Consider the following 72,089-nt stretch of genomic DNA (forward strand, 5'->3'; position numbering starts at 1 on the left):
AAAAAGAGTGAGAGAAAAGAAATCGGAATAGGACTAGCATTAGCATTCCTGAGAGGAGGGAGCTGTGGAGGAGAAAAGGAACCCATTTCCCAGGAAACCACCTAACTGACAGAAAGATCAGCCAAGATGGAGGGACCTCAAAGTCACTGAGAAAAGCTTAGCAGCTGGACTGAGAACAGCAAAGCTGAGTGATTGCTGCACAGATCATCTGAACCACTGGCCCAGACACCACAGCCTGAGATGCTCAGGCAGGGGCTGGGTGCTGAGACATAGGCTCTGGAGGTCAGTGCTGTGGAGAGGACTGGGGTTCACTGTGTGGAGATAGCCTAAGGGGCTAAGGAGAAGTGTGCCATGGGTGGTGAGTGGTATGCTATGGGCTGGGGAGTGGAACTCCATAGCAAAGGGAACCTGGAAGAAGGTCTGGGCCCACAGAAAAGGCAAGATACCATAGTTGGGGAGGGTGAGAGAAGGAGGAAACTGCTTGTGCCCCCACTGAGCACATGCCCATAGGATCTCATAGGGTGGGGTGGCTCTGGTGCAGGCTATGGGCAATGAGAAGCCTCTTGCTTGTTTAGGAGAAACTGGGTTCTTCTTGTGCAGGCTACCAGTGGCCAGGCATCTTTTGTGTGGGCTAAGGTCATTAATGGGCTAAGTGTGATGTGGTGCCTTGATCTATAGGCAGCAGGACAGACCATGGCAGTCATCTTGGATGCCAGAGAGAGGCATGGCCTGCTACCACTTGGGGTCTGTGAGTGGGTTCCACCTGCAGCCCCAGTCACCTCAAGGGTTGGTTAAAAAAAAGGCACTGCAACCAAGCACCATATGCTGCTGCTTACACTCACCTGGGAACACACACACCCTGCAGTTGCCACTTTGAAATGCTCTGGCTGTCACCGAGACACTTGGTCACTGTCCCTTCCCAAGATCCTGCAACTAGAAACAGCCTGTGCAGCACCTCCTATGCGGGCTAAGTGAGATGAGTTGCTTCATGGATGGTTTACAGGTGGCTGGGACAAAACACCGCAGTTATCACTGACTCCAAAGATGGTCGTGGCTCACTACTAATAGGGTTCCCTTAACAGGCACCACCTGAGGTTCCAATCACCTCAGAGGAAGGCATTGCAATCAAACACAACCTGTTGTCACTCTTACACCATTGGGAATTCATGCACCTTGTTGCTGCTACTGCCAAATGCCCTGGACACTTTGTAGATATGCCTAGAACTCATTACCACTTCCAAGGGCCCTGAAACCTGTAGGAGGAATAGCCTGTGCCACCTTCCTGCAGGTCCTTTCTGCCACTGAGAACCCAACGACTGCTTGCCCTACCCATTGCCGCCTTCTCCCTGAAAACACACTGGGCATCCTGGGGATAAAAGCCTGATCACACTGAAGAAAGAGAAGAAAATATTTAAATTCCCACACCAAAAATAGTAACACCCCCCCCAAATACAAAGGGGTATTCTTGCATAGAAGTAGCCTTACAAGACTACAGTTTGGCTTCCCTAAACTCACACAAAAAGAAAAACATAAGCTAGATGAAGAAGCTCAGAAACCATTCCCAGTTAAAGGAACAGGAGAATTCACCTAAAGAAGAACACAATGAAACAGACCTCTGCAGTCTGATAGACATTGAGTTCAAAAGAGAGACAGTGAAAATACTGAAGGAATTAAGACTGAATATCAAAGAATTAAAAGTGAATATAAACTGTAATGCAGATTCCTTTAGAAAGGAACTAGAAAATATAAGGAGGAGCCAAGAAAAACTAGAAAATTCATTTCAGAAATGCAACCTGAGCTAAAGGCACTAAAGAACAGAATGAATAATGCAGAGGAACAAATTAGTGACATGGAAGACAAAATAATGGAAATCACCCAGTCAGGACAGCAGACAGAAAACCAAATGAAAAAACATGAAAGCAATTTAAGAGATCTATGGGATAATATAAAGTGGGCCAATCTATACATAATAGGAATTCCATAAGGAATAGAAAAATAAAAGGAGATTGAAAATATATTCGAAAAAATTATGGATGAAAACTTCCCAAATATAAAGGAAACTGATATCAAGATACAGGAAATACAGAGGGTCCCAAACAAGTTGAACCCATATGGGACCACACCAAGACATATTATAATAAAAATGGCAAAGATAAAGATAAACAGAGTATTCTAAAGGCAGCAAGAGAAAAGTAAAGCATTAATTATAAAGGAACCCCCATAAGGCTACCAGCTGATTTCTCTATAGAAACACTATAGGCTAGAAAGGAGTGGGAAGATATATATAAAGTGCTGAAAGGAAAAAAATGCAACCTAGAATACTCTATCCAGCAAGTATATCATTTAAAATGGAAGGAAAATAAAGAATTTCTCCAACAAACATTAGCTAAAAGAGTACAGCAATACTAAACCCATTCTAAAAAAAAATACTGAAAGGGCTTCTCTAAAAAAAGAAGTATGAAGAAATTGGCTGGAGGAAACCACACTTGGAAAGCAATCACTTAAATAAACCAGCACACAGATCTAAACATGAAGATGTTAAAAAAAAAAGACTTTAAAATCATAAAATATGAGGAAGGAAAGCAAGAAAATATAGGTTCTTTTTTTTAATTTTAATGATGTGTTTGAGCCTATATGACTAGCAGGTTAAAGCAAGCTGATATAGGAAGGGCTTAATGTACTTAAAAAACAGGGAAACCACAAATCAAACCTGAACGTTACCTTCACAAAAACTGAAAAGAAAAGTACTCAAGCATAAAATAAATGGAAATCATCCAACCAAAAATGAAAGGGAGAAAGGAGAAACATAGAATCAACTGGGAAACAAGGTTTAAAATGGTAATATATACATATTTATCAATAATCATCTTATATGTCAATGGAGTAAATGCTCCAATCAAAAGACACAGTGTGGTAGATTGGATAAAAAGCAAAAACCTTCAATCTGTTGTCTACAAGAGACTCACCTTAGAGCAAAGGACACATATAGATTGAAAGTGAGGGGGTGGGAAAAGACATTTCATGCCAATGGACAAGACAGGAAAGCAGGAGTCGCAATACTCATATCAGACAAAATAGACCTTAAAATGAAGGCAAGAGAAAGAAGGACACTATTTAATGGTTAAATGATCCATTCAAGAGGATATTACAATTGTCAATATATATGCCCCTAATATAGGAGCACCCAGATACCTACAACAAATACTAACAGGAGTTCCCATTATGGTGCAGCAGAAACAAAACTGACTAGGAACCATGAGGTTGCAGGTTCAATCCCTGGCCTTGCTCAGTGGGTTGAGGATCTGGTGTTGCTATGACCTGTGGTGTAGGTTGCAGATGTGGCTCAGAACTATTGCCACTGTGGCTGCGGTGCAGGCTGGCAGCTGCAGCTCTGATTAGACCCCTAGCCTGGGAACCTCCATATGCTCTGGGTGCAGCCCCCAAAGACAAAAATACAAAAAAATAAAAATAAAATTAAGAAAAATTACTAACAGATATAAAAGGAGAAATTGAAGGGAACAAAGCAAAAGAAATAAAAGGCATCCAAATTGGAAGAGAAGAGATAAAAACTGTCACTGTATGAAGATGACATGACACTATATATAGAAAACCCCAAGGATTCAACCTAAAAACTACTTGAAGTGATCAAAAAATTCAGCAAAGTAGTAGAATATAAGATGAACATTCAGAAATCAGTTGCGTTTCTGTATACAAATAATGAAATATTAGAAAATGAATACAAAAATGTAATACCTTTTAAAATTGCACCCCCAAAAATCAAATACCTGGGAATAAATCTGACAAAGGAGCTGAAAGACATATGCTGATAATTATAAAACATTAATCAATGAAATTAAAGAGGATGCAAAGAAATGGAAAGATGTTCCATGCTCCTGGGTTAGAAAAATTAATATTGTAAAAATGGCCATACTATCCAAAGCAATCTCTAGATTCAAAGCAATCTCTATCAAATTACCCATGACATTTTTTGCAGAACTATAACAAACAATCCAAAAATTTATATGGAACCACAAAAGAACCAAAAGCAATCCTGAGAAACAAAAACCAAGCAGGAGGCATAACTCTCCCAGACTTCAGGCAAGATTAAAAAGCCATAGTCATCAAGACAGTGTGGTACTGGTACCAAAGCAGACAGACAGACCAATGGAACAGAAGAGAGATCCCAGAAATGCTCCCAGATACCCATGGTCAATTAATCTTTGACAAAGGAGTCAAGAACATAAAATGGGAAAAAGACAGTCTTTTCAGCAAGTACTGTTGGGAAACCTGGACAGCTGCATGAAAATCAATGAAACTAGAACACACCTTCACACCATGCACAAAAATAAACTCAAAATGGCTGAAAGACTTAAGTATAAGACAAGACACTGTCAAACTCTTGGAAGAGAACAAAGACAAAATACTCTCTGATATAACCCTTATAAGTATTTTCTCACGTCAGCCTCCCAAAGCAACAGAAATAAGAGCAAAAATAAACCGATGGGACCTAATCAAAATGACTAGCTTTTGCAGAGCAAAGGAAATCCAAAAGAAAACAAAAAGACAACTTACAGAATGGGATAAAGTAGTTTCAAATGATGCAACTGAGGAGGGCTTAATCTCTAGAATATACAAGCAACTTATACATCTCAACAGCAAAAAAGACAACAACCCAATGGAATAATGGGCAAATGATCTCAAAAGACATTTCTCCAAAGAAAATATACAGATGGCCAACAAACACAAAAAAGTGCTCAACATCCCTGATTATTAGAGAAATGCACATCAAAACTACCACGAGATACCACCTCACATTAGTCAGAATGGCCATTATTAATAAGTCTACAAATAACAAATGCTGGAATGGGTGTGGAGAAAAGGGAACCCTCCTGTACTGTTTGTGGGAATGTAATCTGGTACAATCACTATGGAGAACAGTATGGAGGTAACTTAGAAAACTATACCCAGCATATGACCCAGCAATCCCACTCTTGGCCCTATATATCTAGACAAAATTTTCCTTGAAAAAGGCGCATGTACCTGTATGTTCATTGCAGCACTATTCACAATAGCCAAGAGATGGAAACAACCTAAATGTCCATTGACAGATGAACGGATTAAGAAGATGTGGTATATACACAATGCAATACTAGTCAGCCATAAAAAAGCATGAAATAATGTCATTTGCAGCAAGCTGGAAGGAGCTAAATACTCTCATACTAAGTGAAGATAGAAGGAGAAAGACAAATACCATATGATATCACTTATATCTGGAATCTAGTATATGGTACAAATGAACCTTTCCACAGACAAGGAAATCATGGACTTTGCAGCAATCTTGATGGAGTTAGAGACTCTCATACTAAGTGAAATAAGTCAGAAAGAGAAAGACAAATACCACATGATATCAATTATATCTGGAATCTAGTATATGGTACAAATGAAGTTTTCCATGGAAAAGAAAATCATAGACTTGGAGATTAGATTTGTGGTTGCCAAGAGGGAGGGGGAGGATGGATTGGGATGGATTGGGAACTTGGGTTTAATAGATGCAGACTATTGCCTTTGGAATGGATAAGCAATGAGGTCCTGCTGTGTAGTACTGGGAACTATACCTAATCACTTATGAAGGAACATGATAATGCGACAAATAAAAATCTATACTTGTATGTATAACTGGGTCACCATGTGGTACAGTAGAAAATTGATAGAACTCTGTAAACCAGGTATAATGAAAAAAATAAAAATCATTATATAAAAAAATAAACTTTATGTAAAAAGTTATAAAAATTTAAATATATGCATCAGTTCTCACAACATTGAACTTCATCTTTGGCAAAAATCAGCATAGAAGACAATTGAAGACACATACCAAGCTGGAAATGGTATTTACAGTCTTTCCTTGTATTACGGTATATAAGAAGGAGTAGCTATTGCATAGATACCTCATTATCCATCAGAGCTTCAGCCACTCCATAGGGACCTAAAAGGTTCATATATTAAGACATCAGGAAAGTAACTCAAGTCCTTGTGCTAAGGATCTATAGGCTACCTGACTGGGGAAGCCCCAGTTCTTACCTAGTTAGATCAGGAACTGAGGTTCAAGATTTGTTGTTGTAGGAAGGACCAGTTTTTCTAGGGCTGATCCTCCACTTCAGAATCCTGCCAATTTCCATTGCCCCAGCACTTAACTGTTCTGGTCTTCAGGGTTTTGCAAGAGGATTGTCTTCTCTCTGCAAGGCCACTGTGCTGAGCCTCATTCCTGGAAAAATACTTCTGTCACATGTTAACCAGAACTTATTGGGTAATAGCAACCCTTAGAAATAGCAAGAAAGTAATTTTAACTATACAGGGGAGGAGGTCTGCCACCCTCAGAGCTCTCAGAAAAATTACCAGGGAGTAAAGATATCCTTGATTCTTTGCTCTCTCACTCACCACATCTTATTCCCAGCCTTGATAGGCATCCAAAGTTTTATACAGATATTCCTGGCTTTAACCTGTCCCAGAGTGTAGATGAGATCATGCAAATCCATTTCCATTCCTGAATAACATTCCTATTCCTTCTGTATAACTCAAGAAATATATATGGGCCAGGAACTCTGCTATACATAAGGGAGACTAAAGTACATAAGACATGGACTCTTCCTTCAAGGAATTTAAGTTTCCAGGGATAAACATATACAGTTATCCAACACTAGTTTTAGGCAGTCTGATGAGATTGTAATAACTCACATAAAGTTATAAATCAGTCTAGTATATCAGGCTTTAGTTATCTAGGATATTTATAGGTTGAGATAGTCTGCTAATTCAAATTAATTTTTGTTGAATAAAAAATAGATGTTAGGAGTTCCCGTCGTGGCGCAGTGGTTAACGAATCCGACTAGGAACAATGAGGTTGCGGGTTCGGTCCCTGGCCTTGCTCAGTGGGTTAACGATCCGGCGTTGCCGTGAGCTGTGGTGTAGGTTGCAGACGCGGCTCGGATCCCGCCCCGCGTTGCTGTGGCTCTGGTGTAGGCCGGTGACTACAGCTCCAAATGGACCCCTAGCCTGGGAACCTCCATATGCCACGGGAGCGGCCCAAGAAATAGCAACAACAACAACAACAACAACAACAACAAAAGACAAAAAAAAAAAGAAGTTAAAATTTTAGAGTGAATTTTTAAATAGCACCACGTAATTCAGTCACTTTTTCAAAAATCCATTTCCTTGTCATACTAATTATTCGCCTTGAAGACGAATCTGCTACACACCTTAAAAGCAAAGGGAAAAGGAGCAAAGCGTCTTGATTTAAAGGCCAGGGATTCAAACACAGTAAAATACCCAGGGCATAGGCATCCTTATCACACTGATTACTGGTGGTATAATTCTCACTGTAAAGGAATGTCTTCAGTAGAGATTCTTAGGTGAATTCTCCTACAAGTGTTGCCTGAATAAACCTGTCCTTTCTCTGAAGCAGAGAGGGGTTATATGAATCATTACATTTACCTTTAGGATTCTTATTTTCTATTCTTCTCTCCATCCAAGGCTTCAACCTAGTAACATGAGCTATATAAGTAGAAAAATATCCCAAACCAACTTATGTGATAGTTACGGCCGGAGGCCAGCTCCGGCGGCCAGGGAGTATACGTCCCGATCAAGAGGGACTCGGCTTCGGTGAATGTACAATTACGGAGACAGCCTCTTTGTCCCTTCTTTCAGGGAGCTGGACTGCTCAAATTTTATCGGCAACAGTGGTTGATTATATAGACAGTTTTTTTGCTACAGATTACATCACAGTGTTAAAAGTACATTGGTTAACTATTACATGGTATAACAGCTATACATCATGTTTTAAGTTCTTTGTTTTAACTAAACTTGGTACAATTTAGGGGCAATTAGGTACAATATATCATGTGGGAAGGAGGAGACAGTACAAATCATCCCATGGCCAGCCAGTCTTTACAATTTGAAGAGTTTCACAGACACAAGAATTTGGCATTCACAAACCTTGTTTGTAGACTGGTGATTATCTTCAAAGCATTATGGCAGGGAGATAGTGTAAGTAAATATAAACCAACTTAACTAAACTGGCTATCACTTAAAAGCTTTTAAAATCAAGGACAAAACTCACAGCTAGGTTTTTTGGATAATATATGTCTAACTTTTATGAACCTTATTAAGATCCTAACTCTAAAGTTTACTATATAACTAGTTAATAGATAAACACTATGTTTTAACTAAGTTGGATTTAAATAGGGGAAAGTCCTTCAGGATGAAATTCTTATTATGTTATTGTTGTAACTTTATTAAATCACAAATCACCACAGGAAAATAAGAATGGGAAATAAGAATAATAAGTAAATAATCAGGAAAGACTGAAGAAAACTGAATAACAAATAAAACAGCAGGAAAGACTAAGTCACCCAACAAACAATCTATGCTCTCCAGCACAAACATGGAAATTGTTTTCCCAAGAAAGCCCCAATTCTTCCCCATCAACATCAAACTGAGAGCTGTGTAACCTGAGGCCTGCCCTTGGCTTGTACCGTGCAGGCAGGCTTTTTATTCTGACCAGAAGCCCACCTTCGGCTTGTACCATTCAGGTGAGCTCCCTTCCTTGGTTAGGAACCTGTCTTTAGGCTTTTCTGCCATCAGACAAGGTCTTTTTTTTGAGTCTCTGCATCTCCTAGGCTCCCCGCAAGTTACATGATACCCTTAAGGAAACTTGATGCTTATTTGGGGGGTGGAGAGGGACTCTGAAACAATCCCACTTAAACCATAGTGACTATAGCTTCAAGCAGTTTAGGGCTTAAGCAGGATTAGGACCCCAGTAAATACCAACATTGAGAAGCAGGCCCTTCTCGGTATTCCTGAGAATCTCTGGATCTCACAAAGGAGTCAGCCAGGTCCCTGAAGGGTATTGTTTTGTCTGCTGAGCTTCCCATCCCTTCCACACAGCCACATAGTTTACACTGGGGTTTGTAATCTTACTTCAGGACAACTCCAGTGACATGCTAGGGAAGACAGCATGGTGATGTTTGCTATATTATAGTGAAAATATTCAATAACCTCCAGCCTGGACACAGTTTCTCAGAGAGAGACCAATTATAAACATGTTTTGAAAGGGAACAGGGCTATTTGTCACAGGGAACAATGAAGCAAGACTATGATTATCAAGGTAATCTAAAGTAGAAATTATGATGGAAAAGTAGTGAGGTCCTACTGTATAGCTCAGGTAACTAAATCCAGTCTCTTAGGCTAGCACATTGATGGAAGATAATATAAGAAAGGGAATGTATATATATATATATATATGCATGGTAGGGTCACTTTGCTGTACAGCAGAAATTGTTACAACATTTTAAATCAACTATACCTTAATAAAATTAGAAAAAAATATAAATTGTAAGACTGCTAGAATCGTGGGCTCTCTGCTGAACTTGAGTGTATTGAAGAGGTTAATATGATAAACAGAATACCTTACCCATCAAGACAAGTTTCAGCCTTTCCAATTATAAAGGTTCCTTTGACTTTCATGTTGCATTTGCAAGGTACAAATTTTTTAATGAAATGGGGGGAACTTGACTCAATCTCACAAGGTTTAATGATTTGTGGAAGCATGCTTAGCAGTGTGTGCAGACAATGACTTAAATCTAAGTCTCCATTGGAATTCAGTGCTATTTCTCATAGGGTAGTTGAAGCGTTTATTAGCTCTTGTGAAGAGAATTCATTGTGATAATCACAGTTATTATTAATTTCCTGTAGGTATGATTTTTCTCTTGTTCAAATATGTATGATTTGAGTCATTACTCTTAGATTATTATTATTTTTATCGAAAAATTTTAGAAGATATTTATTTTTATACCTTTTAATAGTTCATTTGATATAAAAGTTTATCTTACAATGATCGTTTTCCTTGAAAAAATTTTTTGAGAAAATTTAATACAACATTACCATTTCAATGTATAGTGTTTAATAAAGGATTAGTTAATATGCTTAATGTACAATGATTTCCATTGTTAGAATATGCTCCCTGGGAATCACAGAATGAAGATTATGTGGAAAGGAAATGTTAACACCAAATGGAATAAATTATTTCCTAAGTTACAAAGGTTTGATTGCCATAATGATCTAATGGAAATTTTCTTCTAATATTGAGGCTGTTTGATTTATCAGGCTGTACTTCCCCTACCTATTCAGGGATAGATTGATTCCCATGGCTATGGAACTGCCAAGTATATCTTTATGTGTCTGAATTCTCTGCCACAAGTCCAACCACCTTGCTGTCAACCTAAGAGGACCTGCTGAACAGTTTGCAATTTTTAGTTTCATTTAATTACATTATTAGGTTTTCTCAGAAAAGAAAAAAAATCCTCAGTGATAGATTTTTCTCTCTTATTCCTGGTACAGTATTTTGGTCTTTGATACAATTGTGAGTATAACATGTAATAACCACAATCAAAGTCATGTCATTATGAAATTAATTGTATAAGTTGGTAAGTTTAAGTATCACAGTTGAAATTGCAAGCCATATTTCTGTAGCCTAAATAAACTAATGAAATAAAATATATACTTTTCATTTATCTATCTGCTATATTCTAATAGGTATAGGTTATTTTATAAACATTCTTTTCTATTTTAAATTGTATCCTATTCCATATCCATACTGATTAATGAAACTATGGAATTTTTTGTTTGTTTCTTTGATTTTGGAAGAAGGGTTTTTTATTTATTTATTTTTATTTTTTTTAAGCCCACATCTGTGGCATATGGAAATTCCTAGGCTAGGGGTTGAATTGGGGCAGCAGTTGAAGGTCTATACATGGTAATGCCAGATCCTTAACCCACCTAGCAAGGTGAGGAATGGAACCTGCATTCTCATGGATACTATGTTAGGTTCGTAACCTGCTGAGCCACAATGGGAACCCCTGGAGGAAAGTTTTTAAAAAGTACATTATCACAGCATTTTTTTTACCCCCAAAGACACCTCTTAATTTCAAACAATTTAAGATTTAGCCTTAGAAATCAAATTATTTTTCCCAGATTTCACTATTCTCTGAAGGAGATTATTGTTATATTCCTTCCTTTACAGAAACAAGAAGTTCTTGTTATTTATTTATTTATTTATTTATTTATTTATTTATTTATTTATTTATTTATTTTTGTCTTTTTGCCTTTTCCAGGGCCACTTCCCACGGCATATAGAGGTTCCCAGGCCAGGGGTCCAATTGGAGCTGTAGCCACCGGCCTACGCTAGCGCCACAGCAACACAGGATCTGAGCCATGTCTGCAACCTACACCACAACTCATGGCAATGCCAGATCCTTAACCCACTGAGCAAGGCCAGGGAGAACCCACAACCTCATGGTTCCTAGTTGGATTTGTTAGCCATTGCGCCACGAAGGGAATTCCAAGAAGTTCTTGTTTATAACTGAACTTCAGCATGAGAACATTTTCTTTCTTATTAGAAATAGGAAATAGCTAAACATTATTCAACATGTAGAATGTCTTTTGGTATGGTTAAGAAATGTGTTTAATTTCCAAATATTTGTGAAATTTTCCAGCTGTCATTCTGTTACTGTTTCACAATTTAATTTATGGTCTGAGAACATACTTTGTATGATGTCTATTCTTTAAAAGTTGTTAACATGTGTTTCATCACCCAGAGTGTGGTCTATTTAGGTGAATGTTCCACGAGATAGAAAAGAATGTGTATTCTACCAATGTTGGATGGAATATTCAGCAAATGTCAATTAGAGCAAGTTGATTTCTTGTGCTGTACAGGTCAAGTATATCCTTACTTATTTTATGCCTGCTTGATTTATTGCTGATAAAGATATATTAAAATCCTCAACAATGTAGGTTTTTCTATTTCTCCATTCATTTCTATCAGTTTTTGCTTAAAGTATTTTCACATTTTGTTCTTGGATACTTGTGGTTTTAGGATTGTTATGTCACCTTGGAGAATTAGCCACTTTGTCTTTATGCCATGACAATTTTTATCCCTGATAATTTTCCTTGCTCTGATGTTGGTTTCCTTGCTCTGACATAACTATGACTACCCGAGCTTTTTTTTTTTCTTCAAATTAGTGTTTGCATGGTGTTTCATTCTTCATCCTTTATTTTAAACTATGTATTGGGTTTTCTTATAGACAACATATACATGATTCTTTATTTTAGTCTACTCCTACTATCTGAGTATTTTAATTAATATAAATCATTCAAATTGAAAGTATTTTTATATAGTTCGATTCATAATTACCATGTTTATAATTGTTTTCTGTTTGTTTCATTCATTTTTTTCCTTCCCTCATTTATGCTTTCTTTGATTTTAATTGAATATTTCACTTAACTCAATTTTGTCTCCTTTCTTAGTATATCAATTATACTTCTTTTAAAAAAATATTGATTGATCTAAGCTTTGTAATATTCACTTTTAACCTAAGTTATCTTCAAGTGATAATGCTAAAACAACTCAAGAATACTGCAGATGTCTTCTTAAATCAGAATATTCTGAATTATTTTCTCCTTTTCCTTGTGATATTGTTGTCATTAATTTTACTTACCCATAGGCAATACATTATGATTATTACTTTTAGATGAATTATTTTTATATCCATTAACAATACATTGTTACTGTTATTACTTTTAGAAGAGTTATTTTTTTAGATCTAGTAAGACTAAAACATGAGTTACCTGGTGGTTCAGTGGCTTAAGGATCCAGTGTTGTCACTGCTGTGGCTTAGGTTGCTGCCGTGGTTACAGGTGCAGTCCCTGGCCTAGAAAATTCTACATGTGGTTAAGTGTGACCAATAATTAAAAAAAAAAAAGAAATAAAATATTTTATTTAGTCTGAATATAATCCTTCTTTGGTGCATTTTTTACATAAGTCTAAGCTTCTGACCTATGCCATTTTTCTTAGGCTAATTTAGTTATTAACATTTTCTTCATTTTCCTTAGTGTAAGATCCTCGTGGCAGATTTCCTTTGTTTCTATTCATCTGAGAAAGTCTTTATTCTTCTTCACTCTTCCAGGATAATTTTGCTGCATATACTACTCTAGGTTAGTCCTTTTTCTTTATCTCAAACTTCAAATGACACTATTTTCTTCTGGCTTGGATGGTTTCTGATGAGAAGCCTCCTATAATTCTTATCCATGTTCCACTGTAAATATATAGTTCTTTCCCTTGTTTCTTTAAAGATTTTTCTGAAGTTTGAATGTGATATGCTGATGTGCTCAGTGCTATTTTTTCCTTATAGTTACTCTGTTCAAATTCTCTGAGATCCCTGAATCTGCAATTTGGCATATGTCATTTACTTTGAAATTTTCTCAATCATTATTGCTTTCAATGAGTACTTCTGTTCTTTCTTATCCTCTTTCATTCCAATTAAGTTATACCATTTGAAAGTCTCCACACTTCTTGGATGATCAGTTCTGTTAATTTTTTTTTTCTCTTTGCATTTTATTTTGAAAATTTTTATTGATCTACATTCAATCTCATTGATTCTCCCCTTGACCATGTTTATTCTACCTACTGATGAGGCTTTCAATCATTCTTCATTTCTGTTACAGTGCTTTATTCTAGCATTTCTTTTTAATTATTTCCTAGAATTTATCTTCTTATATTGCCAATCTGTGGTTTAATGTTGCCTGCTTTCCCCATTTGAGCCATTAACATATTAATCATAATTAATTTAAATGTCTGATTCTTCCAACCTTTGTGTCATATCTGCATCAAATTCTGACACTTGATTTTCTTTTCAAACTGTGTTTTTTTCTAGCATTTTGGAAAACTTTGAATATATTCTGTGGAAAGCTAGATGTTATCAAGTGATAGAAACTGCAGTGATTAGGCTTTTAGCATGAAGATTTAGGTTACTCTGGGTTGAGTTATGTTTAATGATTGCTGTAGATATAAGAGGTTTTACCTCCCATAGTGTCTTTTTTTTTAGCTTTTTAGGGCTGCACCTGCAGCAATATGGAGGCTCCCAATCTAGGGGTTGAACTGGAGCTACAGCTGCTGGCCTATGCCACAGCCACAACAATGTGGGATCCGAGCCCTGTCTGTGATGTACACCACAGCTCGTGGCAATGCCAGATCCTTAACCCACTCAGCAAGGCGAGGAATCGAACCCACAACCTTACAGTTCCTAGTCAGATTTGTTTCTGCTGCACAATGATGGGAACTCAGTCCCTTTAGTGTTGTTAGTTATTTGTCTTCTCTTGACTTTGTATTTTCTTATGTACTTCCCCTCGAGGGTCTCTGTGCTGCAACTCTTTCAGCTTTAATCTATTGTTATTATACCAGAGCCCTGCTGATGTGATATAGACAATGAAGCAAAGAGGATGTTCTAAAATTTTCCAATTAATTCTCAGTGCTTCTGTGCATGTGTCTTGGGCCTTCATAAGTCCCTCTCCAGTAGTATAGCATTTTTCTTCCATTGACCCCTATTCTCTTCCTTTTCTGCAGTTTTATTGAAATCCAATGTATTTTATTGAAGTCCTGATTATTCTTAACCAAGTTCCTCCTCCTCTTGTCTGACACGGAAGTATAGAGGGGTCTCGGAGGGAGAAGAATGCATTTCCCTCGGCTGGGATAAAGCTCTGTAATGTAGACATTTGTTATGGAGAAGTGTTTGAGCATATTTCACATTGATTGCTACTTTCCTCCCTTTGCCAGACCATGAGATGGCCTTTCTGTGATCCATTGTGGTCATCATTGTGAAAACCTGGTGGAGTTTCTGGAATAAAGTTCACAAAAGCATGGCAACACCAGTAAGCCTGTACTCCTCAGGAATTTCTCACAGCCATGCTTCCAGTGATACTTAAAAATTATTATTTATGTGTTCTTACCAGTTTATCATTCCATGGCTTCTGCTCCACTTGAGCAGGTTTTGGCTGTATCTGGATGAGTGTGTCTTTCCAGAATTTGGCATGGTTCTACTTGTGACTTCAGTTCTCTAATGTGTCCCATAAAACAATTGATTTCCAATTTTGTTCAGCCTTTTCTTGTAAAAATGGGCATGAAGAATTCCAAGCTCTTCACCTGTCAGAGCTGAAAGTGGAAGGCTCTCCTTTTAGGATATTTTTTAATTTGTCTATTCCTTATTTTGAATGGCATCAAATCACTTTTCCTATGTTCAGGAGCATTTTGTGTTTCTTTTTCTCACACTTCAGTTAATATGTTATTTCTTTTCTAGTTCTCTATTTCTTTATAAAATAACTTCTTAGATCAGTGATTCAAAGGAAAAATGTGGTATCTATCTCATGTTTCTGTGGTTGGTGGAGCTCAGCTTAGCAGTTCTTGCTGGATGTTTTACACAATTGCAGGCAGACGGCAGCTAGGGAACTGGAGATTGAATCATCTGATTCAACTGGGCTGGAATCCAAGATGGTTCATTCACATAGTTGGTAGCTGAAACCTATATTAATTTACTATTGTTTTCTTAGTAAGTTACCACAAACTTAGGGGCTTAAACAACACAGTTTTGTTAATTTATAGTTATGTAGGTCAGAAGTTGAACATAGGTCTCACTGGGTTAAAATGAAATTGTTGGTTGGGTCCCAGAAGGAGAAGAGGGAGAGAAAGGGCCTGATAAAATATTTTAAGAAATAATAGTAAGAACAAAACAAAACAAAACAAAACAAAAAACTTCCCTAACATGGGAAAAAAACAGTCATACAAGTTCAGGAAGTGAAAAGTCCCATACAGGATAAACCCAAGGAGAAACATGCTGAAACGCATAACAATCAAATTGACAAAAATTAACTACAAATAGAAAATATTAGCAGAAATAGAAAATATAGAAAAGCAGCCAAAAAAAAGCAACCAATAACATACAAAAGAATCCTTACAAGGTTATCAGCCCATTTTTCAGCAGAAGGGAATGGCATGACATATTTAAGGTGATGAAAAGGAAAAATATAGAACCAGCAAGGTTCTATACCAGCAAGGTTCTCATTCAGACTTGACAGAGAAATAAAAAGCTTTACCTAAGGCACATGTGCAAAGTCTTTCCTAATATAAAAGAACATTTTCACAGTTTTGGGTATTAGAAAATGGACTCTTTTCTGCCCATTATAGAATTCCTTGTCTTCTCTTTCTCTACATGGCATTGCATTTTCCAGGGCATAGTTCATCCTTTTCAGGTCATGGTAATCATACTTTTTAGGTAGTAGCTTCCTTCCAATGGGAGAATTCCCAAAGAAGCAGTGTCCTAAAGAGGCAGGAAACAAAAGCTTCCAGATCATTGAAAGACTGCATCAGGAAAGGGCACAGCATAGCGGAGGTTCTACTATATTGCTCAAGGCAGCCACAGGGCCTATCCAGAGTTAATAAAAGGAAGACAAAAAAAAAAGTCAACAACTTTTTATTGGGGGAGTCAAATTCCATCACGTGGGACAAAAACATATAATTTACCTCAGTTCTCATTTTCTATTGCTATCTAAAAATTGATCCACAAAGTTCATAGCTCCAAAATCAGTCTCATGATTTTATGGGGGAAGGAAGTTCTTTCTTGGGGTCTTTCAGGTAGATTTCTCAACTAGCCTAGACATCCAAGGTCATACACTCACATGCTTGACAGTTGACCATGGTTGTTTGCTGTGAGCTCAGCTTGGAGCACTCATTTGCACAAATAGACTCAGCAAATCCATGTGGTTTGGGTTCTCATGATGAGACAGCTGGACTCTGATAAACATCCTAAAAGTCAGTGTTCCAAGAGCACCAAGTGAAAGCCCTTTATGCCCTTGAATGTTCCAGAATATCATTTCATTTTGGCCAGCCTAGATTCAAGAGGAAGAGAATCATTGCTGTTGATGATGGTGGGGAAGAAGAGGTGGTCTGGGAGTTTTGTCAAGGCTGTCTTTGGAAAATGTAATTTACCATATATATTTTGTTCACTTTTGTTTGGGTATTAGATTTTTCTCTTTATTTCTGAGGACCTCTTTTTTTAATCTTTCTTATTATTTATTGTTTCATAAATCATTCTGAAAGCTCAATGACAAAGCAATAATTTATCATTATCTTTAATGGTTCTGAGGCAATTGGGTGATGGGTGGTTTTTGTTCAGGGCCTCTCAAATGCTGGAAGTCAGATAATCATGGGAATGGAGTCATATAAATGCTTCTATAGTCACACAACTGCTGTGGCTAGTCAAGCATTTCTCTCTCTCTCTCCAACTTGTGTTATCTCTCAATGTGGCCAGCTTGGGCTTCCTCATAACTCTTGTGGTCTCAGGGCTCCAACTGGTCAAGGCAGAAACTGCAGATCATTTTAAAGAAAAGGCCTAGGCCAGATGTACCATCACTTTTACTTAACTGTAGGCTTAAAGGTGTCACTGATGGGTTCAGAGCCAAGGAAAGAGGAAACAGACTATACATCAGGAAGGAAGGAGAGTTAAATTTACAGCCAAATTTAATCTGCCATATACATATAGGAAATAGTCTTTTCCCTGTTATACCAGTTGAAACTGTTTTTCAGTTTTTGCCATGATTCCTTTATACTCAACAAATTAAAAAATAACAAAACAAAGCAGAAGTTCCCACTGTGCCTTAGTGGGTTAAGAACCCAACATAGTCTCTGTGAGAATATGGGTTTGATTCCTGGTCTTGCTTAGTGGGTTAAGGATACAATGTTGCTTCAAGCTGTGGCATAGATCACAGACTCAGGTCCTATCCAGTATTGCTGTGGCTGTGGTGTAGGCCCATAGTTTCAGGTCTGATTTTACCTCTGTCCTGAGCACTTTCATATGCCACAGGTATGACCATAAAAAGAAAAATAAAATTTTAAAAATTTAAAAAAATAAATTAAAAAGCAACAAATTTTTTTCAAGTCTGACATATCTTCATAGTTCTTCATTTTTTTTATTTAAAGATGCCTTTATCCTTCCAAAATTATTTTTTAAATTCTCATGTTTTATCCTAGTACTATTCTTTTTGTGTTTCTTTCAAATCTTTGAACTACATGTAATTTATTACTTAAAGCTTATTTTATGAATTCATTTTTTTCTTTCTGGCTGCTTCATGTTTCTAATACCATTTATTGAATAGTTTAACTTTACCCCACTTGCTTTTTCCCCTTGTGAACTGAAGTTTGGCACTTGCCATCAGCCTCTTACATGGAGTAAAACATGAGCCATTGTAGTTACAAACAAACATGCAGCACCCTCTGAGTGGAGCTCAGGATGGAGACCAGGAGTGAGGCACTCTGTTCTTTAGGAAAACTGGAAGAACAGTTCTTCAGATAGTCAAGATATTTTCAGAAGAAGATTTTATATATCCAATTCTTGCATCTCCTTATACCCAGAAAAACACTTAATCCTTCATCGTGATATATGCTCCTTGTGAGTTTTAGGAGACCCACAACAAACTTCTGCAAAATGTATGTGTGTTGCATGCTCCTCCCCTTGCCTTTATCATACCTGATATTCCTTCTTTTCCTCCTTGAGTGGTATTTCAGCCTAGTCTGTAATTAAGGATAAAGAATGTCACAGTCATCTGTGAATGCAGTCCCCTCCAAAGGTGAGAGCCTGTAAGTCCTGCAGGCTTTGAAAACTCAGGATTCTGGCCCTGACAGCAGAGGTGCATATCAAAGTGATGATTTCAGTGAGCCCAGGCCTCTTTTGTTCCTGCTCCCTGCCCTTTGTTGCAAAAATTCATATGTATCCTAGCTCCTCCCCCACTGTGTCAGAGGGGTTTTTCAGGGCTACCTGAGATGCTCTCTCCCAGGCTTAAGTCTTAATTTCACCCCAAATAAAACTTAACTCTCAACTTTGAGGTTGAGGATTTTTTTAGTCGACCACCTTATTATGTACTCTATTATCTTAAAACTATTCCATTTTGGACATTTTCATCTGTTCTTTTGATATGTTCATTCATGTTCAAGTAAAAATATTTTTAATAATTGTGGTTTTTAATATCATCTTGCTTATTTTTTCCATTAGAATATCAAAATACATTTGGTTCAAAAGCAATTTTTTTTTCAGATGAAATGTTTACATTTTTATATAAAAAATGTACCAAAAAAAGACAGTGTGAGTTTCCATTATTTTCCTGGCCTGTGATTGTTTTGACGAAAAGAATGGGTGGAAGGGGTATTACTTTACTATTTATTAGTCATGAAAATTTTCTTTCACTCAGATATTATGCACACTTTGTTGAAAATATTCCTAGGAATTTTTTTATCCTAGTTATTGTAAATGTAATTATCTTTCTAATGATATCATCTAATTTATTGTCTTATGTCTATTGCCCCATTTTTCTGATATCTTCATTTATTAATTTCTCAGTTTCTTTTACTTTTTTGAGTAAAAAAAATGTTAACCAAGGTGATAATTTTATCTCTGAAAGCATACAATGTAAAAAAAAAAGTTTATGACTATTTTCCTGTCTACTAGAGTGGAAGACCATATTATCTTTAAGTGGAAAGATTTTATATGCACATATAATTAAATATATCACTTATTATCCATTACATGAATTTACAATTGAACTTCCATACATTTTGTGTTTGGAAGCTAACTGATCTAATTCAACTTGCTTATTATACAGATGAGACAAGAGAGGTTCAAATAAGTGGAATGACTCTATGAAAATCTACCATTCAGGACCCAGAATGAGGGTGACCAACTAGTCAGAATAGCAGATGCAGTGCCTTTCTCCCTACTATTCCTCCCTTCAGGGTACTTTACATTCCATTCAAAGTAAGCTGCTTGCCCTTCCTGTCTCCATGCTTTTGCCTTGGTTGTTCTCTCTGCATATGACACCCACCTCAATGAAAATAAGCCCAGTGTCTATCCATCATTTTAAAAACATACCATTTTTAAAGCCCATGATGTTCATTCTTTATAAAATACAACACTATCATCATAAACAAAGTATTAATGTGTCTTTCTCATTGCTCAGAACTTTTTGTAACTTAAATTAACTTGTGTGCTTGTGCTAAAACACTTCCTGGGCCATATCTTATTTGTTGTACTCAACCTTGTTCTCCATCAAGTGTTTAGCACAGAACATTGAACATAATGGAAAGTGAAATATTTCTTTTTTTTTTTTTTTGGTCTTTTAACCTTTTCTAGGGCCGCTCCCATGGCATATGGAGGTTCCCAGGCTAGGGGTCTAAAGGGAGCTGCAGCCACCGGTCTACACCAGAGCCACAGCAATGCGGGATCCGAGCCGCATCTGCGACCTACACCACAGCTCATGGCAATGCCAGATCCTTAACCCACTGAGCAAGGGCAGGGACCGAACCCGCAACCTCATGGTTCCTAGTCGGATTCGTTAACCACTGCGCCATGATGGGAACTCCTGAAAATATTTCTTGAGTGCATGACTAATAACATTCATAGTTAATGAGTCATTATGTACACATGTGTAATCTATCTGCACTGAAATTGCTGTCCAAATACACAGGCTTATATACTCACCTACATACATGTACAGATATAAACTGTGAGGTTAATAATATTCCATGTATTTAATTCATCAGTGGAGATGTTCTTCCATAATGTCTCTGATAAGAAAACACATTAAGTCTCTTGAAAGGCAATAAATTCCAATCTTAGAATGTGAAATGCTAATTAGCGTAATATAGAAAGCGTGGTGCTTTTTGTAGATCTATTACTGCAAGGAGAAAGATTAAAATTGCAATATCTGTCGTTGTTCACTAGACAACATAAAGTTGCATAAGATAAAAAGTGTTTATAAGACAGTACATTTAAAATTTCTTACTCCATAGTTAGAAGAGAAGCACCATGATTAACACGTCACTTATTGAAGAATCATAGAAATAATATTGCCATTTTTTGCAAGTATTCTTTCTTTGCTTAAAATAGATAGTTTACTTCATTTGGTATCATTAAAAAAAAGAAATCAAATTTCATTAATTAGAAACAAAGAATCCTACAATTAACTGATAAGTATTATAAGGACAGGTTAGGGGCAGGAGGAGTTGAGAAATGGCAGCACACATAATAAATGTTGGATGTCTATTTTATTACAAAGGAATAGATTGGAAAAACCTGAATACATTACCTGTCCAGGTAGGCAATAAATAAGATGAACTTCTTATACAAAATATCTTTTCTTTCCAGAAAGGTGTGTTTTTACCTGACTTATTTAAATTAATTTTCTTTAAGGAGTGTGCCATCTGTTATCCTGACATGTTATGTGGTGAAAGGACATTCTGGATGCTGTTGCATGCCCCAATGAGCACTGTTTTTATTACTCACAAAGTCAAAATTGAGAACATATCACCCACTGTATTAAAAATACCTTTCTTGAAAGTCTATATTTTGAGAAGTCTCCAGTGAAACTTTCTTGATATAAAAATAACTGGAAAATATTTTATTTTGTTTGGATACTTTTTTTTAAACAGGTATATTTCATAATTGATATTTAAGGGCTCAGGTTTTGAGTTCACTGGTGGCTTAGTGGATTAAAGGTCCAGAGATTTCACTGCAGTGAGCTTGGGTTGATGCTGTGGCTCAGAGTCTATCCCTGGACAGGGAACTTCCACATGACATGGGCATGCCACCCCCAAAAAAGAGTTTGGGGTTGAGAGGGTCACCTCACAAGCTTGCTTTCTTGCCTTTGGAATAGAATTTGTGTTTTCTTTTTCTTCCTTTCTTTTCTTTTCTTTTCTTTTCTTTTTTCTTTTTTTTCTTTTTATGGCCCCACCTTCAGCATCTGGAAGTTCCCAGGCTAGAGGTGGGATGGGAGCTGCAGCTGCTGGCCTATTCCAGAGCCACAACAATGCCAGATCTGAGCCACATCTGTGACCTATACCACAGCTCATGGTGACATTGGATCTTTAGCACTCTGAGTGATGCCAGGGATCAAACCTGCATCTTCACAGACACTATGTCAGGTTCTTTACCCACTGAGCCACAAGGGAAACTCTGTGTTTTATTCTTAAACCAAATATTCTGTGACTTTCAAGTGAATTTCTATTTGTTGGTAGTATTATCTCTTAGAGCATTTCATATGCATAACTTAAGACCTAAAAACCCAACAGAAATGTGTACACAGAGTCAGAAAGTCATGTGGGAGAAGTTCACGAGTTTCAAACTATAAGCTACTCAAATACCTATTGAGAGAGGAAAAAGTACAGATATTATGAGATGCTCACACAGTAGGATGATGTACAGTGATAAGAATGACCAAACTTCACTAGTTAACAAAATCAAGAAACCACGCAAACATAATGCCTAGTCAAAGGAGTCAAATACACAACACTGCAGCTGCATGAGTCCAATCAAATTACACATCAGACAATACTAACCTATGCTGTTAGAATAAAGATAACAGCTACCCTTGGGAGGTGGGAACATTAGAGAGACTCCTGATTGCTGGTGATGTACTCATGCTTAGTGTGCATCCTTCATATAGATGTGATGTTTCAGAAAATCATTAAACTTATGGACTTCTATGTACTATTCTGTGTATATACTTTAATTCAAGGAGAGTTGTTCCCCGCCCCCATATCCATAGTATATGGAAGTTCCCAAACTAGGGATTGAATCTGAGTTGCAGCTGCAATCTACACCACAGCTGTGGCAATGCCAGATCCTTAACTCTCTGGACCACAGTGGGAAAGGAAAAATTTAATGGTGCTACCAATCATCTAGAAAATCATATTTCTACATTGAAATCTAGTTGTCAGGTTTCCTTTTATGATATTGGCTTAATTCACATGTTACAACTCTTAGGAAGTTAATCTACTTTTGTCAACAGTGGAAATGAAAGGGGATCACACTTTCTTGTAAAAATCTGGAAGAGAAAAGTATAATGCCAATAAACATGTGTGGTGTTTTCCAGGTTATAGAAGGGTTTCCAATGAATCATTTGCTTTTCTCCTTATTCCTGTACTCTGTTAGGCTACACAGAGACTATTCTTATCTTGGGAAACAACAATGACAAGAAAAAACTTTTTTTTTTTCTAGGAAATCTGTGCATCATAATGGTTGTTTGCGAAGCTGCTATTTCCATTGTGTAAAGTCATATAAAAAACTTTAACATGAAAATTTTGATAAATATCCAAACAATTGGCAGAGATATTGGTGCTTAAGTTTGTATGAGCTTTCTGGGGTTTCCCCTGATAATTACGGCAATATTTTAAAGTCCCTTTTTAATGTATACATGTAAGAATAACCTGACCCCCTTGCTGTACAGTGGGAAAATAAAAAAAATTATTAACAACAACAAAAAAAAATAAAGTCCCTTTGAGTGAGGCTAGAGTTTAGAAATTGTGGATTCTTCTAGGCCTTGGAATGGATGAACAGAATATTTGGAGAAATTCCTATGTGCTGATACCATTAACTCTAATTAGGTATTTTCATAAACATTCTGGACATAGTTTCATCTAATGAAACTTTAAAAAGCACCTACCCTATTGATATGAAGATGAATCTTGGGAGTTGAACCAGGTAATAGAATACTGACTTTACAAAACTTAAGTCTTGATTCTGTCATACCTCTTTGTCTTCCCCTGTAGGTAAAATGAATGCATCTGCAGCTATAATCACAGAGGCAAAAAGATGTGGACTTTGGAGTTCCCATTGTGGCACAACAGGAATGAATCTGACTAGTATCCATGAGGATGCGGGTTTGATCCCTTGCCTTGCTCAGTGGGTTAAGGATCTGGTATTGCTGTGAGCTGTGGTGTAGGCTGCAGACATGGCTCAGATCCCATGTTGCTGTGGCTGTGGCATAGTCCAGCAGGTGTAGCTCCATTTTGACCCTTAGCCTGGGAACATCCATATGCCACGGGTGTGGCCCTAAAAAAGACTCCCCTCCCAAAAAAAAAAGAGATTTGGACTTTAAACCCAAGCTTGGATAATGGTCCCATCTTTCACTGATTTCCTTAGACCCGTCATCCATCTTTATTTTTTTTATTTTCATTTATTTATTTTTCTTGTCTTTTTACCTTTTTGCCTTTTCTAGGGCTGCACCCATGGCATGTGGAGGTTCCTAGGCTAGGAGTCTAATCGGAGCTGTTGTCGCTGGCCTACGCCAGAGCCACAGCAATGCAGGGTCCGAGCCGTGTCCGTGAACTACACCACAGCTCACGACAATGCCGGATCCTTAACCCACTAAGCAAGGCCAGGGATCGAACCCACAGCCTCATGGTTCCTAGTCAGATTCGTTAATCCAGGTGGAACTCCCATCATCCATTTTTAAAATTAAGACTCACAAACTCCTCTTGTAATTTGCTTGTTCTTTCCAAATGCAAAGTACTGTTTTCGTTTGTTTAGATTAACTAAGATAATGCATGAAAATACTTATCTTTAGTACTTACTATCAGATGATATTATTATTATTATCTTCATCAGTGGAAATATATGACAGATTAGATATTACGTGCTTACCAAATGCTTGGTAAATGAAGGGGTCAACATAAATTGCTTTAAATATTCCTGTTTTAACTGCAAGGAACAGAAGATGACTAGTCTAGGAAATGTATTCTAAACAGTTTTGTGGTGAGTGCTTCCATATAAAGAAAGAGTTTCCCTGTTCTCCAATTTCAGAAACATTTCACATTACTCTTCTAAAAACTATGCATTTTATTTTATTGTTTTTTTCTTTTTATAGCCACACCTAAAGCATGTGGAATTTCCCAGGCTGGGGGTCAAATCTGAGTTGCAGTTTGGCAACACCAGATCTGAGAGGCCTTTGCAACCTAGACTGCAGCTTGCAGCAACCCTGGATCCTTAACCAACTGAAAAAGGCCAGGGATTGAACCCGTTTCCTCACAGACACTATGTTGGGTTCTTAAGCTGCTGAGCCATGACAGGAACTCCAAAGCTACACATTTTATTTTATGATAGTTTTAGCTGTAAATATACTATACCTACCTCACACCAGTTTCCTCTGTTGCCAACAACTAACATGACTCTGATACATTGGTAATAACTGATGCACTAATATTGACAAGTTATTATTAATTTAAACCCATAATTTATTCAGATTTCACTTTTTTAAAAATTACATTTTCTGTTTCAGCATCCTATGTGAGATACCACATCACATTTACCCTGTTTCTCCAAGGTGCTTCTTGGCTAAGACAGTGCTCAGAAGTCCTTGCTTTTGATGATCTCAATGTTTTTGAGGAGCACTGATCAGGTATTTTGCAGAATATCCTACAACTTGTTTGTTTGATGTTCTTTTCCTTGGTTAGACTGAAGTTAGGGGCTTTTAGGAAGAAGATTACAGAGAAATAAATGGCCACAGAGATATGGGCCATTTTCATCTCATGGCCTCAAGGATGTGTAATATCGATGTGAATTATCACCATGAAAAAATTTTAACTGTGATTACCTGTGAAGTAATCACCAACTTCCTCCATTGCAAAGTTAAATTCCCCTCCTTTCCATACTGTGTTCTTTGGAAGCAAGTTCTGTGGCCCATTTTTAGGAACTGGACAGTATGCTTCACCTCCTCGAAGGAGGATATGCACATAGGATAGGTTATTTGAAGTTTTTCTACACAGATTATCCCCCTCTCCTCCATTTACTTATTTATTCAACCATTTTTTTATGCCAGAATGGATACTAATTTTATACTTTTTTGCTTTTAAACTAGTAATTTGGAGTAATACATAGTAATGTGTTAATTATTTTTCTTGACAAAATTGTTCTATCTTTGACCATTGGAAACTCTTTCATTTGGGTCTTGTGTCCTTTTGACATACCTTTTGTTTTTGTTTTTGTTTTTGACCACTGTGTTTTTGACACTACAAGATGTTTGAGGCTTATCTTGTCTTAGTCCTAGAATCAGTCATTCTTCCAAGGAGTATTGATTTTTTTTTTTCGTCTTTTTGCTATTTCTTGGGCCGCTCCCGCGGCATATGGAGGTTCTCAGGCTAGGGGTCAAATCGGAGCTGTAGCCACCAGCCTACGCCAGAGCCACAGCAACGCAGGATCTGAGCTGCCTCTGCAACCTATACCACAGTTCACGGCAACGCCGGATCGTTAACCCACTGAGCAAGGGTAGGGACCGAACCCGCAACCTCATGGTTCCTAGTCGGATTCGTTAACCACTGCGCCACGATGGGAACTCCCCTGATTATTTTTTAATTTACATTTATTGAGTAGAAAAAAAATTAAGACTACTATATACTGTTTCATTCCAAGATTCTTTTTTTTTTTAAATTTATTGGAGTATAGATGACTTACAATGTTTCATTAATTTCAAGTGTATAGCAAAGTGAAGTAGGTATATATAGATCCATTCTTTTTTTTCCCAGATAGGTAATTACAAACTATTGAGTAGATTTCCCTGTGCTATACAGTAGGTTCTTTTTAATATCCTATTTATTTTATTGGACAGAAACCACGATTAGGCACTGGGTTCACAGTGCTTTTTATATTAAAAATAATCCAAAGTATAAACATTAAAATTTTATCAATTAACAAATTATTATCTAATGATTAGATTCATCTTCCTAGTCTTACTCAAATTCCACTGTAAAATACATTATACTCAAATTTGTGTTAGATAATAAAAGACCTCTTCTGTAAGGTTAAAATCTTGTTCACATTAAAAGGATTGTTAACACTTACACCATAAATGTACCAGGCAGATATTAATTGCTGCAGTTATTCTTAAAAGGATATACATCTTTTTTTCCTTATTTGAAAAAAAAAATTTCTGATATTTGTTGTATAATTACTAGAATTTCCCTCTAACAATAGAAAATACACTGGGATTCCATGACAATCTTTGATCACACACTAATATTAAGGTAAAGAAATAAAATAAGGATATGAGATGTAGAAGTTTAGAATAAGAAATCATCCAAAGGAAAAGTTTGCAAAACTTTGTTGTGAGCCACATGAAAGTCCAGAAAAGTATACAAAACTTTGACTGCTTTAATGATATAATTTTTAAAGTAGAAAGCTTATTTTCTACTGATTTACTGAATCTATTTGCAAAAATGCCTTTTCCTAATCATAGTTCTGTTTCCTATTATAAGAGGAGAGAGAGAAGCATTGCTTACTTGTTTATTTATATGAGCGTTTGTCTTATTCACAGTTCTCTTTAAAGTTCTATAGTTACAAATTTTCTAAAGATGAACAAATGTCTACATAGCACTGCTTTTGAAGCTAAAGAGGTGTCATTTGAATTAAGATATAACTCAGAGTGTCCATTTTCTTTAATTTTATAAACAGAGAAATAGAAATAGAAATTCAAATGTGTAATCTTGTCATCTATAAAATGAAGATAAATTGGCCATGGGATGATTTTACAACTTCCATACAGTTTTGAAATATAAGGTCTACAGAGAAATTTAAATTTAATAGTCATATACTCTGCTAAGATTTCCGCAGCCATTATAAAGCTGGAAATTTTCAGAAGAGATAAAGAAAAAGCCAATTTATGGCTGGCTATAAGGATATAGGCTATCATGTCAGTATCTCCTTTGCAAAGTTGAAACATGCTTTAGAAGTGTGATCTTATTGATTTCAGAGTTTGAAATTACTGATTGGTTTGTTGACTCCCTTTGCTCTCCAGTGGGTGAAAATTTGAGAATCAGCAAAATCTCAAGAAGGAAGGAAAAACTGCTAACTATTAGAATAAAAATAGCAATATGGTTGGAGCCAGAGTAATTTCTCTTGATACTCTTATTACCATTTTTCTAATACTCCTTAGGTCCTTGGAATTGTTTTAGTCTATGTTTTGCAAACTGTCATTCATTTATGACAATATTTTCTGATTTCTGGGTTGGCTTTCTAGTAGATTTTTCTAACCTAAATGTAGATCTCTGTATCAAAAACCAAAATTCAGCTTAAGATGTCAACGTTGTGTTGTATCTTAACAGACCTGAATTTACCTAATTCTGATGATCAGTTGTTATTTGACAGGAGAGAAAGATATGCATGTGTTCATTCTGATCACATATTCATGTATTCAGAAAGGATAAGAAGAATTCAGGAAATGCATATTTTATTTTCTTTATTATTATTTTACTTTATTATTATTATTATTATTTTTTACTTTATTATTTTACTTTATTTTTACTTTATTATTACTTTACTTTATTTTTACTTTACTTTATTATTATTTTACTTTATTATTTTACTTTATTATTTTACTTTATTATTATTATTATTATTTTTACACAGCTGCTCATGTTGCATATGGAGATTCCTGGGCTGGGGGTGAAATTGGAGCTGTAGCTGCAGCTGCCAGCCTACATCACAGCCAGCACAAAATCAGATCTGAGTCACATCTGTGACCTTTGACACAGCTATGGCAATGCTAGACTGGACACTTATCCCACTGATCGAGGACAGGGATCAAACCTGTATCCTCACAGAGACAATGTTGTGTTCCTAATCTGCTGAGCTACAATGAAAACTCTAGGCAATGCATATTTAAATGAAGATCAAAATCTGAAAGAAGTGAGGCTTGAAAGAAAGGTGATAACCATTATATCCTTTGCATTCCATCTAAAGTTGGGGGATTTGTTTTAAGCACTCATTTCATGCTGTTGGTCCCGTAGGGTCAGGGCCATTTTTGGTGTTCAGTTTACCATGGGGGAGGGGTCATGTGGAATGAGAAAGAGGGAAAGCACACATTACTAGAGCACCTATGAAATCTTTTTTTTTTTTTTTTATTTTCCCACTGTACAGCAAGGGGGTCAGGTTATCCTTACATGTATACATTACAATTACATTTTTCCCCCACCCTTTCTTCTGTTGCAACATGAGTATCTAGACAAAGTTCTCAATGCTATTCAGCAGGATCTCCTTGTAAATCTATTCTAAGTTGTGTCTGATAAGCCCAAGCTCCCGATCCCTCCCACTCCCTCCCCCTCCCATCAGGCAGCCACAAGTCTCTTCTCCAAGTCCATGATTTTCTTTTCTGAGGAGATGTTCATTTGTGCTGGATATTAGATTCCAGTTATAAGGGATATCATATGGTATTTGTCTTTGTCTTTCTGGCTCATTTCACTCAGTATGAGATTCTCTAGCTCCAACCATGTTGCTGCAAATGGCATTATGTCATTCTTTTTTATGGCTGAGTAGTATTCCTTTGTGTATATATACCACTTCTTCCGAATCCAATCATCTGTCGATGGACATTTGGGTTGTTTCCATGTCTTGGCTATTGTGAATAGTGCTGCAATGAACATGCGGGTGCACGTGTCTCTTTTAAGTAGGGTTTTGTCTGGATAGATGACCAAGAGTGGGATTGCGGGGTCATATGGAAGTTCTATGTATAGATTTCTAAGGTATCTCCAAACTGTTCTCCATAGTGGCTGTACCAGTTGACATTCCCACCAACAGTGCAGGAGGGTTCCCTTTTCTCCACAGCCCCTCCAGCACTTGTTATTTGTGGATTTATTAATGATGGCCATTCTGACTGGTGTGAGGTGATATCTCATGGTAGTTTTGATTTGCATTTCTCTTATAACCAGCGATGTTGAGCATTTTTTCATGTGTTTGCTGGCCATCTGTATATCTTCTTTGGAGAACAGTCTATTCAGGTCTGTTGCCCATTTTTCCATTGCTTGATTGGCTTTTTTGCTGTTGGGTTGTATAAGTTGTTTATATATTCTAGAGATTAAGCCCTTGTCGGTTGCATCATTTGAAACTATTTTCTCCCATTCTGAAAGTTGTCTTTTTGTTTTCTTTTGGGTTTCCTTTGCTGTGCAAGAGCTTTTCAGTTTGATGAGGTCCCTTTGGTTTCTTTTTGCTCTAATTTCGATTGCTTTGGGAGACTGACCTGAGAAAATATTCATGATGTTGCTGTCAGAGAGTGTTTTGCCTATGTTCTCTTCTAGGAGTTTGATGGTGTCTGGTCTTATGTTTAAGTCTTTCAGCCATTTTGCATTTATTTTTGTGCATGGTGTGAAGGTGTGTTCTCGTTTCATTGTTTTGCATGCAGCTGTCCAGGTTTCCCAGCAATGCTTGCTGAATAGACTTTCTTTTTCCCATTTGATGTTCTTGCCTCCCTTGTCAAAGATTAGTTGACCATAGGTGTCAGGGTTTATTTCCGGATTCTCTATTCTGTTCCATTGGTCTGTCTGTCTGTTTTGATACCAGTACCACACTGTCTTGATGACTGTGGCTTTGTAGTATTTCTTGAAGTCTGGGAGAGTTATGCCTCCTGCTTGGTTTTTGTTTCTCAGGATTGTTTTGGCGATTCTGGGTCTTTTGTGGTTCCATATAAATGTTTGGATTGTTTGTTGTAGTTCTGTGAAAAATGTCCTGGGTAATTTGATAGGGATTGCATTGAATCTGTAGATTGCTTTGGGTAGTATGGCCATTTTTACACTATTGATTTTCCCAATCCAGGACTATGGAATATCTTTCCATTTCTTTCCATCTTCTTTGATTTCTTTGATTAAAGTTTTATAGTTCTCAGCATATAGGTCCTTTACCTCCTTGGTCAGGTGTATTCCGAGGTATTTGATTTTGTGAGGTGCAATTTTAAAAGGTATCCTGTTTTTGTATTCCTTTTCTAATATTTCATTGCTGGTATACAGAAATGCAACTGACTTCTGAATGTTCATCTTATATCCTGCTACTTTCCTGAATTTATGAATCAGTTCAAGTAGTTTTGGGGTTGAGTCTTTAGGGTTTTCTATGTATAGTATCATGTCATCTGCATACAGTGACAGGTTGATCTCTTCTCTTCCTATATGGATGCCTTTTATTTCTTTGGTTTGTCTAATTGCTGTGGCTAGGACTTCCAAAACTATGTTGAAGAGCAGTGGTGAGAGTGGGCATCCCTGTCTTGTTCCAGATTTGAGTGAGAAGGCTTTCAGTTTTTCCCCATTGAGGATTATATTTGCTGTGGGTTTATCCTAAAGGGCTTTGATTATATTCAGGAATGTTCCCTCTATACCCACTTTGGCGAGGGTCTTGATCATGAATGGATGTTGGACTTTGTCAAATGCTTTTTCTGCATCTATTGAGATGATCATATGATTTTTGACTTTTTTTGTTAATGTGGTGTATGATGCTGATTGATTTGCGTATGTTGAACCATCCTTGTGAACCTGGGATGAACCCTACCTGGTCATGGTGTATAATTTTTTTGGTATGTTGTTGGATTCGGTTGGCTAAGATTTTGTTGAGAATTTTTGCATCTATATTCATCAATGATATTGGGTGATAGTTTTCTTTTTTGGTGGTATCTCTGTCTGGTTTGGGAATGAGGGTGATGGTGGCATCATAGAATGTCTTTGGGAGTATTCCTTCTTCTTCAACCTTTTGAAAGAGTTTAAGGAGGATGGGCACCAGTTCCTCTTTATATGTTTGGTAGAATTCCCCTGTGAAGCCATCTGGTCCTGGACTTTTATTTGTAGGGAGTGATTTTATGACCTCCTCAATTTCATTTCTAGTGATCAGTCTGTTCAGTTGGTCTGTTTCTACTTGATTCAGTTTTGGCAGGCTGTAAGATTCTAGAAAATTGTCCCTTTCTTCCAGATTGTCAAACTTGTTGCTGTAGAGTTGTTCATAGTATTCTCTTATGGTTTTTTGTTTTTCTGCAGTATCCATTGTGATTTCTCCTTTTTCATTTCTAATTTTGGTTATTTGGGTTCTTTCTCTCCTCTTTTTAGTGAGCCTGGCCAGGGGTTTGTCAATTTTGTTCACCTTTTCAAAGAACCAGCTCTTGGTTTTATTAATTTTCTCTATTGTTTTTTGAGTCTCTGTTTTATTGATTTCTTCTTTGATCTTTATAATTTCCTTCCTTCTGCTGACTTTAGGCCTTTTTTGTTCTTCTTTTTCTAATTCATTTAGGTGGAGGGTTAAGTTGTCCATTTGGGATCTTTCTTCTTTTTTGAGAAAGGCCTGTAACACTGTAAATTTCCCTCTGAGCACTGCTTTCGCAGCATCCCATAGATTTTGAGTGGTTGTGTCTTCATTATCATTTGTTTCAAGGTAGTTTTTAATTTCCTTCTTGATTTCCTCATTGGCCCATTGGTTTTTTAGTAGCATGTTGTTTAGTCTCCATGTCGTAGGTTTTTTCTCTTTCCTTTTCCCATGGTTGGTTTCTAATTTCATGGCATTTTGGTCAGAGAAGATACTTGAGATAATTTATATGCTCCTAAATGTATTGAGATTCGCTTTGTGTCCCAATATGTGGTCGATTCTTGAGAATGTTCCATGAGCATTTGAGAAGAATGTGTATTCTGCTTTTTTTGGATGTAGTGTCCTGAAGATATCAATGAAGTCTAACTTTTCTATTGTTTCCTTTAGGATCTCTGTTGCTTTATTGGTTTTCTGTCTAGAGGATCTGTCCATTGATGTGAGGGGGGTATTAAGGTCTCCTACTATGATTGTATTCTCATCAATATCTCCCTTTCTGTCTGTTAATATTTGTTGTATGTATCTGGGTGCTCCTGTATTTGGGGCATATATGTTGATGATAGTAACATCCTCTCCTTGGATGGATCCCTTAATCATTAAGTAGTGTCCTTCTTTGTCTTTCTTTATGTCTTTTGTTTTAAAGTCTATGTTGTCTGATATGAGTGTTGCGACTCCTGCTTTTCTGTCATGTCTATTGGCGTGAAATATTTGTCCCCACCCTTTCACTTTCAATCTATATGTATCTTTTGTCCTAAGGTGATTTTCTTGTAGGCAGCATATTGAAGGTTTTTGCCTTTTTATCCACTCAGCCACTCTGTGTCTTTTGATTGGGGCATTCAGTCCATTGACATTTAAGGTGATAATTGATAGATGATTATTTATTGCCATTTTGAACCTCGTGTTCCTGTTGATTCTATGGTTCTCCATTCTTCCTTTCTTTCTTTCTTTTTTTTTTTTTTTTTGGTTGGATGGTCTCCTGTTATTATCTGCTTTAGTGTATTTTTTTTTTCATTTTTTGCGAATGCAATATTTGCTTTTAGCTTGTGTTTTCCCTGTTTTTTAAGTATGCTAACCCCTTCCCATAATTGTGTGTTTTAGCCTGATGGTCCTGTAAGTTCAAACACTTCCCATAATTGTGTGTTTTAGCCTGATGGTCCTGTAAGTTCAAACACTTCCCATAATTGTGTGTTTCAGCCTGATGGTCCTGTAAGTTCAAACACTTCATTACTATATTAAAATTAAGAAGAGAAACATACAAACAAACAAACAAAAAGGGTTATTTACTTCCTAACATCCCTTGCCCAAATTTTATGGTTTTGATGACTCTTTTTTATTTTTTTCTTTTTAATTTTATTTTGTTTGAGGCCTGTTCATGATTAAATCTGTATGCTGGCTTATTTGAGTGACTGCTCTCTGATTGCGGTTTCCTCAGTCCTAGTTCTTCCTCTTCTTTTTTTTTTTTTCCTTTTCTTTTTTCTTCCCTTTCCTTCCTTTCTTTTTGGTTTAGAGAAGCCCTTTCAATATTTCCTTTAACCTTGGTTTTGTGTTGCTGTATTCTTTAAGTTTTTGTTTGTTGGAAAAAAATTTTATTTCCCCTTCTATTTTAAATGGTATTCTTGCTGGATAGAGTATTCTAGGTTGCATATTTTTTCCTTTTAGCACTTTAAATATCTCTTGCCATTCCCTCCTGGCCTGTAGTGTTTCTGTAGAGAAATCAGCTGATATTCTTATGGGGGTTCCCTTGTAGTTAACATTCTGTTTTTCTCTTGCTGCCTTTAGGATGCTCTCTTTATCACTAACTTTTGCCATTTTTATTATGATGTGTCTTGCTGTGGGTCTATTTGGGTTCAGTTTGTTTGGGGCCCTCTGTGCTTCTTGTATCTTGAACCCAGCATCCTTTAGATTTGGGAAGTTTCCAGCGATAATTTTTCAAATGTATTTTCCATCCCCTTATTTTTTTCTGCTCCTTCTGGAATTCCTATTATGCGTAGATTGGCCCGCTTTATATTATCCCATAGGTCTCTTATATTGCTTTCCAGTTTTTTGATTCGGTTTTCTGTCTGTTGACCGGATTGGGTGATTTCCATTATTCTATCTTCCATATCACTGATTTGTTCTTCTGCATTATTCATTCTGGTTTTTACTGCCCTTAGTTCAGTTTGCATCTCTACAAATGAATGTTCTAGTTTTTCTTGGCTCCTCCTTATATTTTCTAGTTCCTTTCTGAGGGTATCTGCATTACTGTTCATATCTTCTCTTAATTCCTTCAGTATTTTCACTAGTTCTCTTTTGAACTCCAGGTCTGTCAGACTGCAGAGATCTGTTTCATTGTTGACTCTTTTAGGTGAGTTCTCCTGTTGGTTTGACTGGGGGTGGTTTCTCAGCTTCTTCATCTTGCTTGTTGTTTTCTTTCTCCTGAGGGAGTTGTACTCTCTGTTATCAGGCAGTGTTTGCCTTGTCACTGCCGTGGAATATTTCCTGAGGGCTGGCGTTGTTGGTCAATCTTTTTTGAGGCAGTGTGGCTTTTCTGGAGTGTTGATGGGGCTAACAGTGTTTCTTTGAAGCAAAGGAGGACTTCCTGAGGGCAGACAGGACTGGGAGGTCCACACCACGATGGTAGCAGATTTCACTTTGTCATGCAGAGCTTGCTCTGGTGTTTTTAGGCTGTGGGGTTCTTGCAGGGGGTTGGCGGTGTTGGGCAGCTGTTCCTCAGGAGTGCAGCACCCCCTGGGGGCTGGAGCAGCTATCTGGGTCACTGAGAACCTAAGAGGCTCTTCCCTAGGGCAGCCCAACTCAGAAGGCTGGCCTGAGAATGTAGGCAGATCTTTTCACAGTCTGACAAAGCTTGTTGCAGCTTTTCTGGGCTGCAGGGGTAGAGCACCTATGAAATCTTGAAAACAATTTTCTTTTTGCTGTCACAAAAAATTAAGCAATAGACACAGCTCATAAAATATATCAATTAATTTTCTGTATCTTATAATGATACCCATAGGTACTGTATATTTTATCATTCTCTTTGTGATAGGAATTTTATAGGACTGATGTCATTGCTTCAATAAGTTGCTTGTAAATGGGTTTGACTTTGCAGCAGAGTGCTGAAGATGCTTAATACCAGGATGTTTGAGTATGGAGACCATTTCTGAATTGAAATATCCAATGCCTTCCTGATATTTGACCCTTGTTAACTGTGGTCTAAGAGTAAGGTGGGCTTTTTAATTGGAAAAATGCTGAATAAACTCTCTCTAATCTATTGTTCATAGCTGCGCTGACATTTCTTCTTGATAGACAATATCAGCCTTCTTTCTGTTCATGATAAATCATGTTATCACACATATGATAAACTAACTTATGTGTATTCCAACCATCTCGTTCTTAACTTAAATAGGAAAGCTGGTCTCAGTTTCTAAGGGAAACTTCCCTAATAGGGAAACTTATAGTTTCCCTTATCTTTCCCAAGTTTTGTTGAAAAACTCTTTATTCTTGTTTTTTCTATTTATTTCACCTTTACACTCCTGAGTGAGTATTACAGCTTTTCAAATCATGCTCAACATGAACACTGTATTTGAAAACTGTTTATGGATGAAGCAGTAGACAGTCATCCATTTATTTATGTTTGAATTTCAAGTAAAAAGTCGCTCTAGGCAAAAATTACTATGTAACTCTTTTTGCCCAAGCCAGAGGAATCCAAGTGTAATCAGTTCATGTTACTTAGTTTAATGCTGAGACTGAGGTTTCAGGTTTGATGAGCTTGGCACTAACAAGAAGTAAGATGCTGCATCACTTCTCATCTTTGGGATTCTGACTTCCCAAATGGAAAAGAAGTATGTGAGACTATGAGTCTGATTTTTTTCATATTCAGCATTTTATGGGTTATTATTTCATTAAGAATGGAAAAATTAATAAGGCTTAAAATATAGGCTTGGTGTATTTAATATAAACACAGACAATTTAGAAGATAAAACTTATACACATTATTTTTGCCTTTAAAAATTATTGAAATATAGTTGATTTACAATGTCAGGTTAGTTTCAGCTACATAGCCCTACACTTCTGTCTACCTCATATTCCACCCAAAAAGATCAATTTGCAGTTTTCTTAAGAGTTATATTCTTGAATGCCTCCAGGTAATTTTGGAATATAAAGGCATCCTAGCATCCCATTTGAGACAAGGAAAGCAGCCTGTGAAATCTCTCTCTCTTAAAATTCAATTGATATTGCCACATGTATAGCTTTCCTCAATTTCCCCAGGCAGAATTATTTCTTTCCTTTGTGTTCACATATTGCCTACTCATACATCTTATGGCATTTATCACAATGTATTTTATTAGTGTGTTACTTTTTCTCAGCAAACTGTAAATGCAAGGCTAATGCCTAAAGTGTATACTCAGTAAATGCTCAATGAAAGAATGAATACATGAAATGGATAACTTAATGAAGTAGAAGATAGTTCATATAAGGCCTCAAGGTAAATAAGAACTTTTAATAGACTGGAAGCACAAGATACGATTTTTGATTTTTTTTTTGTCCTCATTACAGAGAATGGAGAAACTCAGGCAGAAACTACCACACTGTAAACACAAAACTGTATTTAGAAAATTTGAAGGAAAAAGTAAGATAGACAGTTTCATCTAATCTCAGCTGAATTTAATAAAAGAGAATGGGAAAGATGGAAAAATATATATTGCTTCTAGTTTATTGCTCTATTTGGTAAACTTTTGTCAGGATATGGTTTAAAATGATTAAGAGAGCTGGTATTGATGAATCTTAGTTACAATAGTCAATGTTTCTATAACCCAAAATATTTAAAATTGATAGTCCATTAACTACACACACACACACACACACACACACACACACACACACACTGCACAAACACACACAGACATATGTACATATAAAGAGGAGTAGACAGAAACGTGAGAGTTTAGGTTTCTTTGCAGGATACAGGAATCTGTTAGTAATTCACTTTATTCTGTTATAGACAATTTAACAATTTTAACATTCAGCTGATATGTTGTGTTAGAATAAGTCTAGTCCAATAAATAGTGCTGTTTGGTTCTTTATCGCTTATTTGTTTCAGGTTTTATTGATCCTTCCTTTTTGACCTCAATGAAAACAAAAGAAAATATTAAGAACAAGGTCAAGAATGAGATATAAAAAAATCAAAAAAGTAACACACCTAACTAGCCTAGTGAATTGTGCTTCCAATAGCAAGTGGAGAAACAATGTCAGGGTGAAAAAAATTAGAAAGAAATAAAGGCTTTGTTCCCCTGCTTTGACATTAGAGAAGGCAGAATGGATAGAAAATAATTTGGACTTTCCAGGAAATAAGAGGAAATTGCTTTCAGGACCTACAGGTACCTGTGAGCCCCACTTTTCAAACTCTGCAGGAAGGAAAGTCAGAAAATGAAGCAAATGATTAGCTTTCTGCTAGCCTTGTAATTTTATATTTGCAATGTTTTCTTAAATGCTGGGACTGTAGGACTGCAGCATTTGTACATTTTGTATACAAAAAATACAAAGACAACCTCTGCCATTGAAGACCTAATTTTTACACTTTATAAAAATCTTAACAATGAACTGGTTAAAACAGGAGAATTTAATGTCTCCATTGACAGCCTTTGAAATTGTTAAATCAATTAATTTAAGGACCAGAAGCCAGACATCCCTCTTGGGTATACATTTCAAAGACAGTGAGCCATAAAAGTAGCTTATTTCCATCTTATTGTGCTGCTCCTTAGCCTTCATTTGTGTGACATATCATAATGATATTCTGGTCTGGTCTAAATGCAAAAGAAATGATTGATAATGCTTTTAACCCTCACAATGAAAAGTTAATCATGTCACAATAGTCATTCTGTTTAAAATATGCTATAGCCCTTTGATGATTACTTGCAAATTTTTCTTGTGGAATTATGCTTGTGTAATATCTTAGTAAATATGACTAGAAGTATCATAAGTGGCCATAACATAATTGGTAATAAAATTCTACGAAATACTACATATTCTCTGAATGCATACTAGAGCTCCTATTAAAGTTAATGGAAATAAGTGAACTACCATGAATGGGAACAAGATGTTTTAACATCTAACATTTTGGAAACTTAATAGTCACATGCAAAATCAATAGGATTTGGGCCATATGTTATATGTGAATCTATCCTTGTAAATGGCTGCAATTTGGCATGAAAACAGATTCTTCTCTTGGCCTAGCTATCATTTTCTTTCTGCCTATGAGTCACAGTATAGAAATAATAATGTCAAAAACCTTCTGCTATTATTCTTTAAGGAAAATACTATATGACTACAAGATGATATATATATTATATATATATTTGTCTGTCTTATAAAGTCACCTTTAGTGATTTCAAATAGTGTCTAAGAATGGGAAAGCCATCACTGACTTACTTTGGGATTCTGGATAAGATATTCAGCCATTATGGGCTTCAGCTTATGAATCTGTAAAATGTGTACAAAGCAGCCATCATGTTCTGTATTAACCTGATGAGAAAATGAATTTAAAACACAATCAGGTTTTCCAAATTGAGTTTCAAAAATGATTTTTTTTTTATTTTTGGGGCCATACCTGCAGCATGTGCAAGTCCCCAAGGTAGGGGTCAAATAGGAGCTACAGCTGCTGGCCTATGCTGCAGCCATAGCAATGCTAGATCCAAGCAGTGTCTGAGACCTACAACCACAAGTCACAGCAACCCTGGATCCTTAACCTACTGAGTGAGGCCAGGGATCGAACATACATCCTCAGGTTTGTTTCCACTGAGCCACCAGTGGAACTCCTAAAATGAAGGTTTTGCTAGAACTATTTCTACTATCCACGTTTGGGGTGCACATATGAGGTGGAACCACGGATTCCCCTTCAGAGCTTGGAAATAGGTCGTTTGGGGCCTCCTCTTATATAGTACTATTTTGGAATAGTAAGTCTCCTTCTCATTCTTTCTCCTCCTTACTATCCTTTATATCTAGTATATGGCCTGATAATCTTTTTTTTTTTTTTTTTTGGCTGCATTTGTGGCATGCAGAAGTTCCCAGGCCAGGGATCAAACCCAAGTTACAGTAGTGACAACACTTGATCCTTAACCACCAGGCCACCAAGGAACTCATAGCCCAATAATCTTTTGTCAGACTAAAATATTCACACTTTATCTATTCAGTGGCTACTTATTAAATGCCTTCTAGAAGTTAGACATGATCCTTTGAGCCACACAGTCAACAATCCTTGCCCTCCCTAAGGTGATATTCTGGTGAGTGATCAAAGAAAATCAGTGAGACCCCCTACATGGTAGAGCATACTAGAAGGACAGTATTACAGATAAGTGAGACAGTGAAGGAGACAGGGATGCTAATGGGATGTGTTGCAATTTCAAGCAGAGCTGTCAGGAAGTTTTCCTAAAGCAGTGTTGTTTGAGTTCAGACTCTAATATATCTAAGAGGTGGGTATGGACATATCTGGGGGTACAGAATTCTGGGCAGAGTTTGGAGCAAGAGCAATGCCTTGGGTAAGGATAATATCTGGTGTGTTAGCAGAATAGCACTGAGGCCAGTCAGGTTTTTCAGAATGAGTGAGGGGCTGGGCATAGAGGAAGCAGCCATATAGGTGGCTAGCGTGATGGCTTGGGCACTTACTTTGAGTTAGGTGGAAAGCCAAAGGAAGGTTTTAAGCTAAATATGAAATGTTATGAATTGCATTTTATTTTTTTTGTTTGTTTGTTTTTTAGGGCTGCTCCTGTGACATATGGAAATTCCCAGGCTAGGGGTCAAATCAGAGCTGTAGCTTCTGGCCTAAGCCACAGCTGCAACAATGCCAGATCCGAGCAGTGTTTATGACCTACACCGCAGATCATGGCAATGCTGGATCCTTAACCCGATGATCAAGGCCAGGGATCAAATCTGCATCCTCATAGATATTACTCAGGTTCATTATCTGTGAGCCACAAAAGGAACTCCTGAATTGCATCTTAAGATAATCCCTCTGCTTATTGTTTTGAGAACAGATATAGAAAGGGTATAGAGGGAAGTAGGGAGACCAGTTTGGAGGCTGTGGCAAAAATCCTTAAGAAAAAGGCTGGTGGCTTTGACCAGGGTGGTATCAGTAATGGCACTGAGAAATGATCAGATTCCAGATAAGTTTTGCACAGAAAACCAAGAGGACATGCTTTTGGATTGAAGTTTTGATGTGGGAGAGAGTACAGCTCCAAGGACTGGAGCCTGAGCATGTAGAAGGCTGAGGTTGACATCCATTGATCTGTAAAAGATGGCAGTGATAGGGGACATCAAGAGATTGGTTTTCCATACCCTGAATTTGCAATTTGTTATCATCCAAATGAATGTAAATGGAGAGTTTTATATTCTCATCTGGAGCTAATGAGATGTTCAGTCTGGAGATAGAGATTTAACAATCATAAGCAGAAAGATGCTATTTAAAGCCAAGGAATTGGATCAGATCACCAAAGGGGTCAGTGTAGATGGGAAATAGGACCAAGTCTTAAGTCGTGAAGCTCCTCAACAGGAAAAGTCCAAGCAGATGAAGAGAAGCCAGTGAGTCTAAGAACTATTAGCCAGTAAGGCAGAGGGAAACCCATAGGAGTAGTTCTGAGGAGCCAAGAGATAACATGTTTCAAGAAGGAGAGAATGACCTCTTGTATCAGAAGATGCTGACAGGGCAGGTGGGATGGGTTCTGGTCACTGACCTTGGGGCTTAGAAATGCAAGGTGAGTAATACCTGTCATAATAGCATTTTTGGAGTAGTCCTGGGAAAGAAGCCAGACTCAAGCAAATCCAAGATAGAAAGGGAGGAGAGGACTTGGTGCCAGTGAGCACAGACAACCCTGCTGAGAACTTCTGTTCCATAAAGAGGAGCAAAAGAATGGAGGACTAGTTATCAGGAGATGTGGAGTCAAGAAGAAACTCTATAAACAAGAGAGTAAAAGAATATTTCTAAGTGCTTGTGTCGTGGCTATTCTTCTTCTTTTTTTTTTCTCATAGCAAAATAAGAAGCAAGTTACCATCTCACAGTAAATACAGGGAAGGCACATTGGCTATTTGAGGAGTGGGAAGTTAGAAAGTAAATAGACCAGGGAAATCTCTGGCTCATCTAGAAAGATGATGCTGCATGTAATGGAAATGAAAGCCACAGTTATGAGAGGATGTGACTGCAGGGCAGTTCTGAGAATCACTTCCAAATCTCCACATTCTTTTTCCTGCAGTTTCTTTTTTCTTTTAGATTTTTTTATCCTTCTTTTTCTGCCATCACAGAATACATAGCATACCTCATTAGGTCATCCCAGGCTAGCCAGACAGATACAAGGACTATTTCAGACTATAAAATAATACTGTTTAAGTAATATTCCAAGGTTCTCTACTCTGACCACCTCTTAAGACTTAAAAAGAATTTCTTGCCACTTCTGGAGACTATTCCTTTTGTTGTTCCTGTTGCTTTATGACAATGACACACATGGGCTTTATTTCTGACTCTTTTGGCAGGATACTTGCTGTCTTTGGCTCAGCCCAGGCCCATGACCCCTGCTCCAGGTTGTACATTTTACATTTTGTTTTAGAAGGTTTTTTCTCTAGATCTCCATGGTGGACCACGGTGTTTTCTTCCTGAAAATGTTCACTTCTTCTCATTTCCACTTTCTGAACTTCAGAGGCTCTTTTAAAATTGGTCATGCTTCTTTATGGCTTAAAAACATGCATGGGACTATCTTGCCATCATGGTAAATTTTAAATTTCATAATCCTAACTAACCTTCCTGGTCTGTTTCTTATATTACAAACTTCCATTCTGTATACCATGCTCATCACAAAGCCTCTGCTCTTTTCCAAATGCAACATCCTCTTTCAACCTTCCACCCATGTGTTTATGGATCTCCGTGCTTTTCCACCTAGAAAAGGACAGTCTATGGACTTAACTCAAGCATCTTCCTCAGGATCAAGTCTCCCTCCATTTTTGTGTGTGTGTGTGCATATACGTTAACTGTTCCTTCACCTGTGCCTCCTTCTCCTTAGAACATTGAGTGTCATCAGGGCAGGACTTTTGGTTTACTGCTATATCTATCCCTCATGTCTAGAACTGTTCTTGGCTAAGTGTAAATGTACAAAAATTACTAAATAAATAAAGAGAATCTTGGAGTTTCCTTGTGGCTCAGTGCTAAGGATCCAGCATTATCACTGCTGTGGCTCAGGTCACTGCTATGGTATAGATTGGATTCCTGGCCCAGGAACTTCTACATGCCACAGGTATGCTCCCTCCCCCCCCAAAAAAGTGCCTTACCCTGTGTGGCAGGATGTGGAACATAGTAAACACTTCAAAGTGGCTACTATATGCTTCTCACTTTTTTACTTCTAATTTTTTTGTTTGTTTATTTTGCTTTTTAGAGCTACATCCATGGCATATGGAAGTTCCCAAGCTAGAGGTGTAATCAGAGCTGCAGCTGCCAGACTACACCACAGGCACAGTAAGGACAGGTCTGAGCTCCGTCTGTCACCTCTACCACAGCTCACAGCAACGCCAGATCCCTGAACCACTGAGTAAGGCCAGGGGTCAAACTCACCTCTTCATGGATAGTAGTTTGATTCTTTTCCACGGCACCATGATGGGAATTTGTCCTTCAAAATTTTGTGAACTTTAGATGCTTCATTATAATTTATCATAGAGACCCACCACAAAGACTTTAGTTGTGATGACATGACTCATATAACTCTGAGGATCACAATATCTTGTTCATTCACAGCCAAGACTTTTTATTTGATAATCTGGATGCAGTGTTGGCTCTACTTACATGTTCCCCTCTGATAGGCTTTTCCTTAATTTTTTGGCATGATTGAAGATACATCCAGAAACAAATCATCTAGAGCTTATAAAAGAAAACACTATTGATAAATAAGTGGATGCGTTAACAGATGGCCAAAATAGACTAGAATAATTTAAAATCTTCTGACCTATCCTTTTCTAACCTGCCTGAATTTATTTATTTATTTTGGTGAATGCACTGCATTAAAAAATAAAACACGGAGTTCCTGTCGTGGCGCAGTGGTTAATGAATCCAACTAGGAACCATGAGGTTGCGGGTTTGATCCCTGGCCTTTCTCAGTGGGTTAAGGATCTGGCGTTGCAGTGAGCTGTAGTGTAGGTTGCAGACATGGCTCAGATCCCACATTGCTGTGACTCTGGCGTAGGCTGGTGGCTTCAGCTCTGATTAGACCCCTAGCCTGAGAACCTCAATATGCTGTGGGAGCAGCCCTAGAAAGGGCAAAAAGACACACACACAAAACACAACAAAAATAACAAAACGTTAACGTCTGCTATTTAGATGGCATGGACAAGGAAGGAATAGGCACTGATTGCCTATCTCTATGGTCTTATATCTCAGATTCTAGACCATGGTCATCTAGAAAGCTCTGTCCCTTCTCCCTCAGGATGGCCATAGATTGCAACAAATAGGGCTCAAAGTTAAATGTCTTTTGAAAACTGAACAAATTTTACTGAATAAACATTTTAGCTTTTGCTCTGTTCAGTTCTCATCTAATGATTTATTTTAATTGAGAAGCAATGACATTGTTTATACATATTCATTATTACAACTGAAATACCACTAAAGTATTAATTTTACAGTGGAAGGGGCCATACAAGTATTTGTAGGAATATTTTATCTTACAAACCTAAAAATGATGAATCAACCATATATCGTTTCTGTGGGCTGTTTTCCCAAAGCTGACAGCTTTGTCAAGACTGAAGTTTTGTGGGTTCATAAGCAGAACACCACATAATTAATTCTAAACCTGTGCAAGATGTCAATAGATTAGCCTGTCATAGGTATTTCTTTATATTCTTACTTCACATAGTTGGGGCTCACTCTTATCTGACAAAATATAATGACTATGATGTTAGCAAGAATAGAAATATTGTAATGATTTTGTCCATTTTTAATTAATAGACCTTATCTTTAAGAGCAGTTTCAAGTTTATAAAAATATTGACCCAAAAGTAGAGTTTCCTTATATTCACACCCCTCTCCAAAAATTTGTATTAATATATTGAATTAGTCTTTTTTACAAGTGGTGAGCCAATACTGACGTATTATTATTAGATAAAGTCCATAGTTTACATTAGGTTTCACTCTTTATGTTGTACATTCTATGGGTTTTCACAAATGTACAATGATATGTATTCACCATTACAGTATCATGTGGAACATTTTCATTGCCCTAAAAAAAATCTGTGCTCAATCTTTTCTTCCCACCCTTTCCCCAAAACTCTTGCAATCTTTTTACTGTCTCCATAGTTTTGCCTTTTCCAGAATGACTTGATTTTTATCAAATATGTGGTGGAGTTGCTTGAAAATGGACCAAGATCTTTCTTGGGTTGATTTCAAGTATCAGTTTTTAAAACAATTAAAATCTGCTTGTTCAAAACTGATTATTTAAACAATCCATTTCTAATAGGAATATTCACAGGTGATCTGTCTGTTAGTGTTATCCACCAGAAGTCACCCAGAGATGTCTTCATCTCCCTCCATGATGTGAGGGGAAGAGCAAACAACCACTTGTGCATCAGGAAGTGAACATCCATCAGACACCAAATCTGGCAGTGCCTTAGCCTTGGACTTCCCAAATTCCATAGTTGTGAGAAATCAATGATGATTATTTAAGCCACCCAGTTTAGAGCCCAAATAGACTAAGAAATTGATACCAAGCAGTGGGGTGTTGCTATAACTAAAATATAAAAATGTAGAAGCAGCTTTGGAACTGGGTAATAGATACAGGCTGTAAGAGTTTTGAGAAGTGTGCTAGAAAAAGCATTAACTGTTGTGGATGGAATTTTAAAGATGATTCTGGTAAGGGCTCCCAAAGAAAAGAAGGAAGCTATGAAGAAAGCTTCCGTGTTTTTAGAGAACACTTAAGTAATTGTGAGTGACAGTTGATATAGAAATATAGGTAGTGAAGTTCACTCTGTGGAGGTCAGATGGATGTGAAGAACATATTCTTGGACAATGGAGAAAAGATGATCTTTGTTACAAACTAGCAGAGAGCTTGGTGAATTTGTGTTTTTGCTCTAGTGTTTTGTGGAAGATAGAACTCATGAGTGATGAAGATTTGCATGCAGAGTGCTGATGGAGTGGCTTGGTTTCTCCTGACTGCTTATAGTCAAATGTGAGAAGAAAGAAATAACTTTTACATGGGATGCTTAAGCAAAAAGGAACCAGAACTTACAGATATGGAAAATTCTCAGCCTCCCCATATTGTAAATAATGAGAAATTAAGCTCAGGGTACAGCCAGTTGACTTTTTGATAAAGACATCAGTTTGGAAGTGAGCCTAGTACCTAGTCAGCCATCTCAAAGGAAGGCAGGCATTGTTCCTCAAAATGCACCCCCCACCCCCTCCCAGGGCAATTCAGAGATCATCAGGGCTGCCTTCAAGCCAAAGAGGATTATTCTCAAATCCTAAGATTTAGTATTGTTTGCTCTGTTAGAGTTTAGGCTCACTTGGGACCTATTACCCTTTTATTCTTTCCTATTTCTCCCTTTTGAGTTAGAAATGTCTGTCCTATATGGGAAAAGAATCTACAAAGGAATGGAGATATGTATATGTATAACTTATTTACTTTTATGCATGCCTGAAATTAACACAACCTTGTAAGTCAACTATATTCCAATAAAAATACATACACAAAAAATGTTTCTCCTGTGTCTATCTATCTGACCTTTGCATTTTGGTAATTTCTTGATTTTACAGGCTCACTGCTGGAGAGGAATTTTGCTTCAAAGGGGATTGCCTTTGGTATTAGGTTATAGGAGCCCAAACTGATTATATTGATGACCCCCCAAAATTACCTTCCTACTCCATCTACCCTCAATAATCCCACTCATTCTGCTTATTCAAGCCATCATCACCTCAAACTTGTTTTGCAGAAGTAGCCTTGGAACTGGCCTCTTCATAAAGCCCTTTTCCCTCTTCAATTTTGTCCACAAGTTGCAGCATACTCTAAAGATATAAATTGGACAGTGATGCTTTCCATCTCTTAGAACCTTGCAATGGATCCCCATCATGTTCTAAGCTGACTCCCACCTACTGCATCACACTCATCTGGCATCAATGGTTTGGGCTTCTGCCCACAGCCCTTCTTTCTGTTGATTAAAACATTATGCTCCTTCTCTTTCAGAGAATTTATGGGCTGCTTCCTAAAGTATACAAAACTCTTCCCTTCCCCTTTTCTGACACCACCCTCCTCACCTGGGTAACACAACGTAGTTTTTTCAATTGCTAATTCCACAGTCATTTTCAGGAAAAAAAATAACGAAATAGATGATATTTTCTTATTATAGAATTTAATATCTTTATTTTTATGCACATTTTTGTAATTATATATGTATGTGTATGATTATTTGATTAGATATCTTCTAATCTGAAGCATAAATTCCAGCAAATTTAACCTATGTTTGTTGGTTATGTTCAGATTTGAGTTCAAAACTAACTTTAGCAGAGCACTTAGAATAATGTAGACAATATGTGTTTATTGAATAAATGAGGGATTGAATGAATAAGTCTCCATAGTCCTGAGATGTGTATTACATCTTTTGTCTTTCAGTGAATTCATGTTTTCAGTTTTCTCCTAAGTAGTAGAATTTAGCAGTACCTATATTGAGTATTAAAGAGTAGGGAGTGGACAGTAAGTAACAAATCAACCTTTTTTGTTGATACATGACTAGTAACAAATGTTGGTAGGAGGGTGTCCTAGCCCAGGCCCTATTCCCAACTTAAAAATGCAGTTGTCTTTTTAAAATATTTTTATCTGGACTCTCGGTATCCTTCAGTTTAGTTTTTGTTTGTTTGATTGTTTGTTTGTTTGGCTGTGCTAGTGCCGGTGGCATTCAGAAATTCCCAGTCCAGGACTGACCAGAGCCACAGCAGTGAAAATGCAGGATCCTTAACCTGCTGTACCACCATGGAACTCTCAAAATGCACTTGTCCTTTTACTGGTTGTGCTGAATCACCACCCCCACCCCTGCTTTCAGAGATTCATAAGCAGTGTTGGTATGGACTTCATGCTGTGGCTCAGCAGAAACAAATACAACTAGCATCCATGAAGATGTGGGTTTGATCCCTGGCCTTGCTCAGTGGGTTGGGGATCTGGCATTGCCATGAGCTGTGGTGTAGGTCACAGACATGGCTTGGATCCTGAGCTGCTATAGCTGTGGCATAGCCCGGCAGCTGTAATTCTGATTCAACCACTGGCCTGGGAAATTCCATATGCCACAGCTGCAGCCCTAAAAAACAAAACAAAAGAGAGCAAAAAACCCAAAGACAAACAAACAAAAGAACAGTGTTGGTCTAGTTTCTAAACGTCTTGACTGTGCAATTAGGGATATACTTTGCATATTAACATGGTCCAAATGAAATCTTACAGAATCTGGGGGAAATTTTAGACCAAATTCTTATAAACACATCTTCTTCAGCTGCATGGATATTTTAACAGGCAGTTCTCTCCCCCTCCCTACTTTATGGACTGCTTGAATCCTGCTGATTTTCTGCTATTCCATTTCTTTTTTTTTATGTTTTCTAGTAGTTACACTTCAAACTCAACTTTAAATAAAGGAAATAGAACAAAAACTCAGTTTAGTTCACTCATCTGTTTCTTTCTTCTGTCTCCACAACACTAAAAAATCCCCTGGGTGCTTCTCCCCTCCTGCAGATCAATACTTCTTGTCTTAGTTTAATGAACACTCCTACATTGATCTCTCTCAGGTGCTGTGTTACTTTATGACAAGTTTCTTGGTTACATCTGGCTCTTAGTAGGCAATGGAGCATCCTGACATTCCCTACACAAAGAAGACTGCAAAAACAGAAACTTTATTCATCACCAGTTAATATGTGATTTTTTTCCCCATTGGAGAGGAATAAATATACATTTATTTTTAAAAATTTAATTCTTTAACTTCATTTTTTTTGGTTACATTCCTAGAAGAATTGTAAAAGCAGTTTAAGAATGGTATGAGAAAACAGTAATCAGAAACTATGACTTTTTATAGGCTTCTCAAACACTTTTCTAAAAAATTGAATGTTGCAATAGCCATGCTGGTTATTTTTTATTTGCTTTACACATTACCATAGCAGCAAGTCATTGAATAATTTCTGCCCCCGGGAAGAAACCAGAGGTATGGGTACCAGACAAGTAACTCCTATTTACAAAGACAGTGCTCCCATCTGAGGTGTCCTATGCACGTGGAAGGGGTGAAGAGACTGAATAGAGGCACAGTAAACTTGTAGATGGAACTCTTTTTAAAATGTTTTACTTATTGGAGTATAGTTGATTCACAATGTTGTGTTAGTTTCAGGTGTATAGAAAAGGGATTCAGTTATACATATATATGTACACACATATATATATATGCACATGCATATATATATATTCATATTCTTTTCCATTGTATTTTATTTTAAGATATTGAATATAATCCCTGTGCTATACAGTAGGTCCCTGTTGTTTATCTACTTTATATATAGTATTGTGTGTATGTCAATCCCAAACTCCTAATTTAGACCTCTCTCCCCTTTCCCATTTGGCAACCACAAGTCTGTTCTCCATGTCTGTGAATCTGTTTCTGTTTCGTAAATAAGTTTACTTGTGCCATTTTTTAGATTCTGTATATAAGTGATATTATATGTACGTGTCTTTCTGTGCCTGATTTTCTTCACTTAGTGTGATAATCTCTAAGTCCATCCATGTTGCTACAAATGGCATTATTTCATTCTTTTTTATGATTGAGTAATATTCATATATATATATCATATTTTTTTAAATCCATTCCTCTGTAGATGGACATTTAGGTGCTTCTACTCCTTGGCTATTGGAAATAGTGGTGCAATGAACATCAGGGTGCCTTTATATTTTTGAATTATTGTTTTCTCTAGATAGACACCCAGGAGTGGGATTGCTGGATCATAAGGTAGTCCTATATTTTGTTTTTAAAGGATCCTCCATACTACTCTCCATAGTGACTTCACCGATTAACATTCCACCAACTTGGTACTGGGTTTTCACCATGTGAAGGTTGAGGGGGACAGAGACATTCAGACCACTGTCTTTTCTTTACCTCTCTGTGCTAGTCTCATCTCTCACCACATACTGTAGCATTCTATCGGGACACACTCTCCTCCTTGTTCTTCATCAAATGCAGTCAGTGCCGTTCACATCAAATGTGCACTCACAGTCAACAAAAGTTGAACTGCCTTTCTATTAGCTAATCACAGGTCTCCAGCCTTTCATTTTTGAAAGTCTTTATCTGAGGTCAGCTTATCCCTTAGGCTTTCCCCAAAGAATCTCTTCTAAACAGTACCCATTCACAGCCCAATTTTGATCTTTCCCTATCCTATGTATTTGGTTTATTTACTATCTTCTTCAGTTGGAATGTAAGTTTCCTGAAGTCAGAGCTTTTGTCTATTTTTTTTCGCTACATACCCAGAACAGTGCTTGACACACATCACATGATAAATTCTGTCAGATGAATGAAGTCATGATTAACCAAATTTTTGAGGGAAAATTCACTTTATACATCAAAGAAACAAAGGCTAACTCCACCATCTGCTGAGCAAAGAAATGTAGTTAAATCTCCTGAGACAGTAGTGCCTATATGTGGGGAGTATGAGGTCATAAACTCTGGGTTAAAGTTTGAAAGAAAGTAAGAGTATTGAAAGGTACTGTATTCCACTGCTGAAGTCAACTCTTGGAACACGTCTGACTTAGATCAATTCTGTAGTCACATCTTCTATGGGCAATCCTAGTAACTTCCTTGGTTACTGCATTTTTTTTTTTCTGAAATGGACATCTCTTTTCCTTAATCTACTGTGAAGGAATGCTATTTCACAGCTGTTTTACTAAATGTTGAAATCAAGTTGAGTGTATAATTTCCACAGAGGGTGGGTAGAGTAGGGAGAGAGAAATTGTTGCAAGAAAAATGCCAAGTAATCTCTTCCTCAAGTCTACCCTGACATCCAATTAAACAAAAAGATTAAACTTCTGGTCATATATTTAGTCCTTATTTCCCATTTCATTTAATCTGATGATGTCACCAAAGGAACTGGTTGACTTGGAGATCTGGGAATGGCTGCTCTAAAAATGTTTCTAACATGCCAATTTGCAATAAGCTTTATAAAAACTTAATGAGAGAAAGAGAGAAGGGGGTGTTAAACTAATTAGATATAGGTGTACACTCCTACACAGTCCTGCCACAGCCCAGCTATGTTGATGTTGACTTTGGGAAGCTACTATTAATTACCTTCTTGAGACTCATTTTTAATCTTTTGATCATGGGCATAATACACCTAACTTGTGGGGTTGGCAAAAATTAATGTAAATAAAAAATACAAATGTGACTGTAAATGTAAAATTCTTTGGCACGCCATTTTGCTAAAAAGCCTTAATTTTGTTAGAATACTGATTTGTACTCATTCATTTATTCAAGCACATAGTAACTGTGTTTTCAAGGCTTTAAGATATAAAGATGACTCTGATTTAGTCCAGGATGTCTATGCTTTATCCCTGGGTAGCTCAGATTTAGTCCTCATTTTGTCTGTAGTACCTGAAATCCTGCCCCTCCACACACACTTTTTTTATTATTAGTGAATTGAAATTCTTTTTTTTTTTTGACATGTTGTAACAAGACCATCAGATTGAATTTATATATCCAAATTCAACACAAGAATTGCTTTGGAAAATAGCTAATTTATGTAAAATTTCTGATTATTAAAACAATTTTTTTGTGTGTGCATTCAATACTATATTTGCTTCTTTCTCAGCTGAATTGAAATACATCTTCTTATAATTTAGTTTCCTCCTCTACTGCTCGTAAATGATTATACACATCCTGGAGATTTTTTCCTCCCTGACAATTCATTACATTGAATGGCACATGCAATAACCCATCTGTCTTTCTAAATGCACATCAATATTGGCCTACTTTGATTGAACTATCTAGAGCAGTAATTCATTAACCTATGACACACCAGGCCTATTGTTTCATTATTGCTCCCTTAATGCTTCTCTGTTATGCAGTGATAACAGGCTGTCTCCAGTTTTCTACTTAAATATTTAGTTTTATAAAATACAATTATTTTCCTTTTTTATTCAAATGCTAGACAACAGCTTCCAGATACAGCATTATAAGTAAGTAAATTTGCCCATCCTTATATAATGCTAGATAAACATAAATCTTCTCACAGGCTTTTCTTTTGTACTTCCCTGCATTTTCCTCTCTCTTCGTTTACATTTTAAATCATTTTCCTCTTTTCTAGCTTTCATATTTAATTAGGTTGTGGGTTAAAATGGAACCCTAGGAATTCCTTTCTTCATCTTCTCCCTAAACAATTCTATTTCTTATTTTTGGTGGTTGATAGTGACAGTGGAATAAATCATCAGATGTTATCTGGTACTGGAGCTGGATGTGTGAGTTATAGCATAAACTGATATTCCTAAACAAAGTTGGGAACCACTTTCTTCTTACTGCATATGTCTCCTCTCTTCCTTTCGGCTATATCAGAATTGACTTTGACTGTAAATTTCAGTTGAGAAGCATGCCATTGCTCCTTGAGAGTTGCTATCCTAGTGGGCAGGAGACAAAATAAGCAAACAGCTATTCTGTCCAGTGATAAATTTGATTTCTTCATACGAACTATGGAAACATCCCCAGCTGTGTATGACATGTTGAGCTTGACTATCAGTGAGATATCTAGGACAAGGGGGAAATATATAAGGGAGTTCAGAAGAGAGATTATTCTAAGAGATGTACAGTTGAACTCAGTAGAATATTGGTTTTAGGTGAAGTTATGAGACTGGTTTATCATTCAAGGAATGCATATCACAGAAAGAAGAGAAAAGGGTCTAAAATAGATTATGGAGGACAAAACACATTTAAGGGAATGTGTATAAAGAACTCTTACAAAGTTCCCTGGGGAAGACTAATCAGACAGGGAGAGAGACAAGTGACATCTTAAAATCAAAGCAAGAGAGAGTTTCAAAAATCAACTGGTCAATTATGTTAAATATTTTCTCTAAATATTGAGATCCAAATCAAAGGAGTTATGCCTGATTTACTGAGACAATTATTTGATTATTGCCTTTAGAAAGGCAGATATGATATTAAAAAAGAAATACAATACTAGCTTCATGTAATATATTTTTTTCCTTTCTTCAAAAGAAAAGTAAAAATGTCTCCTGCAACTTTATTATGATTATCTGTGAAGTTCTCATTTATATTCTGATATACTAACCATTATTGATCTACGTACAGTGAAATAAAGATATTTATTGAGAAAAAAAATGTAAGGCAATTTATCACAAACAGAAATAATATAGAGTTGAATCTTAATTGGTAATTCCTTTGAAAATAAATGTTATTTTAATCAAATCCCCTTATTTGGACAAGGGGAGGGTATATATAAGTCAAAGTCATATTTGGGATGAGTTGCTGGTAGTAGAAAATGGGGAAATGGTTGTAGTAACATGATTTTGTGGACCAGGCTCTGAAGTCCCCTGAAAAGTGGAAGACCCTACTGCACCTCGATTGTGAGTGACCACAAACTCTCAGCTGAGTGGTCACCTTCCAGGGTGGCCTTGGCAGGGTTATGTAAGAAGTTTGCCTCTTAACTTTACATAAAATGGGGAAATCATTCACATTTGGAATACATTTCTCTCTCTGTATGTATGTATATATGTGTGTGTGTGTGTGTGTGTGTGTGTGTGTATATTTATGTATGTATGTATATATGTATTTATTTTGGGGCTGCACCTGTGGCATATGGAAGTTCCCAGGCTAGGGGTTGAATTAGAGTTGCAGCTACTGGCCTATACCACAGCCACAGCAATACTGGATCCGGGCCGCATCTGTGACATACGTCAGAACTTGAGGCAATGCCAGATCTTTAACTCACCAATCGAGGCCAGGGATCAAACCTGTATCCTCATGGATACTATGTCAGGTTCTTAACCTGCTGAGCCATGCTGGGAAGTCCTCCACTTTAGCTATGGCTTCTAGTCTTCATTTCTTAATACAATTTTTAAGAAAGTGGTGATATGGTGTCAAAAGGAAAGTTGTCTGGCCCCTTAATTTAGAAAAATCTTTGAGTAGATCCCAAAGGTCTTGAATTGATAAAATGGATATATAACCATGCCTACATCCAAGTACAGTGCTGGATATTATTCTTTCCACTTATCTGAGCAGATGGTTATGTTAAGAAAAATTGTGATTTTTAATCAACTCTGTGAAATCTCTGAGGATGCTGGTCTTTTTGCTAAATATCCTTTTGAGTAAGATTTTCTAAAGCTTCTATCAGTTGTAACAGGTTTTGCTTTTTGAGTTAATGAATTTTTCCTAATATCTGTTAGCAGTTTAGGAAAATGAAACATGTTATATGCTCATATGACAGCAGAGCCAGATGAGCTGTCATTAACATCATTACATGGTGTTTCAATTACCCCACACTCATAAAACCCTTCCTACTTGGACTTTACAGAAAGAACTAGTAGGCCACAGCAAAATGGCATGGAATGTGTGACTGGAACTAAAGTCAAAGCATTATTATTATTATTTTTTAATACTATGGCATAGGCATACTGGATAATTTCTCCTAGTTAAAAAAAATGTAGTGTAGATGAAAGTATCTATAGTGACCCTGTGCACTTTATTAAATTACATTAAAGTACCTGACATAGTGCTCGAAACACAACAGGAATTTAATGCACACCATTTACTTCCTCTTGTCTCTTTTGCCCTCATTTTCTCTTCCTTTTGTTATCTTCTTCCTCCATCCCTTCCTTGCATCCTTCTTTCCATCCTTCCATCTTTCCCTCTTGCTCTCTTTTTCTTCAGAATAGTCATGAAGCTATTACTTCACATCAAAGTCCTGCAAAATCCAACCTGTCTTTTTCCAGTCTTTTTAACCATGTGGTGCCCTGATAATCAACTAGAAAATTTCATTTGAAGAAGGATAATTTATTCATGGCTCCTAAGCATGGTTTCTCTTTTCTGATGCAACATTTTTGTTCTATTGTTCCTCATGTCAGGAAACTTCTCTCCATTCAAATCTTTTAGAATAAGCTAGTAATCCTTCTAAGGCTATCTTGACAAAACAACCAATCAGCCAAAAGGCTTCTGCTTGCTTTTTTTTTTTTTTTTTTTTTTGCTTTTTGCTCTTTAGGGCCATATCCATGGCATACGGAGGTTCCCGGGCTAGGGGTCAAATCAGAGCTGCAGCTGCTGGCCTATGTCATAGCCACAGCAACATGGGATCCAAGCCACATCTGCGAACTTCATCACAGCTATGGCAATACTGGATCCTTATCCCACTGAGCAAGGCCAGGAATCAAACCCACATCCTCTTGAATACTAGTAGGTCCACTGAGTCAACAGGAGCACCCGGTTGTGTGTGTGTGTGTGTGTGTGTGTGTGTGTGTGCTTGTGTGTGTGAAAACTTTAACTTAATTTGACTTGCATCATTATTTGATTCACTAGTATAATTTATATATAAAATAATTTTATATTACTTTATCTGTTTCAAATTAATCATAATAGAACTCAAACATGACAGACACTAATGTGCTCAGCCTACAGATGATCAAACAAGTTTAAGAAGATAAATGTTTTAACCCCAAATCAAACATCTTGTAGGAGCAGAGATGAAACATCAACCGGGTTTCCTAACTTCAAACACAGTGTTTTAAACCATGCAAATTCACTTTATATGTGCTGTGAATGTGATATTATAATATCACAAACCAATGTATTATAGACACCTTGAAGGGAAAATAACTATAATTTAATAGATGTATCTTATTTGTGTATGTTAACCCCATCCATTCATTTATGAATATAACATATATAAGGACAGAGGAGAAAATAGAGGCATTCTTATACATTTCAAAAATACATGGATTTTTTTAGAAGAAATAAAATCATGTAACATTATATGGTTTGATCATTTTTTACCTGGAAATAAAAATCACTGTAAACAAGAAAAAATAAGAGCTTCACCTTTGTAATCATTTCTGAAGTTACAGTCTTGCTTACACGACAGTTAGGTGTGAAATTGATTACTATAGTTGTGGAGATAAGTTTGGAACATGCCTCCAGACTATAGTAACAGGGCATCTGATTTCAGAGAAGCTGAGATATCTTATAGATATCCCTATACTGAGAATCAATATCTAGTTTTTCATCAAATCTGGAGCATTCAGTGGATTTATTCATATTTCTCTGCAGTAAACTGTGCCTTATTTCAATAATGCTGAACATTATATATTTTTATTTCCTTTATTAGCAAACATATTTTGAGTTGGTGATAATATTTACTAGCTTATGTTGTTTATACTTTGCCAAAATAAAGATGTTTTACTTTATAGGAAAGATAATTTTGTAATGTAGAGTGTTTCTCAGGGATGGATGATGAACAGCAAATACCACCATTTCAGTTGTTATCTTCTATCTTTAAATAAACAAACATGTTTAAATCTTATAACAATACAGAATACAAAGTCAGAGCATTCTACCTTCATACAACCAAGGTATCATTAAAGCTAATGCATAAATATGACCAGGTTTGAGTAAGACTGAATATTTCTTATTTATAGATGCATAGCTTTGGTCCAGTTAGAATATAAAAGGACATTATTTATGAAAAAATTATTTTCAGTTACTGTTTGAAGGGTTGTTGCATAGCAACTAATTGTTTATGAAGTGTTACTTAGTATTACCTGACCCCGAGTAACATTACATCTATTTTTTAAATTTAATTCTATCTTCCAAAAAAATCAAGGTAGGTAATTATAGTCACCTGAACATTCTAAAGATAAGTTTCATCCTTTTAAGTTGATATTGATTAAAGTTCTATTCAGGAAATATGTTTTTTCCTAGATGTGCATGTTTATCTAAAAGTGTTTTATACCAGAATGAGAATAAACAGGTATGTTTCTCAGCTAAGATATTTAGGTCAGCCAATGGAATAAAGACTTAAATGAGAACTCACCAATTGACCAACAATTTGTTAACACAATTATAAAAATGCAGGTAGTGGTGATTTTTCTGTTTTGCTCTGATGATTTTTTGATGTTTTGAAAAATATTTTTGTTATGCTATTGCATATTCCACATCAAAAATCTTTTAACTTATTGAGAACATTTAGATCGATTTTCTTGCTGGAAAAATCCAGGTAGTGACATATTTAAAGTCTTTTTATTTGCAAAATTATGGTTATGATAAAAATAATAGTAAAGGATATAACCTCAAGAGTGTTTTATTTTCACCTCCAACATTTATAGATAACTATGTGATTGTTAGGCAAGTTGTTATCTAACTATAAGTTAGTAATTTCATGTATGAAGATAAAACCTACCAGAGTGGAAGTTGTGGGCATTAAACATGGTGACACATGGAAAAATGCCTCTTACAAGGCCTGACATATTTGTTCATGTACGTCAATCTTTATGTTTCAATTCAGATAGACTAAGTTCTTTTTTTTTTTTTTTTGTCTTCTTACCTTTTCTAAGGCCACTTCTGGTGGCATATGGAGGTTCCCAGGCTAGAGGTCTAATCAGAGCTGTAGCTGTGGGCCTACACCACAGCCATGGCAATGCGGGATCCGAGCCTCATCTGTGACCTACACCACAGCTTGTGGCAACGCCGGATCCTTAACCCACTGAGCAAGGCCAGGGATCGAACTTGCAACCTCATGGTTCCTAGTTAGATTCGTTAACCACTGCGCCATGATGGGAACTCCAGTTCTTTTTTTTTTTTTTTTTTTTTTACCAGAACATTTTTCTTTGAGCTATCCTATTTTGCAGTTGGAATTTTGGTAAATTGGATGGTAATCTTGTACTTTTGATGTGGTTCTGGATTCTTAGATTGCTGAAGGAAAACAGTCAAAACCTATTTTTTTCTTGTTTTTTTCCAGCATTGTTAGAATGAAAGGAGCTGGAACATCACTCCTCTATGCTGTAGAAAGAAGGGAGTGTGTCAGTAGCCACAGCTATGTCCTTCCTCAAAGTTTGAGATAAGTTAATGCAGGTGGTAGACTATGTAAAATGAACATTCATCTTAGTGTCAGAGTTACATAACATAAAGTAGGCTTGCCAGTTTTCAGGAGGAACAAAAGTGGTACAGTTAGCAATTGAAGTCAAAATCAGCATTTAAAATGTATTAAAAGGATGGAGAAATGAAATCAATAAAGTAATCTAAATTTTTTAAAGAATGTTGGGGTTGATAGATGCCAACTATTACATTTAGAATAGATAAGCAATGAGGTCCTATTGTACAGTACAGAGAATGTTATCCACTCTCTTGAGATAGAACATGATGGAAGATAGTATGAGAAAAAGTATACACACACATGCACACGTATCATGTACACATATATGACTGGATCACTATGCTGTACAGTGGAAATTGGCACAACATTGTAACTCAAGTATACTTTAATTAAGATCTAAAAATATACATATGTGGCTCACATTGCATTTTGACTGGATAACAGCTCTATAAATCCTCTTAGAAATCTACAATTTATAAGTCCATGGTAAAATTTCTGAGAGGTCTTGCAGTTAGGAAGTCTGCATTTAATTTTGTTAAAACTGGCCAGTGGATATGTGAAAAGGTGATTAATATCACTAATCATTAAGAGAAATTCAAATAAAAACCTCAAGGAGATATCATCTCACACCTGTTATCAAAAAGACAAGAATGTGTTAATGATTTGGAGAAAAAGAAACCCTGGTACACTGTTGGTAGGAATGTAAATTGGTACAACCATTAAAGAAAACAGTATGAAAATTTCTCAAAAAATTAAAAAGAAAATTACCGTTTGGTTCAGCAATCCTACTTCTGAATATATATCCAAAGGAAACAAAATCTGCACCCCACATGTTTTTTACAGCGTTATTCACATTAGACAAGGCATGGGAAAAATTTGTGTCCACTGACAGATGAATGGATAAAGAAAATGTGATGTATGAAATATTATTCAGCAAGAAAAAGAAAGAATCCTTCCTTTTGCATTAACATGGATGGAGTGCTAAGTGAAAATGTGAGGCAGAGAAAAAGAAATACTGTATTATCTCACTTATTCTGGAATCTAAAAAAGCCAAACTCATAGAAACAGAGGGTAGATTGGTAATTGTCAGGGCTGAGGTGGGGGCTGGGGGTGTAGGGGATGGGAAAGTGTTGGTCAAAGTGTAAAAATTCAAGTTATAAGATGAATGTGTTCTGGTGACTTAATTTAAGGCATGGTAACTAGAGTTAGCAACACTGCTTCATATACTTGAATGTTGCTAGGTGAGCAGATCTAAAATGTTCTCAACATACACATACACACAAAGGTAAATATGTCAGGTCCCAGCTGTGCTAACTTATAGCGGTACTCACTCCACAATATGTACATGTATCAAATCATCACCTTGTGCATCTTAAACTTATGCCATGTTTTATGTCCATTAAATCTCATGCTGGAATAAAACCTTATGTTTCCAAAACAATAAAAATTAAATTTTACAAGAAGGGATGCAGTTTGTTTTATGGGGTTCCTAGGAATAAATCGCATAAATATCACAGAAGCACTGTGGATAAAGACAATGGATGAAGATACCGAATTATATTAGTTTTCCATCAGCTCTATAATAAGTTATCATATATTTAGTAGCTTTAAAAACGTAGATATGTTATTTTACATTTGGAGGTTAGAAGTCCAAAAATTCATCTTACCAAGGACAAAATCAAGGTACCAGTAGAGCTGTGTTCTCTGGAGATTCTGGGGAAACAGCACACCCTCCCCTTTCCCAGCTTCTGGGGGCTGCCTACATCCTTTGGTGGTTGTCTCCCTTCAAGCCGTAGGATCTCTCTGACTTCTGCCCCTGTGGTAATGTCTACTTCTCTGATTCTGATCCTACTGCCTCTCTCTAATAAGGATCCTGTAACGACCATGGGCTGACCCAGGTAATCCAGGTACTCTGATCTCAAATTCCTTAGTCTCACCCACAGCAAAGCTTCTTTGTCATGGGAAGTAACACATTCACAGGTTCAGTGGATTAGGATGTGACATTTTTAGGGATGGGGCATTATTCTGCTTACCACAAGGAGGTTGTTGGGGGTAAGAATTGAGAAATTATTTGAATTCTCTACCCCAAAAGTACAGAATCTGAAATGCTCATGGAGTTTATCTGTCTGCTTCACTGTCTATCTGCCTGTCTCTTTCACATTTTATTTATCTTTGTTCTTAAAAACATAATTTAAAAATGAATTCTGAGGCATTCCTGTTGTGGCTCAGCAGATAAAGAACCTGACATAGTATCCGTGAGCATGTGGGTTCGATCCCTGTCCTTGCTCAATGGGTTAAGGATCTGGCATTGCCACAAGCTGTGGTATAGGTACAGATGTGGCTCAGATCCTGCATTGCTGTGGCTGTGGCATAGGCCGGCAGCTGCAGCTCCAATTTGACTCTTAGCCCAAAACTTCCATTTACTTCAGATGCAGCCATAAAAAGAGGAAAAAAAATTAAAATTAGTATATATTATATCTGAAAATTATATTTACCTAGTAACACATTAAAATTTTATCTCAAAGTTTGTTAGAAAAATAAGTAAAATTCACAGTGTTTCATAGCAAACAAGAAAGGCCTAGATGACAAGGAGACAATTCAACCAGGTTAAAGATACAAAAAACATGTACTTTTCAAGTACCTACAAAGATGTTCAACTTTGACATGGTAAGAGGATGCAACTTTATAGTGAAAAGGGCCCATGAGATAGTTCCAATCAAGAAAGGAAAATTGAAATAGCTTAAAAATTCAAGCCAATCTTTCATCTCTTAAAGATATACATCTCTTTAAAGTTATATTCTATTTCATCAGGAAAGACTCCAAACTATAAACTTAGAGTGAAGCCAGATTTCATCCAGGTCCTGTGTGTGTCAAGTACCTTCATTCTCTCAGGTAGTAAGACTACCAACGGTTAATCGATTTGCATTTGCTAAAGTTAAGGAGGAACGGACCACTGAATATGACGATGTTTTATCATGTTTCTATGTAAAGTCCAAGATCTGACAAGTAAATGACAACATGGTTTGACCAACACAGCATACGGTTGCAATATACCAAAATTTCCTAGAAGTGATCCCTTAGTTTGTTTTTTTTTTAAAGATGTATTTTGAATCTTCTTCAAAATAATGTATGAAAAACATTTTAAACTTTGAAATAAATCTTGAAGATGCTATAGTGACAAGAATTTAAACCAGCTCTTTGCAATAATCATATTTTATACTACTTAACAAAAATAAAACCTTTGGTTGATTGTAAACTTCATTTGAAGACACAAACAATATTTTTTCAGATTGACATCAGTGATTCAGAAATCAACTCTGCATGTGTAACCTGTTAAAAATGTGGCAGTGTTTAAACAAAGAGGCTCAGTTATTTCTGGACGGGAAGGAGGAAACTGAGCAACAATGCTACACAAGGAACAGCAGTGTGCAATCCGTTTTGCTTTCAAATCAACTGCGGAGGGATTCTTTTGCCAGGAATACTTTAATTTGACCAATAACCCCAGTCTCTAAAACACATGCATAGCAAAGAATCTAGAAATGAAAGAACAGTTAACCACTTGAATAGAGTTGTCATCATTCCTTAGTGAGGGAAAACTGGTAATTTGCATTAGATATAACCTTGAGTGGTAATCTCATGTTCCAGACCTATACTCAGAGATTCTGACTCCATATAGTAAAAAAATATGTCAAAACAATGGAATCCTAATAAGGCTCCTTCTCTCTGCATGTTGTTATGTACCATCTCAACTCAAAAATTGAAGGTATTTGCCAAAAGCAAAGGACTGACATGTATGTAAATGTGTCATGAAGATATTTTACGTTTGGAAATTTGGGAACATATCTGTGTTTCACATGCAGTGCTAACAATTATACATTGCCTCCAAATAGATCATGAGCAGATTAGGACAACAGATGGTCTTTTCACCTAAAGACATCAATCTTAACGAAAAGAAATCATCCATCACTTATACTGAGCAGGTGGTATTTTCCTGACCTCTCTGCTCCCTAGACTCCACCTGCAGAGCAAAGACTAATCAAATTTTCCTTAGGACGCTCTTATGAAGGCAAAAGTAAAAACGGGTCAACCAAAATAAAAAGTTCATAAGAATGTAAACTCAGTGCATCACCAGTTTGCCAGAATAAGTTTTCTCATCCTGATTGGGTTATTTCAGGTATTGACTTGAAAATGAACTCATATTTCTTATAATCTGTTTTACAGATAAGGATACTGATACCAGGGATAAATGTGAGAAAGTTGATAAGAATCTAAGATTTCTAGTATTTTGTCTTAATTTTTAATTTTATTAGGAAATCTAAAGATTTTCCTTATAAAAACTAAAGGTTATACTTTGAATTGTAGGGATTCTGTTGTTAATAAGTAGAGTGATGGTTATTTACTATCAATTCTCTCCTGGAGCAGGAGTCTGAACACTACATTTCAGACTCTTCTGACAGGAATGAAGTGGAGAGAGAAGACTAAAGAAGTTGTTAGAGAGGAATGAGAAGATGTGTGTGCATGTGTGTGTTTATACACACATACATACATATATACAAATATGTATATATGTATCCATCTGTCCATCCATCTCACATGTTCTTTTTTGTTTTTTAGGGCTGCATCTACAGCATATGGAAGTTCTCAGACTAGTGGTCGAATCGGAGCTGCAGCTACCAGCCTATGCCACAGCCACAGCCACAGCAATGTGGGATCCGAGCCATGTCTGTGACCTACACCACAGCTCACAGCAATGCCAGATCCTTAACCCACTGAGCAAGGCCAGGCTTGAACACACATTTCATGGATACTAGTCATGTTCGTTACTGCTGAGCCATGATGGGAACTCCTATCTTGCATGTTCATTGTACATTATTCAGTCACAAAGAATAAGGAAATCTTGCTATCTGCAAAAACTTGGATGAAACGTGAAGGTATTGATTAAGCAAGATACATCAGAGTAAGGCAAATGCAGTATGATACCACTTCTGGGTGGAATCTAAAATGGCTGAACTCAGAGTAACAGATAGTAGAGTTGAGGTTACTAGCGACTGGGTAGAATTATGTCAAAAAAACCTGTGCAAACCTCACTTTAAAAATATAATGATAATGAAAAAGTGAAATATTGAGAGAATTACTAAAGGGTGACACAGGGACCCAAAGTGAGAACATGTTTTTTAAAAATGACACCGATATCCTCAACACAATCTTGTCACAAACCTTCAATTTGGGAAAAAAAAAAAAAAAGCACACACACACAATATCTGAGGAGTGCAATAAAATGATCTCCTTGGGCCTCGCTATTCCCTGAAATATAACAATATTGAGATTAAGCCAGCTACAAGTGTCCAAATGAATTGATCAAGGGTCAATTAATGTAACAAATGTCAATGTTGCCTCTTTTTGAAATTGCCTGAACTACCCCAGCCTTTAGCAACCACCACCCTTGTCATCATCCATCAAAATCAAGGCAAGACCCTCTACCAGCCAAAAGAGAACTACTTGATGAAGGCTCAGATGATAGCAAATTTTAGCAATAAAGCGGAGTTCCCATCATGGTAGAACAAATCAAACTGGGAACCATGAGGTTGGGGGTTTGATCCCTGGCCTGGTTCAATGGGTTAAGGATATGCCATTGCTGTGAGCTGTGGTGTAGGTCAGAGACACAACTTGGATCTGGCATTGCTGTGGCTGTGGCACAGGCTGGCAGCTGTAGCTCCAATTAGACCCCCAACCTGGGAACCTCCATATGCTGAGAGTTTGGCCCTAAAAAGACAAAAGACAAAAAAAATTAGCAATAAAGTATTATTTTTTTACTCTGACAAAATATATCCACATCTCTCACAGTTGTTTTTTTTAATCAATGCATCCTTGATGAATATGGACAAGAGGTTATTTCCATATTGTGAACAGTTCTGTAATAAACGTGGAGATGCAGACCTCTCTTTGAGACCCTGTTTTCATTTTCTTTGGATATATACCCAGAATAGGATAGCTGGAATATATGGTAGTTCTATTATTTTTGGAGAAAACTCCATACTGTTTCCCTCTGTGACTGCACCAATTTACCTTTCTCTCAATAGTACAAGAGGATACTCTTTTTGTTACATCCTCACCAACACTTTTCATCTCTTGTGTCTTTGATGATGCCCTTTCTAACACGTCTGAGGTGATACTTCATTGAGATTTTGATTTGCATTTCCCTGCTGATCAGTGATGTTGAGCACCTTCTCATGCACCTGTTGGGCATTTGTATATCTTTGGAAAAATGTTTATTCAAACTTTCTGCTCATCTTTTAATCAGGTTGCCTTTAAATATTTTGGATATTAACTTAGATATACGATTTGCAAATGTTGTATCTATTCCAGAAGTTGTCCTTTTATTTTGTTAATGGTTTTACTAGCTCTGCAGAAGCATTTTTGTTTGATGTAGTCCCACTAGTATGATTTTGTTTTTGTTGTCCTTGCTTTTGGAGCCCAATCCAACAAATCATTGCCAAGACCAAAGTCAAGAAATTTATCCTATTTTCTTCTAGGAGTTTTATGGTTTCAATTGTAATATTCATGCCTTTGATCAATTTTGAGTTGATTTTTATGGATGGTGTGAAATACTTTGGCATGTATTTTTTTCCCTTCCCTTCACTTTCCATGTCCTTAGATCTGATTTGAATCTCTGGGAGGCAAAATATAGTTGGGGTTTGTTTTTTATTCTTTCATCCATTCTAGTTCTTTGGATTGGGAAATTTACTCTATTTATATTGAATGTAATTATCGATAGGTAAAGACTTATTAATGACATCTTATTAATTGCTTTCTGACTGCTTTGTAGTCCTTTGCTCCTTTCTTCCTCTCTTGTCTTTCTTTGTGAATCAATGATGTTTCAGAATGTTATGCTTTGATTCCCTTCTCCTTATATTTTGTGCATCTACTAAAGGTTTTTGTTTTGTGGTTACTGTGAGGCTTACATAAAATATCTTACTTTAAGCTGGTGACAACTGAACTTCGATAGAATGCAGCCTTATCAGGATTCCTTTCAACATGAGTAATGTTTCTTGCTGTTTTTAAAATTATCTCTGCTTTGATTTTAGAGTTTTATTATATTATATCTTTGAAGGAAATTTATTTGGACTAAACCTATTTTGGAACCTGTGTGGTTTGTGAACTTGGAAGTCTCAATCTTTCCCCAGATTTGGGAAGTTTTCAGATATTATACCTCTCCACTCCTTTGGGGATTTCAATAACTATAAATTATTTAACTTAATAGTATTGAATATTTTACATAAGCTTCTTTAACTCCTTTTAATTCTTTGTTGTTGTTTTTGCTGTTATTATTCTCTTCTGACTGGATAATTTTCAAGTTCATAGATTGTTTCTACAGTTTAATCAGGTCTGATACTGATGCTATTGCATTTTTTTACTTTATTCATTGTATCCTTCACCTTCAGAATTTCTGTTTACTTCTTTACATGATTTCTATTTCTCCACTAAACTTTTTGTTTGTTTATGTACTTTCTTTTTGTTTTTGCCACATTGTCTTTCTGTGTTTTCCTCATAGTCCAATGACATTCCTTTAAACAACTATTTTAAACTTTTATCAAGAAAATCATAGCCATTTCTTTGGAGTTGGTAACTGAAAAATTATTGTGTTCCTTTGAGGGTATTGTGTTTCTTTGCTTAATCATATTTTTGGAAGTCTTGTGTTGCTGTCTTTGTATCTGAAGAAACAGTCACCTCCTCTAGTCTTTACTGATAGGCATTGGGAGGAGAAAAATTTCTGTCAATGTTGCTAAGAGTTCTGAAGCTTTCTAGACCTTCTTCTATGGGTACGTTTGTCCCACACTTTGTTCTTTTTTCATAAGGTGCTGTTAAACTTTCATGCCTTCCCTAGATCCTGTTAAGTCAGGCCAAATACTGATAACCTCCCATTTGCTTCCTCTAGATTGATGCTAAATGCTCAAGCTGTGTGCTCTTTCTCAATCCCAGAGTGGGGCTAATGGTAAGTGTATGCTAACTACATGTCTTCAAACACTCATACTCATAGCCTCCATGGCCATGCACAGTGAGCTGGCTGCAGTGCATGAGGCATTCAGATGTGTCATGTGATACATTGGGGTATTTGTGGGCTGGTGTCTGGGGATTTGAATGTGAGGCATCCACAGAGGCTTGTGGGAAGGCTTCCTGATGGACTCCATGAAATAGTTAGTAGGATGCATTCTTCCATATTCTCTGAGAGCTCTGGCTGCTGTCATCTCAGCTATTTTCCACCCCCAAGTTATGCAGCTCATCTCAGTATTCTGGATGAGCCAAAAATTGAAGTGGGTCTCTTTGGTAGCATCTTGAACAGCTGAAAAAGCAAGGCACTTGCTCACATGTTCTCACTTTACCATATGGGTGAAATTGCAGGCTGAGAGGTTCTCTCTTTATGCAAGCTATTTTAAATCAATTTGTTCTCTTTTTTATATAAAATTTGCTTCTCATATTGCTTAATGTGAACTTTTAGAACTCAATGGTGCTAATATTAGAGCTAAGAGTAAAATCCTTAATTAGTTTAAGTGGGTAGATGATCTTCTAGTGGCATAGGTGAGGCACACAGGTGGGATCAGAATGGTACAAGTGAAGTGAAACTGTTCTTCTTACCATCACCAATGTGTACAATATTTTTCTCCCATTGGGATGTTGGAGCTTCTTCATTGGATTCTTATAGTTCTACAAAGGTACTCTCACCTACAGGCGATGTTAAAATTGGAACTCTTTGTGTGAAAAAAAAATGGTAGCAAATTCCTATTTTGCTACTTTGCTTATTTTTCATCTTCCAAATAGCTCCTATTTAAATTTTGGTAAAATTGAATCCAAGCATTGACTTTAGATTTAGGAGACTTTCACTTACATTGTGGAATTAGAATATTCACTTACTCCTGGAGATCTTAGTTTCTATAAATTGAATAATGGTCAAATACCTTGCAGAGTTATTGGGGGGATTAAGCAAAATATGTGATAAAAGTTTTTTTTTTAACAAAATAAATTTTCACAAATTAAAATGTTACTATTACATTGGAGTGAATATAGCCTATTTGTAAAGAATGCTTTCTATAGTCTTTCCACTGTGATGTAATGGGATTGGCAGCATCTCTGCAGTGCAGGGACTCAGGTTCCATCCCCTGCCTGGCATAGGGTTAAATGATCTGGAATTGCTGTAGCAGGCGCATAGGTTGCAAATGCAACTCAGATCTGATCCCCAGTCCCAGGGAACTCCATATGAAGCAGGGAAGCCAGAAAAAGAAAAAACAAAAACAAAAGCAGAATGCTTTCTATTTCTGTAGAGATAATAAGCCGGTTGCTCATGTTCTGTAGTAAGTATTGGATGACATATTGATCATAACTTGTCAAGCATTAAGACCATGTACAGAATTCAATAAATGGTAAATTATCATTATTATGCTATTTGTTGATTGTTCTAGAATCTATATCATCAAGTGTAGAATTATTGTTTCCTATGTCACCTTTACAAATGAAAATTCAACTGCCTCAACTCTTCCATTAAAAGATCATCTCCACATTTAAATTGAGAATTTCCTTCTTGACTCCAATATTAACACTTCTGAGTCATAAAAGGCTCATATCAAACAATCTAAAATATTAATTTTTATATTAAAGGTAGAACATGTCAACTTAAAATAAGTCCTCCCCGCTGAGGTAAACTTCAAAATTCTTAAAAATTTGAGAAAGAGGATTTTTTTTTTCCTGACAGTGAAAGGTTTACAATTTATGTATTCTTTGTCCACATTAGAAAAATCAATTTGCCAAGTTTTCCGGGTAACGAAAGAGACAAATAACAATAACAATTCTTACTATTTATTACATTGATTTTTAGATAGAGTTAAAAGGTCATTTTCATTTTACAGGTAGTACTATTAATGTCTGAAGAGCACAATTTGTTTGTCAATGATTTAGCACCAGGTTTGTAGCCTATACTAAGGCAGATGCCCAAGACATAATTTTAGCTTTGTTGACACACTTTTTTTTTGTCTTTTGGTCTTTTTGCTTTTTCTAGGGCCACTTCCCTTGGCATATGGAGGTTCCCAGGCTAGGGGTCTAATCAGAGCTGTAGCCACGGATCCGAGCCATGTCTGCAATCTACACCACAGCTCATGGCAACGCTGAATCCTTAACCCACTGAGCAAGGCCAGGGATCGAACCCACAACCTCATGGTTCCTAGTCGGATTCATTAACCATGGCGCCATGATGGGAAATCCAACACACTTTTTTTTAGTATTGGTGCATTTCTATGAAATCAATGATGTATAAAACTACCATATTGCCTTGGTTCTAATTAAAAGGACCAGTGGTCTATGAATATTAATATGAGAGTCCAAAAAACTAAGGACCCAAAGAAGAAATCAATGGACAAAATAGAAAAACAAAAAAGAAGCTATGGATAATAGGTAGGAAAAAATACTAACTCTATACCAAATATAGTGTTGGATGTGCAAGGTAAAGGTAATTGCAATCATTTAGATTAGATGGATGGTTTGAATTGGGATAGTATCATTGGAGGTCCTGTGAAGGAAGTTAGAATCTAAATTGAAGTGGATGTGGAGTGTCAGCAAAAGAGATGACTCTAGTACGACTCCAAGTTTTGTTTTGTGTTAAAAACTAGGATTGGATTACCATTTGCTCAAGAGTATAAGATAGGAGAAGAACACTTTCAGGATGGCGTGGAAATCTGTACTGCAATTTTGAACACATTAAATTTGAGATCCTTTTGGTTACTGAAGTATTTAGCTGGAAAACCATTAGATATTTGTGTCCATAATTAAGAGAAGAGGTATAGGAAGGAGATATAAATTTGAGAGTTATCACATAGACTTCTTTTAAAGCCATCAGACAGGATAGATTATAGGTTGGTAATGGTCAAATGGAAAAAAAGAAGAGATTCAAGAAATGAGCCTGAGGGTCACAAAAAAGTTTAGAGTTAAGTAATAAGAGGAATCAAAAAGGAGATGGTAGCTACATGTGAAATGTTGCAGAAAATCCAGGTGAAAGTAATTTATAATAAACCTATTAGAAAGTAGCCTCGCTAAGATGATATACTAAAAAAAGTTCTGTGCATTTTATTATCCTGCTCTTGTTGTCTAAGATTATTTATGTAATCTTAAGGTGAGACATCTGTTCATAACTATAACTGACTATTCAAATTGTTATTGAGCATTTCAATTTTGGGTCTGATGAATATACATAAGAACAGACAGGTATTTGTTGAGAAAGCCTGAATCTATAATATATATTATAATTAAAAAAAAAATTTATGGCTGCACCTGTGGATAAGGAAGTTCTCAGACTAGGTGTAAAATGGGAGCTATAGCTGCAGGCCTATGCCACTGTCATGGCCACACCAGATCTAAGTGGCATCTGCAAACTACACCAAAATTTATGGTGATGCCGGATCCTTAACCCACTGAGCAAGGACAGGAATTGGACCAGCATCTTCAGGGACACTGTGTTGGGTTCTTAACCTACTGAGCACAGCTGTAACTCCCTATATAGCATAATTTTATAAAGGATACTTAGTTGACCTCAGCACTTCTCACCCTGACAAACTGTACCGTGAGGCTTTGTATCAATATTTAGTTCCTTTTTGCTGGTAACTAGTGAAAACTACTCTACATTTTTCTGTAATTAGGTTGATTTATTTTTAAAGGCCTCTTCCTCTCATTTAACATATTCATTAATCTGCATTAAAAAATGGTATCCATTAATTGATTAAAGAGATTTTTCTCCCTCCATTGGGCTCTACTAGATACTGGCTGCCTGATTTATTTTCAACTGGTAATATCTTGATTTCCTGTTACTGTACCACCACTGCACAACCTTGTTTTGTTTGTTTTTTAATATCTTTATGCATTTTTCTAGGCAGTGCTAAAAGTATGAATTTTTATCTTCCCTGGCTAAAGAGTGAATTTCTGAGTGGAATGTGAGCTAAATTATGATTTCCTTCATTGGGCAGAAACCAGCTACTATATTCCTAGGTGGCAAAATTAAATTTACTCCCTGTTGATAAATTCAGTGAGTTTATGTTTCCTAAACACATCAATCTCAATATTGCCTGGGAAACAGCAGATTATCAAACTGATAAATGCAACACTAGAATCCAAGGCTTACCTTATGTCGAACTCCATGGTTTTTTTTTTTTTTTTTTGTCTTTTTGCCATTTCTTGGGCTGCTCCCACGGCATATGGAGGTTCCCAGGCTAGGGGTCGAATCGGAGCTGTAGCTGCCAAGCCTACGCCAGAGCCACAGCAATGCTGGATCCTAGCCGCGTCTGCGACCTACACCACAGTTCACTGCAACCCCGGATTCTTAACCCACTGAGCAGAGGCAGGGATCGAACCTGCAACCTCAGTCACCGTTCCTAGTTGGATTCGTTAACCACTGCGCCACGACGGGAACTCCCCTCAAACTCCATGTTTCTTATAGGATGTCTTCAGCATGCCATACCTGGCCTATACCTGGATCAGAAGGCAGTCAGGAGAGAGACAGAAGAATCTCCAACTACACACAAGTGGTGGGGATTTCAGTCAACTTTCATCAGCTTACACTGCTGCTCTTCTGAAAGCATTAGTGCTAAAAGACTATTTTCTCTAATTCTATGATTATGGGTCTTTGCTCCATTCCCTATGCAACTCCTACAGAAAAATACTCATTTGAGCAATTTTCTTACATTCCATTTTCTTCCCAACCTGAGGTCATATAATCATTCCTAAATACTGCTGATCCTGCTCTTATAATACATGACGCCAGTCAGTACAAGATAAAATGAGAGAGCTTCTTTCCTAGAGCAGGGAATCATGAACATTTACTTGCAGAAAAGCCAATGATCACTTAGTCCAATATCTTTATTTGGCCTGTGAGGAAATTAAATGGAGTCAACTTACTCACTAAACTCAGGCATTTTGACTCTTGTTTTCACTAAATACACTGAATAGATGGACAGACAAATAAGTATGTGCATCTCATCCTGTTTCATTTGGCTTCAGCTTGGGCACATGGAAAACCATACATTCTAGTTAGTTAAGCAGATCATATAACTATTTTGCCAAATGTGTCATGAGTATACAGGACATTTATCACTCCTCATCTGAAACAATGGAAACCTGCTGTGTGAGATTATTCAAACTTTCTCTTCCTTTGCAGCTGGCATCTTGGAAGAATTTTCTTCTTCTTCTTCTTCTTCTTCTTCTTCTTCTTCTTCTTCTTCTTCTTCTTCTTCTTCTTCTTCTTCTTCTTCTTCTTCTTCTTCTTCTTCTTCTTCTTCTTCTTCTTCTTTTTTTTTCCATTCTCACTAGTTTAATGTATTAGCATTTCCTTGTACAGTGATAGATAGATTGAAGGATCACATAATATATACTAGCATAAATTAGCTTTGCCAAAATAAATTTATGGCATAAAAGTATGGAAACAAATTGAATATAGAACCAAGTATGCAAACACAAGTGAACAAGATGGGAAAGCTGATTCTTCTTTTCCTACTGCAAAACCTTTTTCAGTCATATGGGGAGTGGGAGAACAATGACAACTTAGTAATTTCTGAGAAGAAATTGACCAATAGGAAGGTTGCTTTTTCTCCATATCCTCTCCAGCATTTATTATGTGTAGACATTTTGATGATGACCATTCTGACCAGTGTGAGGTGATAACTAATAAGAATTTTTACTTGCATTTTTCTACTAATTAGCGATGTTGAGTATCTTTTCATGTGCCTTCTGGCCATCTGTAAGTCTTCCTTAGAGAAATGTCTATTTAGTAAAGTAAGTCAGAAAGAGAAGACAGATACCACATGATATTACTTACAAGAGGAACCTAAAATATGGCACAAAAGAACCTATTTACAGAACAGAAACGGTCTTACAGACATAAAGAACAGACTTGTGGTTGCCAAGGGGGAGAGGGAGGAAGTGGGATGGACTGGGAGTTTGGTGTTAGTAGATGCCAAAAATTACATTTAGAATGGATAATCAATGAAGTCCTACTATACAGCACAGGGAACCATATCCAATTTCTTGGGCTAGAACATGATGGTAGATAGTATGAATAAAATTATATATATATATGTGTGTGTGTATATATATTTTTATATATATAATATTCTTACATATATATATATATAATATATATAGTCACTTTTCTGTAGAACAGAAATTGGCACAACACTGGAAATCAACTGTAGGCTAATAAAAATAAAGTAGAATTTTAAAAACTAAAAAAAATAAAAATAGGCAGAATATATAAAGAAAACACTCTTTTTGAGGTGACAGAGCCACAAGATTGAAGCAATCCGCATTCCTGCTTTTCTAGGGAAGTTTTGTTTTGCTTTGGTGAGTAATTAAAAAAAAAACAAAAAAAAACTCTGGTTGTATTAAGCCAGTGAGACTTGGCATTATCTGCTACTCAAGCTAAAGTTTATTTTATCCCAACTAATTCAAGTACTTAAATATGCTAAAGGGAGTCCATATCTTTGTGACTGCTAGAGTCATAGGGATTTATGAAATCAAAGCACTAACCTAAAGCCATGCAAATAGACAATTTTGCAAACTGAGAAAAACATATTATAAATTGAAGGCCTGCTGTGTGGGGATCTTGTACCTCTGATTTGACATGAAATACTTTTAATTCTCTTTTAGGATTTACTGTATCTTCTCCTCCAACTCCAGTGTCACATTTAGGAAAGGAGAAATGCATATTAGAGGCATGAAAATAGAATCCTCTCCTTGAGTAGGTACCACCTGCTCTGTGTTGAGGTTCTCATTCTCTTTTTAATTTTAGCAAAGTACATTTCACAAGATTTTTTCTTTCTGTGGAATGCTGTCAATGAGAGAAGTGGACCTGCTTTATTTTGGGGAAATTATATTAGTGGTTTTAGTCACAGAGCAGCAAAACCATAATAACAAGGAATTGCAGGATAATCAAATGATGCCAGTGGACTATCGGAGTGATTAAAGAATCAATCATTGGGTCTTGGAGAATTTTATTGCTCTCTATAAAATTATTCATATGTGCTAAGCTATATTTTGAAACTTCTTGTACGTATAGCACCAAATTATACATATGTACATATGAAATAATTAAAAACAAAGTAGATTGATGATACAGAAAACTATTGTCATGTTGTGACCTTGGTCAAAATATATTGGCAGTATCATTGT

The sequence above is a fragment of the Phacochoerus africanus genome, chromosome 10, assembly GCF_016906955.1.
Source record: "Phacochoerus africanus isolate WHEZ1 chromosome 10, ROS_Pafr_v1, whole genome shotgun sequence".
NCBI lineage: Eukaryota > Metazoa > Chordata > Mammalia > Artiodactyla > Suidae > Phacochoerus > Phacochoerus africanus.